This window comes from Brachycentrus maculatus, unplaced genomic scaffold, assembly GCF_059751285.1.
Source record: "Brachycentrus maculatus isolate JH-2025_06_01 unplaced genomic scaffold, ASM5975128v1 h1tg000161l, whole genome shotgun sequence".
NCBI lineage: Eukaryota > Metazoa > Arthropoda > Insecta > Trichoptera > Brachycentridae > Brachycentrus > Brachycentrus maculatus.
This window is the reverse complement of record NW_028280914.1, coordinates 222,658-294,746: the sequence shown is the minus strand read 5'-3', so window position 1 is coordinate 294,746 and position 72,089 is coordinate 222,658. Positions and strand designations below refer to the sequence as shown.

General features: G+C 30.9%; 1 protein-coding gene across 1 annotated transcript; it reads left to right on the top strand.

The window, feature by feature from the left end:
* The first annotated feature begins 12,286 nt into the window (after positions 1 to 12,286).
* On the top strand, positions 12,287 to 46,787 carry LOC148308486 (adenylate cyclase type 2-like). The gene is made up of 17 exons (XM_088261629.1): positions 12,287 to 12,441; positions 17,255 to 17,387; positions 29,581 to 30,004; positions 30,431 to 30,561; positions 31,388 to 31,446; positions 32,396 to 32,557; positions 33,619 to 33,796; positions 35,668 to 35,751; positions 35,856 to 35,969; positions 36,573 to 36,742; positions 36,917 to 37,088; positions 38,019 to 38,084; positions 39,091 to 39,240; positions 39,333 to 39,437; positions 40,878 to 40,995; positions 41,844 to 41,988; positions 43,434 to 46,787. The coding sequence occupies exons 1-17, from the start codon at positions 12,317 to 12,319 to the stop codon at positions 43,540 to 43,542; spliced, it is 2,445 nt and encodes an 814-aa protein (XP_088117755.1). The 5' UTR covers positions 12,287 to 12,316; the 3' UTR covers positions 43,543 to 46,787.
* The last annotated feature ends 25,302 nt before the right edge of the window (positions 46,788 to 72,089 follow it).

Genomic DNA, 72,089 nt, shown 5'->3' with positions numbered 1-72,089 from the left:
ATAAATATATATATATATATATATATATATATATATATATATATGTATATATATATATATATATATATATATATATATATATATATATATATATATATATATACATATATATATATATATATATATATATATATATATATACATATATATATATATATATATATATATATATATATATACATATATATATATATATATATATATATATATATATATATATATATATGTATATATATATATATATATATATATATATATATATATATGTATATATATATATATATATATATATATATATATATATTATATATATATATATATATATATATATATATATATATATATATATATATATATATTATATATATATATATATATATATATATATATATATATATATATATATATATATATATATATATATATATATATATATATATATATATATATATATATATATATATATATATATATATATATATATATATATATAAAACATCGAAATATTGTACTTAAATCACTAGAACTTCACTAGAGACATCTATTGGTAAGATGAAAGAAGCTTTTTATTGAGCAGAAACTCTTTAATTTATATGTGAGGTCCGAATCCTGGATTATAATCACAAATATGAGAAACGACAGAAACTATCCTTTTCATTTAATTATTTTAGCTTGAAATTCGACCAGATATTTTTTTATTATATTTATTATAGCCTATGACGGTCGTAACTCCGTAAATGCCCATTCCATATTATTCTTCATCTATGTTGAGATGTCAAAAAATAATATGATAAATAACTCCTGTAATTTATGATAATCCAGATTTGCGTACAAGTATTCGGATACACTCATAATGTTGTTATCAATAATATTTTGTCAAGTTACCTATTGTGAATTTAGTTAAATGCTGTAGTAACGTGTAAGGAATATGAATTAAATTAGGTAAACTATAGTTTTAGTTAGTCTTCCACAGCGAGACATAAGTCTTCCCTTATCTTACCATTCGGAAGGTTTCCCTTCACTGCCTTCTGGTGAGTCATATATACATTCGTTCTTACCTACATATCTGTATGTGGGAAATCTTGAGGTTAAATGGTGCAGAAGTTCTACTTTTGACCCACAGGATGTGTCCTTTACGTTGAAATAATTGAATAGTTTACTTAAGCAATTATTTAACCAAATAATATATTTTGTTATTTATTATTGGAAGTTTAATAATTGTCATGATCTTATGTATTGATTGCGATTAAAAAATCGTACAAAATATGTATTTATTTTTCATGGATTGTTTTCGTAAATTATTATAAAACTTATTTAGCTTTCTAGGGTGCTAATCTCAAAACATGCCGACAGTGTCAAATGAAGGAACAATAAAAGTATTATTAAAAAACTGAACCAAAAAAAACATGATCGTTAATTACACGGAGGCTAGTTTATTAGTCTTGCGTGTCACATTCATATAAAGTATAAAGATATGACATTGTCATAAAAATACCTCATCTCTCTTGAGACATGCATAATATACAATATTATTAGTTATTGTCCGCCTCCGTAGTGTAATGGCCAGCATGCTCGGCTACCGTTCTGGAGGTCCCGGGCTCGATTCCCAAGGGGGGTAAAATAAATATAAGTGATTTTTTCACTGTTACATATATTCAATATTACCCTGGACTGGTGCCTGAATCGGAGGGCTGATCACCTTTTCTTCATGTGTAAACGATCAAGATAACACTGCGTTTATATAACGCAGTGCCCTATGCACCATTGGGGTGCCTATAAGGGTTTAATTAATTAATTAATGAATCATCTCTTCCTTTCAATGCCAAAGCAATTTTTAAATAACCTTTGTGTAATATTTACAAGAGAACAAAAGTAAAATGTTTTAAAACCTCTCCTTTAATGACAGTTATGTCCGATGTTATCAGAAGCTTTTATCCATAGGGGAAATTCAGTTGAACATTTTTATTCTATGTGGTCATAGAAAATTTCAAACTTGCCCGATATAGTGCAGTAAAGTTAAGCTCCTTTGCGCATTGACTTTAGTTCTGAAACTAGGAAAATATACTTTGCTATTTACAAAATTGAACTGAACTTCCAGTCTCTAGCGTGGTTAAAGTAAAGTCAACAAGTTATTGGTAAACGCTTGGTATAATTCAAAACAGGCAATTTCTAGAAGTTCATCAAACTAATGACTCTAATATAAATTAAAAAAAACTTTATGGTAATAATGTAAAGATACTAACTATAATCATGTTTTATGCGTAGTTACATATAATATAACATTTATAATAAAGGATTTGGACACGTCTAAAATGTTGTGAACTGATCAAATTATAAGCTTTATTCAAATTATATTTTCATCTCCCAGCATGTGAAATAATCCTAAAGAAGGATCTTGCATCATACTTAAAAAATAAGAGTCTCTGTTAAATAAATAAATAAAAAAAACTTATAAATCAATCACAGATGCTGCCGAGAACTCACACCTGAAACGACAGTGAATTATTTGATACATGTATATACACGAGTTATAAAAATTAGAGCAATGTGGTTGTCAACCATGGGTAGAATGGTGAATGTTACACATGTATAAAGTGGTCACTTGATGTAAATATCCAAAATTTCATATATGTTGAGATGTCTCTATATAAAAATAACTAACTGGAGAAACCCAGATTTGTTGAACAAGGATTTGAACACACCCAAAATCTTGTAAACATAATTATTAACTGAAAATAGATTTCAATTTTGTTCTGGAGTAAAACTTTGATTTCCAAGGGATAAAACTTCCTTTAACTTGAATATGACAAACACCAATGTGGAATTTAAAAAACCAGATTGAGGTAAATATATATCACTACGCTATGAATATCGCTATGATCTACGAGTCGTAAATTGAACGTAAATATACAAAATGTTACAGCTCCGGGATGTTTCTCATACTCTTTAATATTCCCGTAGAGCGAAAACACTTCGAGAGAAACATTTCAATAAACATGTTACACAATTTCACAGGATTTACTAAAGTGTACCTATAGCTTTGCGAAATTTATTTCCAGGAAAATAAATTTGTTTTCAGTGTAGGTACTTATCTGTACACAGTGTTAAACGTTTACATTTGTTTTAGATTTACGGAATTTAATAATACGACTGTTGATTTAACTACTACTTTAAATACTATTACTAATTTTAATTTTATACTAGCGCACAAAGCAATGCATTGGATTGATGCAGCCAGTGCCTTGATCAAATGTAGAATATGTGATACTTCTGAAATCACTTATAAGTTTGACGTCGCCCACCTTATCAAGCTGATATACCTTGGGAATATTAGAAGGAGGGGTAGGGAGATGAAAGAAAATTCAGCACAAAAAATATACTTAAATTGATTTAATTAAAAATATAAAAATTATACGAAAGTGACTTTAACTTAAACTAATCTTAAATTGCTATCTTAAATTAGCTTAAAATTAATTAACCCTATCTTAAATTAAACTTATTCTAACCTTTGGTGGAAAAGATGCGCCGTGATGATGAGGTGGCCGTGATCCTTTGTGAAAAAGCTGCGCCGTTGGATGTTGGGATGAGGTTCTTCTTATGACGGGGCGCCGTGCGAGGATTCTTGCTTCTTATCTTCTTCTTCTCCTAGTAGAGCTTCAGCTCTTAATTTGAGGCTTATGACCCGGCGTGGGTCTGCTTTTGATACTCCGGATGAGTAACTCCTTTTTTTCTATCTTCTCTCTCCCTGCGTAGAGCTCCCGCTCTTCTCCTCACTTAAGTCTTAAAACCTGGTGTAGGTATGCTCCTTCTAACTGATTTCTCCCGACTGCTCGATCCCCCTGATCTCTCCCGACTGCTGCTTACAACTCCTCGATCCCACTGATTTCCCGGATGCGGATTCCGACCAACTTTTCCTTCCAACTAATTATTCCGACCAGTCCGACTGGTCGGTCTTTCCTTTTACGACTGATTCCTCCCAACTGATCCTTCCAACTGTTGGCTTCTAAGAGAGCGATCCCACTGATTTCTTCCCGTTATATTCAGTTTCTCTCCTTGAAGATCACGCCCTCGAAACCATTTTTCATTGGCTGACGGTGCGCTTGTATCCACCCCCAAAATTTTCAACGTCTAGACATCAATTAGCAATAATTTTATTTGCGCTATATCGTAAACAAATGCTTTTACTATAATCATAAAAACCGCCGGCAAATAATCCCTCTACAGGCCAGCGGGTTGGCGACAGTTTTTTTTATGATTCAAACCTTTTAAATACATTTTAGTTTTACGACAGGTAAATTATAAAAGGTCGGAGCCATAAAAAATATTTGAGCGCACAGAAAAAAAAATTACCTAAGACTAATTAAATTAAACGATTGATAATTGATTATTTTTGCCAGGCTAGAGGAGAAACGTGGTTTCACCACGTCAAGTTTTAGACTCAAATATACAAGTATATTAAAGGTTTTAAATGTAAATTCACAGTGAAATCGGGATACAATTTTATATTGTTTCACATTTTCAATAAATTTCGCTACTCAGTTAAAAAAAATTGCTTTGCAAGAGCAGATCTGTTAGGAAGCCTAGATTCTGTATCAGATCTGGGCATGCGGTGGGACAGCTTTCAATATAGATTCAAATATAAGGATTATGTCAAAAGCTATATAAATTGATTCGGCATTTACTTTGTGGTAAAATCTATCCATTTTTAATTTAAGTTTTACCTATTTACTAATAAATACCGCTTTTTCTAAAAATCTATTGTGACACGTATTTGGATGCATTCCGCGTCATTTTCAAACGCCGTATAATATGTTTGATTCTTCTTCCTAATTCGTTAAAACGGATAAGTCTCTGGAAGTTAAGTAAAAATATGTAAGAAAGATTCCCACATATAGGATGATATTGAGGTGCATAACCGGAATCACGCAAAGAGACCGAAAAAAGTTCACGGAAATTCTGAAAATGTGTAGTACGGAGGATATAGTCAGATGGGGAAGACAGCGAAGACGATTCTAAAATGTCCATGTCAATAGAATGCATGAAAAAAGACTGGCTCGAATTGCTCTACAAGAGAACCCAGACGGAATAAGACTACCTGGAGGATCTCCAGGTGACAGCTGGTAGTCAAGAGTACATGACAAGAGACGGATAATGGAACAGACATATCCTCGGATCTATAAGAAAGAAGATGAAAAAGAAAAGGAGGAGGTATAACTCTCGACGTCACTTGGTCGGAAATAAATTTTATTTTACTTTTATTCTGGCTACAAAATGTTTTTTTTTTATGATTTTCTTTCTTTATTAATGAAGTACTTACTGAAGTTCAAAGAATGTATTCTTTTTCATTTATTTTAAACATTTTATACGGTAAAATATATCCAGATAGTATCACGAGAAAATCTCTTTGATGCTTTATCAATTTTAATCCGTTTATGAACAAAATACCATAGAAATGGGTTTTTAAGCATCTAAGATAATTTTCTAAGAATTATTTGGTTGTGTAATTTTCATAGCAATGAATTTGCTAAAGTTAAAATTTTATTCGGGCTATTTATTATTTCGGCATTCACTAATTTATAAATAAAACACTTCTTTTTACCGCTTTAATTATAAAGGCTTTTGAAACTAGTAGTAAAAATATATTACCTACTTTAAATTTATTAATAAGTGGTACAAAACAAGTGTTTTATTTATAATTTTAGTCAGGCAATGAAAAAAAGGAATGTTAGATTTTTCTCCATGAATCCGCATAAATTAGAAGTGTCAAAGTGATAAAAGCAACTGTAATACGAGTATTGGTATGCAACCCCGAGATTTACAGTCTTTACAGCTATTTTATATTATTTTTCAACCCTACCCTTTTACATAAAACTAAATTCATAACCATTATGCCACTTCTCCGCAGGGGTTTGCAGAGAGAATTAGAACGCCACACAACTCAGTCTTTGCAAATATTCTTAGCTTCTTCACCATTCATGCGTCTCCTCAGCATTCCCACCGATTATCCAGACTTTCAAGTATTTAAAAAAACTTGATTTTGCCAAGATTTCCTCGGCCTTACTCTGCTCTTATTTCCACCTACATTCGCCTCAAAATTGTTTTATTATTTTTTCTTTATTCATTGGTTTCACATGTCCGAACCATCTCGACACATCTTTTTTTTTATCGATTATGCCTATCTCAGCCTTGAATTCTTTCCTATATAACCATTTGCACATCTATCGTACATCATTTTTTTCTGCACATTCGTCTGAGAGATCGCATTTTGATTCATTCACTACTACTTTCATCCTTTTTTGCCTTCTACGTGGTTCGCTTCCATACGTTAGAATTAGAATCAGAACTCCGTTGTATATCAAATATTTGATGGTATTTAATTACTAAAAAATCATTTCAAACTTATTTTCTGGCAATTGTATGAAAGATTAATGCTTAGCAAAGTAATTAGTAGGGATTTCATAAAACTTTTCATTTAGCACCCGTTTATTAAACTTTAAAACAATACCAAACTCCGAGAAACTAGATTTCTGTTCTCGGGTTTCGTCAAAATCCTAATGAAACAATGTTAAGTTCCTTCTCAAGTATAATACAATACAATATACAATGAACAGAATGTACAAACTTTATACGTTAGTTTTCGGAATGGTTAGCCCAATAATCTAAAAAGTTTTGCGTTCGGCGTCTGCTCGCGCTGTAAAAACTGCATAAGCAAAAACTTTCCCAATTTCACAGATAGAGAATGTTTTACCATGTTTTAATGCCTTTATTTTTATACTGTATACCTGTTTCATTTTGCTAACGGATTGAAAAAGTTTTCCAACAGAACGGCCGATATTCGATAAAAAATTTGCATGATATTTATTGATGTATGTTTCACAAGGGATAATTAATAATCAAGATATAGGTATAGTTGAAGAACAGTTTTTTGAGGTGGTATGAATATGTGGAGCGAATGGATAACGAGAGAATAGCTGGCGAATGTGAGCGAGAGAACAGAACGAGGACTGTGCGGGGGAGTGGAGGGGGGGTCAAATAAATAATAGTGATATTTCACTCTTGTATTTATTCAATATTACCCTGGACTGGTACCTGAAGCGGATGGCTGATCACCTTTCCTTCATGTGTTAACGATCAATATAACACTGCGTTTATATGATGCAGTGCTCTATCCACAATCAGATGTGAATAAGGGTTTGAAAATAAATAAAGTAAAAGGATAAGGTGATAAGGTGCTTGTCAAAACATGTTGGAAAAAAGGAACAATAAATGTAGTTACAAACAAATTTTGAGTTTTATTTAAAAAAAAATAATGTGCCACTAACCATCAGCAAAAAAACATTTCTTCAATTTTTCATTAAATTATCACAAAAATCACCCGATGAAATACAATCCTTAAAACTAAAGCCCAAAAATAAACACGATTCGAAAATTTTCAGCCGAGTTTCATGAAAACGTTTCGTGTTTTAAATGAATGTATATCTACCTCAGTTAAATTTTCACCGCTTGTTTCTCTTTGTGTATTTTTTTCAGTGTGATTGCATTTTGCCGAGTTTTCAGCTTGCACTATTTTTTAATAACAGGGGACAGAAATAACTTTCAAACAAATTTCGAGTATATTGTAGTAAGTCTTTTTTGTCCCCATAAATGGATTTAACAAACTTTTTACAACAAAAAAATGTTTTGAATAATGAAAACAAGCTTATTTGTATAAACATCCAATATATAGTATTTCTGTTTTTCTTTTAATTTTTATCTTTTCTTTTTTTGTTTTCTTTCCCGTACAATAGTCAGAAAATTTTACTATGCATATTTTTTTTCATTTCAATTATATGTGCAATCACTCTCTGCCCAATAATTTCAAAGAGCTACCTAGATACGGTAAAAACCTTGATAAATATTACTAGTATGTATTAGTTGTTTAGAAGGTATTGCCCCAAAGCAATCAGCCCGCCAATGTACATCTATTTTATACAAGTATACATAAATCAATAAACATAAATAAAATTAAAATAAATAAGTCGATACTGTCCTTCACGACCGCTATCTGTATCCCTTCATACATATTCCATTCCTTTCAGATCCAAACTGATCACCTTGCCTCGATATATTTAACAATCGAGTAAACTCACACATATGGCGGTGCTCTATGCACCATGAAGAGCAGATAGGGGTAAAAGAAATATATTAAAATATAAAATTAAGCCAAGAGAAAAATAATTAAAAAAAAATATATATTTAGGTATATTAATAAATGATGCGTTCTTAGGAAAAAGCATGATTAAAAGAAATCTTTCATACATATATTGTTTCAAGTGAGCATTTTTAAACTTTATAAAATAAAACAACTTTGTTTTAACCACTTTTTATTGGAACACTATATCTAACCGGTTTCGACAAGAACCTTGTCATCATCAGGGTTTATGTATTAAATTGTAAAACATTGAAATACTTATAGTTAATTTTATAAAGTTTATAAACATCCAAGAAAAGAGCATTTTTACATCGAAAATATTATACAATATTATGTTTGACATATTTTCCAGATTTTGTTCTTATATTCTGATTCATGATAGTTTGATTGTACACATAATATCTTCAACCAATTCTAGTTTTCAGCTCCTACATAATTTACCCAAAGAGTGATGTGGGTTAGACATGTGTTCCAAAAAATAGATCAGTTGGTAAATTCTTGTGGAAAACTTTGTTTTATGACCCGTGGCTATACACACAGCTAAGAGAAGCAAGATGGTGGCTGGCATTTGAGAATAATTGCAATCGAAATTTAATGTTGTTCAAAAGAGTAAATTATCATTTTTATGAATTTTTACTTGAATAAAAACAAGTAAAGATGAATAATTTGACAAATTTTTCTTGAATGGTTTTCGGCACAACTTTATAAAAAAAACTTTGTTTTTAATTACTTTTTTGTCTTTGTTTTTTTTTTTTTTTGACATTAACATAATATATAAATATACAAGACTGCGTAATTGAGTTTGGCAACACATATTAACTAATATTTGAACTAAGAAACTAACAAAATTTTTTGGCATCTCATCAAAGATGAATAAGAATATGGAAGTCTGGGCATTTACGGGGCTGACAACCGTCATGGGCTGGTTTAAGTTATCACTTTACACACGTAATTAAGAAATTAACTGCTGACCATATGCAACTTTGATTGAAGCGCGTATTTAGCATGTTATACTAATTTACAAATTGTTACATAAAAATATAAATCGCACCAGCCCATGGCATATCTTAAGTTAATTGAATGCCTAGAGTTTATAACCTTCTCATAAACGTGTCTGGTCAAATTTTTGATTTACCTAACGTTCAAGTGACTCTGAAATCCAGCTACGACATATGCAACACCGCTTAAAATGACCCTACTCAGGCTTTAACTTTTTAAGTTATAGCAATGCCTTCTTGTGAGTGGATTTACTCTTTATGTTTAAAGTTACTATAATTTCATGTAATTCATGAATGAAAACTCTAGGCAAAAACTCTCGCTATCTCGCTAGAGGCATGAGTAGTGTCTCGTCAAAGAAACATCTAAATAAATACAGATAAAAGATTTTATCCTGCCCTTTAATTTTTGTTGGACTCTTGAATTATCTATCGTCCAAGTGATTCTGAAATTTAGCTACGGCTTATGCAACGCCGCTTATCATGGCCCTTCTTAGGCTTCAACTTAAAGTTGTATAGCTGCAACTACAATTTCATGTAATTCATGAGTGAAAATTCGAAGCTGAATAATACTAAAACACTATCTACTAAACTAAATTCAAAGTATTTTGGTCGCTAGGCAAAAGAGCTTGGGTAGATTTATTTACTTTTTTTATTTTATTTATTTATTTATTTTTCATAATACATATATACATTCAAATATACATATTCATTTCATATATACATTTATTATATGTATTACGTGAAAAGTGATCAGAGATATTGAGTAATTGGAAACATATTTAATAACGGACTTTAAAAAAAACTTTTTATGTGGATTTATTAGTTGTAAAATATTTTTTATCTAATTAAAGTCCACTATTGCATGTGTATAATAAATTTAAAGTATATTATTTCTTCGAAACTGGTTGACATTATAATTAAATTATAATAAAACATTTATAGTGACATTAAAACAAAGATTTAACATTTTAATTATAAAATGGAAAATAACAAGTCTTTTAAGACAAGTTTAAATATGACGTCGCATCAGTTTCATTTTATTTATATAGAAAGCACGAAGCGAAAAAGCGACATACAACATGCCCTCTTATCTTGCTCTTTGATATAGCCAATATGAGAAATATGCTTGAAACGAAATGGTGGAAAACAAAGGACGCGTGTACTTCAAACGTTTAGAAGGCATCTTGACTTTATTAAAATTGTTTTTATATGAAATATAAGAAAATTACAATAGGGTATTTTTGAGGTCTAGTATTTAAACTGGCTAAATTGTTTTTACAGATTGACAATTTGAAAGTTTACAGTTGATTTGTAGTGAATACGTTTTGCCATTTCACCATGTACGGACTGAATGACCATTATGCGCGTCGTAGGTTCGATGAATGAGCCGAAAACAATATTCAGCTTGATCCTCGTTTTCAACGAAAAATTTTGTTCACCGATGAGGCACTATTTTGGTTAAATGGCTATGTCAATATGCAGAATTGCCGAATATGGTGTGGAGAAAATCAAGAAGCCTTTGTCGAGACGCCCTTACATTCATTAAAAGTCACTGTTTGGTGTGCTTTATGGGCAGGTTCAATCGTTGGTTCATATTTTTTAAAAGACGATGCCGGCTAGAATGTTACGGTCAATGGAGAGTGCTACATAACCATGATTACCGACTTTTTCGTACCATAGTTGAATGGCATTGATGTGACTGTGGTTTAAATAAGATGGCGCAACATGCCACACGGCGGGTGTCACCATCAATTTACTGTGAGAAATTTGAATTTGTGTACCTCTAAAAAGCACACTTTATAAGACCATATTTTGAAAAATGGTATTATTCACCATTAGGTTAAGATAAGAATATAGATTTCATACATTATGGAAGTAAATTAGTAACCTGACGTAAACCTTTGTAATGAAATTACAATGTTAGATTTCTTGAATAAAGGTCAAACGAATACAAACCACACTATTATAATTATTTTTTAAAACTATCCTATTTGGTTAATGGTTTAATTTGTTTTGCCATATAATTGGCTCAAAGGCAACGGATATTGAAAGCCGGAAATTGTGTTATGAACCCCCGGAATACTCACTAAGTAAATAATCTAATAACTATTTTACCCGCTCTAAATATTTGTCATATCGAGTTTGATTATCGCTTTGGTTAAAATAAACACAATTTTTGAAACAATATTTACTTATTATACTGTCGTAATATATAACGAATGATTTCCAACTTTTAAAATATAAAATACCGAATACTTAACATTCTAATATTGTATTATTCTTCTTGTAACCTTTATCCGTACTCAATGGCGTATAGGGTACTGTATCGTATTGACGCAGTGTTATCTTGATCGTTGATCGTATGAAGGTAAGGTGTTTAGTCCAGCGCTTCGTGCACTAGTCCAGAGTGATATTAAATATATATGAAAGTGAAAAAGACTTATATTTATTATGTTTTACTTTGTATTATGCTTCCTAGTGATTACTAGGATGAAATATTTTATTTTTACTACATGATATATAAACCTTTTGGATTATTCGTTAAGTGGATATTTCACAAACGAGTTTTTGAAAAAGTTGTATATAAATCTGAGTGTGAACAGGTAGATGTTTTTGTCTACATATTTGAGAAGTATAAAAATCAGTTAAAGCAAATAAAACTTAAAAGTGAATGCTATACTGACAGTATAAACGGAGTTCTGGCACCAATTCTTATCTTATAAGCTGGAATAAAGAGTTTAAAAAAAAAAAAATATATATATATATGGAAGTGGCATTGAAGGATGAAAGTAGACCAAAAGCAGTTGAAATGCGATGTCTCAGATCAATATGCGGTAAAATGATGAATGATAGATGTTCGAATGGTGATAAAGGTGACGAGGAAAGAATGCAAGGCTGAGATAACCATTTTCAATAAAATTAAGAAAATAGTACTGAGATGGATTGGAAATGTGCAAGAAATGAGTGGGGATAGAACAGTGAAACAAATGTTTTAGCAAATGTAGTTGGAAAAAGGAAAATAAGAAGACCGAGGAAAACTTGGCATTATTAAATTTTTGGAGTGATGAATAAAATATGTTAATATTTTTTCAGGTTTGTGCGAGAGGCGACCGGTTTCAACGTGGATATGAGAATCGGAATTCACACCGGGAACGTATTATGCGGCGTGCTGGGACTCCGCAAGTGGCAGTTCGACGTGTGGAGTGATGACGTCACGCTCGCCAACCACATGGAGTCCGGAGGGATCGCTGGGTAAGGACAACTTCCAACTTTGCATGAAAGCCCGATGGTGAAAAATAATAAACACCCACCTCCAATTTTTTATCTATTGTTATCAAGTTTGATATGTTAATTCCCAATACATAATATATATCGCTCACTCCTTTCAACAACTTCATAAATAAAAAAAACTTGATTTTTCAGGAGATCGTTTTTAAAGTTTGAAAATACAATGAAATGTACTAAAAACAAATATCAAACCACTTATCGAACTTTTTACTGTGCAACAGATCTTTTTAGGTAAAAGCTGAATGTTTTTTCTCCATTTTAAAAATATTATGTTTATTTTAAAAAAATGTGATGGAACGTGTCATTAAAGGATATATACTAGTTCCAAAATTTGAGTAGTGTTGTTGTCAATCATGAATAGAATGGTGAATGTTACACGTGTGTAATGTGAATTTTAACCCTTTGAACGCTTAAAGCAAAAAATAAAGTATTCAATAAAATTCCTTTTATTTTCTTTTATTTGTTTACTTTAGTCCATGGCTTTTAAAAGCCATGGATTAAAGTCGATTTGCGCGTCCAAAAGAGAAAAAAATTCGGGTGACTTTAGTAGATTTACGCGTCTAAAGGGTTAAATAAGGCTATGACAGGTCGTAAACTCTGTAAATATCAATTATGATTAGCTTATTTTTTACTGATGTTATAAACCCAATTCAACATGACATTTTTTTCACGATACATGTAGGAATGCATGCGAATTAGCAGACCAAAAAATGTGTTAGCAAAATTATTAATATATTATTACTACTTAATATAATAAATAAAAGGGTCGGTGAATTGTAATAAACAATCAGATAATAATTATTCCAATTTTACTATTTTTTTTTTGTTTTAATACAATTAAAATATCCTTGGAAAAAAGTTGTATTATAGATGTTCGAATGGTGATATAAGGAAAGAGTGCAAGGCTGAGATAAGCCTTATCGATAAAATTAAGAAAGGAGTGTTGAAATGGTTAAGGGATGTGAATCGAGTGAAGAAAGGACAGTTAAACAATGCTATGGTTGGCAATACAAGCAAAAGAAGACCTTGGAAAACTTGGCATTATCAAGTATTTCAAATACTTGAATGTGGTCAAGTCAAGAGTAAGAATAATCGGCGTGTATGCAAAAGAAGATGTATGAATGTCGAAGAGGCGAAGATTGTGAGCAAATACAGATTGGTGTAGCATTCTATTCTCTCTGCCTACCCCTGCGGAGAAGCGGCGTGTAGTTAGTTATATAGTTAATATATCCTTTCATCAGATCATGAATGCTCTGTTGCAGTAAAAATACAATTAACAAAACCAAGAAATGAAATGTAATTCCACAATTCCTTACAAAAGTCTAAGGAAATTTGACATAATTGTATTCTTGAGCACTGCTTTCAAATAACTTTTCTTTCAAATGTTCGTTTTGTTCCTACCTGTTGCTTTTCTTCATTTTTTCCCGAGTAAAAAGTTTCCGCAAGGAATGGATTCTGGTTTCAGATGATTTCTTTCTTTGCTCGCTCAACTTTCCTCTTAGCTCTCGAGCCTTTTGTTCGATTCACCAGCGGAGAGCTTTATTATGGAAATGCAACTTGCCGAGGAGCCATTTTTTGATTATATGCGCATAATTTGGCGAATGCAATTTTCTCCTGCAGGAAACCATTTTATTTTTATGGAGATAGTGGATCTACGTGTTGCTTTTCTCAAGAAACTCTTACGTTGGATAGAAATATGATATTTCTATACGAAGAAGAGATGGTTTTCATATTATTTTTTAACATCTCATCAAAGATAAAGAAGAATATGGAATTATAATTCATAGATGAAGAAGTTAATATTAAAAAGTAAATAATATTTTTTTGGCATCTCATCAAAGATGAATAAGAATATGAAAGTCTGGGCATTTACGGGGCTGACGACCGTCATAGGGTGGTTTAAGTGATCACTTTACACACGTGTAACATTCACCAATTCTACCCATTATTGACAACCACACTATTCAAATTCTTGGAAGTTCTATATATATATATGAACCAATTTAGAAACCTTGTTCTTGAATTACTAGAACTTCACTAGAGACATCTATTAGTGAGATGTAGATGACGGTTGTCAGCCCCGTAAATACCCAGACTTCCATATTCTTCTTCATCTTTGATGAGATGTTAAAAAATAATATGAAAATAACTCCTGTAATTGGAGATAATCAAGATTTTGTGAACAAGTATTTGGACACACTCAAAATGTTGTAAGAAGAGATGGTACTAAAAAACACTTTTTTAAGTGGAAATTTTCTTGGAGATTTTTTTTATTGATATCTCAATATAAGAATAATGAAAGTCTGGGCATTTACAGAGCTTGTTTCCTGTTATTGGCTGGTATAAGTGATTACTTTATATACTGTGTAACATTCACTGTTACCAATGATTGACAACCAACTACATCCATAACTTAAATTTTCGGAAGTTTTATTTATGCTTTAATTAAAATATCTATTACATATCACTTCGTCGGTAACATCTATGGTTTTTATTAGTAAATGTTTTACTAGAGGAAACCTTCATGAAAAATATGAATGATTCTTTCCCTAATTATTTTACAAATTTTCCAGGGAGACCATATGATTTTCAATTTTAATTATGCCTGTTTTTTACACCAGCGTCCTTTCACAATATTTTGAGTGTGTCTTAATTTTTGTAAGCAAATTCCGAATTCGCCCCAAATGTAGTTATTTATATCAATGTTTTTATTGATAATTTGGGGATTTTGGCATTGACAGGACTAACAACCTGTCATTGGCTGATTTAAGTTATTACTATATAGTATAGGTACACTGTAACTTCACTCAAATATGCTTCTTCATTTTTGTTGACATTTCAATAAAAATATTAATAAAAAACACCAAAAGTTGATTGAACGAATTTGTGTAAAATAAATGGAAACATTTGAAATATTGATGGCAACATAATATAGAGCAAGCGTGTAATTTATTTTCAACGGTTTTTATGAAGGTATTTAATTTGCATTATACAAATTTTGTAGTGGTAATTATTTGGATAAATCTCCTATAAACTTTGATCCCATAATTAGTTTTACAGAGTACAAACGGTGCAAATGATGTAAAATGAATACGATTTACATGGCTGATCCGAGCGTTCAACTATTCAAAGCATTCCCGTCCGATTACATGAAGTTCTGTGGTGAATAACATTGAGTTTTCAATATTTTGATTTATCAGATTCAAACAGAATTTCACTACAAAAAATTTAAATTGTCAAATGTATTAATGTAACAAATTAAATCAATTTTTTTTTTGTAATATTTTGGTACCGGTAGACATTATAATTAAGTTATCATATAATATTTATAGTGATTTTAAAACAATGTTACATTATAATTATAAAATGTAAAATTACAAAGTCAGCGCTTCTAATATAAATTGTAAATATTATTTTGTATATCGTAGTCGTACAGGAGAAAGTGACCAACTACCAAAACGTTAAATGCTCAGGAGGGCCATTTAAGTCACTTTTGCTTGGCAAGAAAATAAACACCAATGCAGTTAGTCATTTTTAACGAAGCAATATATTATACTTGTACTTATACTTGAGTGTGGTTCCTCGAGCGCCCGACGCGGCTGCTGAGAGAACCACGCTCCATCATTTATTTAATTTTCTCCGGACATTTACATCTCAAGTCTACAATTTTTTGCTCATCTATAAATATTGTGATTCGTGTTAACTTGAAATGGTTAAAGGTTATAATTTTATAAAGGTTAGCTGTTAACTGATGAAAGTGCATCAATAATATCATTGCGTCGTTCAATATAGCAATGCTGGTCTAAACGGTGTAGTGTATTTCTAAGAATCTGTGCCGAATGAACACATGTGGCCAGTTGGCGTTAAAAAGTGCTTTGTGTTCGTCCCTTAAGGGTACTTTACGACCATAGTGTATTCATCCGAAACCCCTAACTTCTCGGGGATAAATGACTGCAATAAAAATGTGCAAAGACAATACCAATCTGAGAACATGTGCTTAAACGGTTAAATTTTATGAAATCGAACTACAAACTTAAATACCTCAATTGCGCCAGCTCCCATTAGTATGAAAGCGAAAGCGGAAAACCTCAAAGACAAAACCATCATGTCGGATCACGGAAGGGCGGCAAAAGAGGATAAATGTGAAGTCCCGTTTGAACTGCTAGTTTGGAAGTTGGAAGTTGGCCATCCACAATGACGAGGAGATCAACAAGCTGCCCTCCAGCGTGACGACCATCGTTCGGGAAGTCGTCCTGCTCAACACCTTGGTCATTCTCCAGCCCATGGGATCAAGAGGAAGGCGTTTTAATTTGTCGGCTCATCTTTTCCCCGCTCCAGACTCGACAGTCCGAGATCGATTGACGACGTTTTAATCCATTTTTTTTAATATCACTATCATCATCATCTTATTATTATTATTATTATCCATGTCTTTATAAGCGCCCTTGAGGTAGTATTTTACGAAAATGGAGCTATACAAATTATCCAAATTATTATTATTATTATTATTATACTTCCAAGTTTAAAATCCTTTGGGATTTTTTCAGGGCAATATTAAGCTAGTAAGATATCAAATATTTAATGATCACGTTTTTGTAAAACAATGCACTTGGTCACTTTCTCCTGTATGACTACGATATGTACATATTCTTGTGTACATATTCTAAAAAATAATCCAATTTATATTCTTTAAAAAAACTTACGTGAAGAGACGTATGACCTTTCCGGTGATTGTCCCCGAATACCCCCTTTTAAGTAACATATTGTTTGATTAAAGGCGTGTTCACGTCACCAAGGCAACTCTGATGCAACTGGGAGAGAGATTCAAAGTAGAGCCGGGAGATGGAGCGTCGAGGGAGGGATACTTGGCAGACCATAAAGTGGAGACGTACCTTATTATTCCTCCCAAAGTAAGTACTTATATTATTATTATTATGTTTTAGTAATTTGTTCACTTTCGTGTATCGTCTTATCCTTAATACGGCTGTCCAAACTCAAAACACAGTAAGGGACATTTTTTAATAGTACGTTTTTTTGCATTTTTGGACTAAGTAGATTCTACTTAGTTCAAAAATGCAAAAAAAACGTACTACAAAAAATGTCCCTTTCTGTGTTTTAAGCTTGAACAGCCGAATACTACACGGCGAATTATTATAGTTCTTTATTTTTTATTGGGCGTTTAATTTGAAAAACTTCATAATTTATATTTTAAATATTAAAATCAAACACTGAATTTTAGGGTCTACTACTTTGAATTTTTAATTCATTTTTTTAAACCTAGTTCTGTACAGTTGTCACTAATTTAATTTAAAATTATTATTTTTATGATAAAAAAAAATACACAACTTAGTAGACCCTAAAAATAAGTGATTTTTTAAATTATTGAAATGAATATAAGTTCTGTTTATATTTTAATGTCTAACAAATCTTTAAGTTTCTTTTAACCACATGGGTACTTTTTAAAATTAATATTTCTTTTAATTGTTTTGCCCTCAATGTGGGTTTGGTTAATTTAATATTTCAATCCCCTCATTTAATAAAATGGCCATAATTTTAAAGCATGCATGTCATGATGCAAAGAATAATTTCTCGTTTCAATCTTTATGACTTAAACACTATCGTTATCATTCATCGTTCTCTTTGTGTAATTCTACATAAAAATTAGTTTTAAATAAGTTTTTAAGTGGTATTACACAAAGTAAACGATGAATGAAAAGGAGAGTGTTATATTACCATACCACAAAGTTAACAATGCTTTTAATACACTAAATAAATAATAAGGAAATCGGCCGCCTAGTTGCACTTATCAATGATTATATGATATTATGAATATTTCTGGATAAACATTATTTTCCTACTTCTTCATTTTTCTGCATTCCTGGTAAACGAAATAAAGAATTTCAGTGTAATGAAGTAATGAAATAAAGAATTTCAGTGCTATGAGAATATATTTTTTCCAAGCATAAAATCTAATGTCTATTTATCGATTTGGTTAAAATTTATATTATATATATAAGTTTTAATATTGAGGTTATCAACGGATAAAGGGTTCGGACATCATCCATTATACTAATGATTAAAACAAATTTAAAATTTTCATTATTTGAGTAACTTACGGAGGATCAGTTATTACGGAAAAACCTGTTTTATAAAGCGCTTGAAAGATTATAAAACCCCAAAGGATATATTTAATACCCGTACGGTATTAGGACCGTGAGGGTGAATTTGGGGCTCTTGTAGGTTGTCGGTATTCAGTTTAAGCCTTAACCTTCATTTGAATAATAATCAAATATTCCATTATTAATATAATAGAGTATATTTCGTTGTAATGATTATATATATATATATATATATATATATATATATATATAAATATATATATATATATATATATATATATATATATATATATATATATAAATATATATATGTATATATATATATATATATATATATATATATATATATATATATATATATATATATATATATATATATATATATATATATATATATATATATATATATATATATATATATATATATATATATATATATATATATATATATATATATATATATATATATATATATATATATATATATATATATATATATATATATATATATATATATATATATATATATATATATATATATATATATATATATATATATATATATATATATATATATATATATATATATATATATATATATATATATATATAAAAATCATCATGGCTATCTTCACTTTAGATGCTGCAGCTCAGAACCGAGATTTGGTGCTTCTGCCAAACCATTGTCGTAGGTTTTTCAGCCATGATGACCTTTAGCGTCCTTGAGTTCTTCACCCCTCAATATTTCCTTGTATGATTAGGCGGAGAAGACGATATTTTTCATTTCTCATGACGTGTCCGAAGTACATCAGCTTTCTCTGCTTGATGGTTGGTAGGAGTTCCTTATTGGTATTCATCCGTCGGAGGACCTCTAGGTTGGTGACCCGATCACGCCGTGAAACTCGCAGGATCTTGCGATGGAGACCCATTTCAAACGCCTCTATTAGGTTTTCTAGTGCCTGTGTGAGTGTCCATCCCTCTATTCCATAGAGAGCAATTGGGAAGACATAGCACTTCAACATACGTTTCCGAAGTTCAAGGTTTAAGTTTCCTGACAAAAACACTTTATTCATTTTGGCAAATACATTTCGGGCCTGCTCTAATCTGCTTCAGACTTTTTGACTCATGTCCCACTTTTCGTTGACTATACATCCCAGGTATTTGTAGTATATATATAAATATATATCTATTTATATATTTATAAATATATATGTATATAATCTCATAGGGATTATGGCCTGTTATAGGCTGGTTAAATGATAACTTTACACAGGTGCAACATTCACCATTATACCCATTATTGACGGTTGTCACACTACTCAAATTTTCGTGACTACTAGATATAATGACCAATCTCAATCAGTACATATAAGTTCACAACAGGCATCTATGTTGAATCGAGAAAAGCTTTTATTTATCAGAGACCATTTTATTGGTATGCAAGATACGAACCACGGTTTATTTTTATACATACGTACTGGAAAACGCCTGAAAACAATTTTTTTATGTAGCTTATAAGGTTTTATGTGTCCGTAATTTTTTAATTGTCAGTAATTTTCATGTCCAAAAAATTGTTCATAAATCCGGGTTTTCTCCACTTACGTAGACGAAGCACAGCATAGACAATGATTATGGAAGTCTGGGTATTTACAGGGCTTATGACCTGTTTCAGGCTGGTTAAGTGATCACTTTACACACATGCATCATTTACCATTCTACGCATGATTATAATTTCACCTATTAATTTTATTAACAATATTTTAAGTGTCTCCAAATAATTACGCTTTGTGAAAAAACTCCAGATTTGTAAATAAGTATATGAAACCACTGAAAATGTCGTGAAAAAAAATAACCCATTTAAAATGTTTAAAAAATGCTATATACAAGGTTTTGCTTTTGGGGAGTCGATACCTTAAAGGTCGTTTCAGTAACATATAGTAGGTATGTGTAACAAAAGAAAAACCATCAACATTATTTTCGACTCTCATTAGGTCAGCAGCCATTGATACTCGTACGTAATTATATTTTAGGGTGTAATTAAGGGTTTCAAAGGGAATGAATTTGCGTTATTTTCAATTCACGTCGCCAGACTAGGGACTAATTATGAAGTAAACGTATCGCCGAAACATTAATTTATTGGTTTCTGTTCAATTCGTAAACGGGGATAATTGATATACTAGTAATGTATGAATGTAGCGTAGATATCATTTAATTTATCATTCCCAAGCTGAATTGATGACTTCATAATTTAAATATGATTTGGTTACAGTAATATGTTCTGTATCTCTGAAAGGCAGAGTTTAAAGGATACCTAATAGAAGTAATTTTCAATTAAATTTTCCGATCGCTTATATGTGCCTTTTTTCGTTTTTCGTTAAATTATATTACATTTGGAGGTTACGATATTGTATGATGAAATGCCTTGGTAATATGCAGTGGCGTACACAGAGTGTTTAATTAGGTAGGCAGTAGAGTTAGTTACGGATAAGGCATAGTAGGTACTGGACGTGTATCTATATGGACCTCAGCGTTTATATATATATATATATATATATATATATATATATATATATATATATATATATATATATATATATATATATATATATATATATATATATATATATATATAAATAAATATACATATGTGTGTGTGTGTGTGTATATAATCAAGATAAAAAACTGGCTGTAGTAAAGGACTACAATATTAATTTTGTAGCTTTTAATCTAACTTTACGACGTTTCTTAGGTATTGAAATTAGAATTTTATCCGATTTGTAGATGCAAAAATGTAAGCGTTTTCGCGCGGGTAAGTTAGGAAAGGCACTGTTTTTCTGCCAATATGGAAAGCACACCACTGCATATGGTAGGTATGGTGGTAGATCTTAGAAGGCAAACACTATACGTTGTATGTTTTCAACACAAGATTTTCAATAATTTTCCTACATGTTGAAAAATTATAGTGATCTTAGAATATTGGATGCTCGGTATGTTAGCTAATCCTCAGCGGACTAAATTCACTATAGAAAGCAGAATAAGACATTACGTTGTGCATGTGTGAGTACGAAATACAACGAAACTTTATAAATAAATATCCTATTGACGAGCACACTGGGTATCGAACCAGAATACATTTATAATTCAGTGTGAGCTTGGACCATCGAGAACCCAATTGGTACTAACAACTGAATAAAGTATGTACATGGGTAATATATACGTGAATGAAAAATAAATCCTTTTACTAAATTCATCTTTTCTTACTTTTGTTTTTCCAGACAAACATAAAAACCTAGGTTTATTAAAATGATTATAAATACGTATGCCATATTAATTGAATTTAATATTGCTAATTTTTTTTTAAATATCTGTGAATTTATATAGTTTTGAGAAGGACTTGTTATGAAGTTATTTAAATTACTATTATTAACAATATGTGAATGTGCGAAAGAAGGTATGCAGTTGACAAAAATTGATGAGGCAATAAGGCATAAAGATATATCGCTCACTCCTTTCAAGAACGTCATAAATCAAAAAACTTAATTTTTCAGGAGAACGTTTTTAATGTTTAAAAATATAAAACAATGTATTAAAAATAAATATCAAGCCACTTATTGAACTTTTTACAGTGCAACAGATCTTTTTAGGTAAAACCTGAAGGTTTTTTCTCCATTTGAAAAATATTTAGTATTAAAAAAAAATAGTATTACACTACCTTTTCTTCAAAATGTAAAAACAACACTTTCTGCCCTGTAGCGGGTAAATATTAAGTTAAAAATATGCCTCTTTTGCTGGGATATTGTACATTTTCTGGGCATTCCGAAAACATGCACAACTTAAAATTGTCCATTTTTGATTTATGAAGTTCTTGAAAGGAGTGAGCGATATATGGTTTAGTGGCGTCTTATTTAGCAAAATCTGACATATAAGAAAAATAAATTAACTATGTGACAAATCTTGATTGATATAAGATATTAAATCCATTGTATCTATTGTATTGTTTTTAGGGGTTAACCTTATTAATTTGCTATTAACTATGCACATTCCATATAACTTTTAAGATATATAGTACTAAATATGCTATTTTTAGCATATTATATTATATTTAATATGCTAAAAATAGCATATTTAGTTTAAAAAATAGGCAAGGAGAGTTTTTTTAAAAGTAACTAATAAATATTTTATTAAAAAAAAAACAGTATTTTAATAACGTATGAAAACCATTTTTTTTTATTCAAAGCATCGAACCTTTATTCAAGACGGCTTGCACCAGGTAGAATATTAAGGATAGAGAAGGTAGGCATTACTTGAATTCAAATAAATTAATAATGAACATTACTTTAATTCATTTTGCAACTGGTGGAAATCGAACTAGCGATGTCTCTTTGGCAGTCGAGCGTATACCCAACTACGCAACGGTACCCATCAGTTATTGTTTATTTTCAAAAAATAAAATTAATTTTAAAAACTTCAAAAAATAAATTTCTGTAACATGAGCTGAATGAAGGGTCGGGGGAAAAGTTTTTTTAAAAAAAATACATTAAAACTACTTTTAAAGTAAAATGTTTTCATTATAAGAATAATGTTTAGAAAAATATTAACCTCATTTTATACGCAATATAAATCAACTATTTTCATGACTTAATTCAGCAATATTCTAAGATATTGAAATTCCACAGAATTATTTCACTTAAAGCAAAGTTATTTGAAATGGAATTTCTTAATACGAAAATCAAATTGAAATATCCTAATAGAATAAGCAATGATATTTTTATTTTTCATTGAGCTTTCCTGAAAATCAACTCAATTTTCAGTTTGCGAAGGAAAAGTAAAGATACTTAATTTTCAATTTGAACTGAATTTGTGACGTAACATGATGAGAGTACCGAAATAGTACGGCATATGCAAATTTTATAAGCTGATATTAAATATAATAAAAACAGTTTTTCACTCTAATATTTATTTAATATTATCCCGGACTGGTACCTGCAGCGTAGGGCTTCACCTTTCCTTCATGTGATAACGATCAAGATAATACTGATTTTATGATGATGCAGTACCTTATGCACCATTGGATTGAAAAATGAAGGAAGGATCTTACTCTGCCACAAATTTACTTCCAGACTCTAAAACATTGATATATTTAGTTAAAAAAATTATAATAAACAACAAAAAAATATGGAGTATTTAATATGATTTTTTGTCGAATAAAAACGTTTTTTGTATGAGAATATAAATTATTGATCTATTTCAACATATACTTAATACCATCATTTCATCGTTCAGCTTAATGGTGAACGATGAAATGATGTTATTTCAGCTAAAGGTATAATTTTCAAAAAGCCATTTATTTATTGATTTACAGATAAAGCCTTGATATTTATTATTTATATGAATAAATGAGGATAGTTAAAATGTTCTAAACAAATTGTCTGGTCAAATAATAAGCTTAAATAATAAAAATGAAAATGGTATTTTCTGGTGTTTCTCATGTGTGTGATTATAATCCAGGATTCGGACCTCACATACTAATATAAGAGTTTCTGCTTAATAAAAAGCTTCTTTACATCAATAGATGTCTCTAGTGAAGTTCTAGTGATTCAAGAACAAGGTTTCTAAATTGGTTCATATATACAGAACTTCCGAGAATTTGAGTAGTGTGGTTGTCAATAATGGGTAGAATTGGTGAATGTTACACGTGTGTAAAGTGATCACTTAAAGCAGCCTATGACAGCCTAAGTCAGCCCTGTAAATGCCCAGACTTCCATATTATTCTTCATCTTTGATGAGATGTTAAAAAATATAATAATAATAATAAAACCCTTATCCGCACCCCAATGGTGCATAGGGCACTGCGTCATATAAACGCAGTGTTATCTTGATCGTTTACACATGAAGGAAAGGTGATCTGCCCTCCGTTTCAGATACTAGTCCAGGGTAATATTGAATAAATATGACAGTGAAAAAATCACTTATATTCATTTTACCCCCCTTGGGAATCGAACCCGGGACCTTCAGAATGGTAGCCGAGCGTGCTGACCATTACACTACGGAGGCGGACAAAAATTAATAGGATAATTAAAAATATAGTGGGGAAGTTTATTATAATGAGAATTTTGGTTCAAATTTGATGATTTTTCATTAGGAATAATTGATATAATAAGCTGGGTTTGAATGTTTTTAAGCACCTCGCTATTTCAAAGAAATCTCATTTTGGACCATAACGGGAGTTTAAACACCTAATACGAGAACAATGTGAATGATTAATTATGAAATATACTTCGTCACAATATCTTTGCGATTTGACCCCCAGTGTAAAGGTTGGCGCGTCACATTGCAAAACTTTACGGAAAGTTCTCGAGAAAGGAAATCTTTGCCTTAAGACCTGCGATATAAAGTGGAATTAGTTACCTTACTTAGCAAAGTATTTAGCTCAAAAGTTTCAAATTATTTACTCCCAAGTTGTTATAACAAGTTAGACTTATATTCGTAACAGCTCTCAATATATTGCATTATGAAACGGTGTTTGGATTAAATATTGTAAGTTAAGTTTTGTCCGCCTCCGTAGTGTAATGGTCAGCACGCTCGGCTACCGTTCTGGAGGTCCCGGGTTCGATTCCCAAGGGGGGTAAAATAAAATATAAGTGATTTTTTCACTGTAATATTTATTCAATATTACCATGGACTGGTACCTGAAGCGGAGGGCTGATCACCTTTCCTTCATTTGTAAAGGATCAAGATAACACTTCGTTTATATGACACAGTGCCCTATGCACCATTGGGGTGCGGATAAGGGTTTTATTAAGTTAAGTATAATCTATTGTTACACGTGTTCGATGCATTCATCATCATTTTCAAACACAGTATAAATGTTAAAAATAGTGGTATTTACTTAGTAAAATTTACAAATGGATGTATTTTACCACAAAGTGACTGCCGAATCAAGTATTAAAATCATTGTAAATTAGCTGGTTCCAAAGTTAATGTTCTTGTCAATAAGGTTAGAATGTGAGAATAAAACCCTTGTATAAACCACTTTTAAGTTTATTCATGTAAAAATTTTTTTTTCATTTGAATATTTTTTTTCCATATAATTTATTGATTTATTACACAACATGAACGATGAATGATAAGAATAGTGTTAAATTACCATACCACAAAATTAACATTTTAATAGAAGAAATAACCTGCTCTACTTTTTAAAGGCTTGTCTGCAGGTAGGAAAGAAATGATAGGGAAGTTAAATAAGAAAAATACATCGTAAACACTTAAACCAATTGAAAATAAATCTTTCTTGAATTTACATTTTTTTAATTGGCGGGAATCGAACCCGCGATGCCAGTTTCGCAGTCGAGCGTCTACCCAACTACGCCACGGCGCCTGCTAATGCTTTTAAAATACAAAAAATATATAAAATTGTTAATTGACTCTGTAAAATGCGTTTCATTACAGTAATATATCGCGGTATACTTTTGGTTTTGGGCAATCATTAATTACTATTACGGAGGAGAAAGAATCTAATACGTTACGTATATCGCTCACTCCTTTCAAGAACGTCATAAATCAAAAACTTGATTTTTCAGGAGAACGTTTTAAAAGTTTAAAAATATTACACAATGTTTTAAAAATAAATATGGAGCCACTTATTGAACTTTTTACTGTGCAACATATATTTTAAGGTAAAGCCTGAAGGTTTTTTCTCCATTTGAAAAATAAAAAATTACAAACCTAAATTATTCATAAAATTTTCCTCCCGTTACTGCTTTGAAGTGAATTTGAAACAATAAATAGCGTATTGCACGTGACTATGGTATATTTTTGAGAACTTACAGATGTTTTCATCTACACGTGAAAATTACATATAAAACTAACCAGCAAAAAATATTTAGGGGTATATATAGAGGTTGTTAGGGTAATACATATAGTGGCGGGGGGGTCAAGGAACGGGATTATTTGTAAAAGGAAAAAGAGATATTATTTTTTTCCACAAAGTTAATGCCGAATCAATAAATAATTTAATTATATTAATAATTTAATTAAATTGCACACAAAAATCCTTTGAATGCAAATCTGTTGTGTTTACTGTATTTTATCGAAATTTTAATTAAAGATGCGACAAAAAGTGACCAATCCTGTGTGAAACCAATATAAAATCATTAAATCGCACCAAAAAATAACAATTTTATAAGCTACAATTCCTGATCATTTAAAATCATTTATAATAGAAATGTAACGCTTTAGTGAGGACCTCTACATATATTCGTATTGGTAAAAACAAAATTTAAAATGGGAATTTAACACCAAATCCATTATTCATAAGACTACGTAATCAGGGCTCAAAATGGACCATAGTAAATAAATCAAACGCCCACTATTCAGGTTCATGAAACGATTACAAATGTGCATAACTTTAGTAAGTGGGATTCTTTCAAATATCTCAGGTCCAAAAATGCTAGGGATTCGGGATACCGTATTGTATAAAAACCATTCCGCTGTCTTAAATTTTCCATTTTATCCACCGGATGTTTAAAAAAACATGAAGATTTTACGATATAAATAAAGTTTTGAATGAAATAGCTAGAAATTTTATGGAAGTATTCTTTAAAGAACTACATAAGCTATTACGTCAGTATATTTATTGATTTGGCGTTTAATTTGTAGAAGTACATTTTAATTTATGTATTAATTTTTACACATATTTTTTGAGTCTACTGAGTTGTATTTTATTTAAAAAAAACATAAAAATTAATATTGTGACAATTGTTTCGCCTAGATATGGCATTTTCAAACATTCGTTTGAAATGCTATTACCATTGCCATTGCCATTATATTAATTTTTATGGGTTTTTTTAAAATAAAATACAACTTAGTAGACTCAAAAAATCTGTATTTGATTTAAAAATTAAAACATAAACTTCAGTATATTATTATCGTTCTAGGTACAACACTTCACTGTATATTTTATAGAAAAATTATCAGGAAAACAATTTGCGACTGCAACGTGTAACGGCATATTTAATACTATGATTATTATTCATGCTTAATAAAGAATCTCCATCTTCTAATACAAGGTGGTTTATTTGATTGGAATTGGAAATATAAATATTTTTGATTATCATGAAATGGATATTATAAGTAAAGTTATAAGTTATTCACAGAATTGATTTCACATTTTGATAAAACTTTGCTTCCGAATTCATGCGTGTTGTTATATATCCACGTATATAATAATATAAATGTCCGTTTGTTCAAAATCTTAAAACTCCTTAAGTTATGTATAGTACAACTGATTCTTTTGAAATTTTTACACAATGTTGCATTCTAATGCGCGCATGTTTTTATATGCCCGGGACAAGTAAAATTATTTTTAAAACGTATTTTACCGCGATGGCAGCGCCATCTGTTGAAATTAAAAGCGTGCTTCTTGATAGCTATTTACAAATTATATACACACAAGCAGTGTGAAATTAAACATATTTAGCTTTTTCATTCATCTAAATTTTTCCAGACAGCTACGTGTGGCTGAGAACAGCCAGTATAAATTTCAAATTTGAATTGAATTAATTGAAATTTCATGAAAAGAAAATTAATCAGAATAATAATAAATTGCATCAAAGTTATTCATCACAAACACAAATAAAATGTTGTGTACAAAGGAACCTTAATCAAATTATTTCTTGATATTATCGCTAGTCAATTTCTCAAAGAATGACGCAATTCAATTAATCATTGATAATTTAATGTGACGATGTAATACTAAGTGAAGATGTCGGATTTATTGGAATCAGTAAAGTAAGCAAGCATTAGATTATAAATACCCAATTTATTTGGTCAGAAACCTATACAAATTTATCTTATTAACAAAATTAAGATCTTTATGATTTATAACTCTGTATTGGATTTAATCATAGCCTCTTCTAATAAAATCACTGTTGTAATAGATAGCCTCGTAATATTCATAGTCAAGATATATTGAACACGTGTCACAAATTATAACTAATTGTATTAATTTAGACTTATAATATACTGTTACAATACAATGTGTTAAGTTTTATTGAGTTAATGATATAGGTACAAAACCTAGGCAGAATGTCATTGATAAAAATGCGATATATTATTTAAATTTATTTCTGTTGTAACAGGAAGGATTTAAAAAAAAAAACTTAAAAAAAATCAGATTTAAGTGTTGCCATCCTATAAAATTCGGCCTTCATCTCTTTGGTGACCTTTTGAGACTTTTTCAGGATTCTCTTATATCTAAATTTTAGTCCAACTTCATAACAACGACTTTAGAAAGTGTCCAAAAAAGTTTTTTTTCCAGGTGCCCCCATCTGACCTCGATTCTTCCAAAAAGACATTTTATTACCTTTTTTTATATTTCACTTCTATATAAATAAATTTTTCTTAAACCTAGGATTGCAGATATACGAGGAGTTACAGAAAATAATTTTTTGTCAGGGTTAGGGTTAGCTTGAGCAGATCGAAAATTTGCTTATTAGTAGACTATTAAAAGTAAAGATCCGGTTTGCGAGATCCTTGCCGAGATGAAAATGGAGTGTTCTTTAAGAATCAATCATTTTTGATAGTTTTTTTGTTTGTTTATAACTTTTTATATGAATATGAAACTCTTAAGTACTTGTGTGATAAGTAACGTAATATCTATATCTTCTTCTTCTAACCCTTATCCGCACCCAATGGTGCATAGGGCACTGCATCGTATAGAAACAGTGTTATCTTGTTCGATGCACGAAGGAAAGGTGATCAGCCCTCCGCTTGAGGTACCGATCCAGGGTAATATTGAATAAATATTAGAGTGAAAAATCACGTATATTTATTTAAACCCCCTGGGATAAGAACCTAGGATCTCCAGAACGGTAGCCGAGCGTGCTGACCATTACACTACGGAGGCGGAATATCTAAATACTTTCTCAGAAAAAAAACTCAGCTACAACATTAACAACCTTAACCTAAACTGTCTTTTTTCCAGAGATATGGTGGAGGCATCGAAAACGGGAAATTGGCTGTCACATCATCATTCTTGAACGAGCGCAAAACCAGCATCGTTAGCGCAATACTTGCTCCCGAGACATCTCCCGTGGGATCTACCGGAGTCTCTCCAGGAACATCCAGCAATGGACTGAGTGCCGTCAACGCATCTCAATCTAACAATCTTGGCGTCGCTCAGAACAGTAACAGTCTCCAAGTGTCGGGGTCGCAGAGTGTGGGATCCGATACCTCTCCCGACCAGGCGCTCAGAAGTGTGCTTGAGAACAACAATTTGCCCCCGATTCAAGCCGCAGTCCTTCAAACAGTCGCGGCTACAATCGGCGGTGAAAGTATCAGAAGTGGAAGCGTCAAAATCAAGAGTCGAAGTGGCTCCATAATTCCTGTCAGTCCAGTCATGGGAATAGGTATTTTTTGTTGTTGTTTAACCAATGGCTAATAGTAATGCAATAAAAATATGTACAAATGTATTTTGGTCCTAACAGAACACACATACATATGCTGAGATTAAAGCGTTACATGTCTTATTATGCTACACGCCTTTTACTTAGCTCTTATGAAATTAAATTGAATCTTGTCTTGTAGATAAATTTATCAAGATTAATAATTATTTTCCGATTAATTTTGTGACAGCGTTTTCTATAAATTTTTAAAAATATATATCATCTTTCATAATCTTTTAGTCTTGTAATCTAATGTTTTAAATTCATTACAAGACTAAAACATATCTTCAGTTGTTTTTATACTAAACCATAATACAATTTGAAGCATGTTTAATATAGTTTTCTATGTGAAAACGATTGATTTAATAGCTACTGTTAATGTGTTTTCAGCTACTCCAGGCGGAGCACCTAGTAGATCACGGCCATCCAGTAAAATGACCAAATATGTCGAGTGTTGGGGAGCTGACAAACCGTTTGCAAATATCACCGACTCTACCCTAGCGAAGAACATTGGAATCACGGTATTAAAATGTGTATTTTTAGCTTTTTGATCTTTAAACCATTATTTAAAATAAGTTTTTTCATGTCGAAATCACGTCGTCAAAACATGCTCAGCACCTACATATTACACCAAAAATCAAAGTTTTGCGAAGTAAAAAATATTATTAATTCATGATATAAAGGAACTAGTACTGCCATCTACCGAAAATAGTTGAAGCGATCTTGTTTTAACAAAACAATGTAGTTCTCAAATTGTCCGCAATTTTTAGCTTTTGGCGGTTTTGTGTTAAGTTTCAATATTTTAGTAACGATAGTAAAATTTGTGATAAAAACTTAAATATTACCGGCCATTAGCTATTGGATTCAAATTAAGTTGTTTTTTTTATATAATGGATTTTGGACTAATACGGGAATCATTAACTTGGGACGTACTTTTTTGGGATTATAATAAAGAATACGAACTGTCAAATTACCTACCAAAATAAATATTCAAGCAGAAGAAAAATGCCAAGGTAATCTTGTCAAATTTGATAATTTACTTTGCAGATATATTTTTTATGTTACTGCAGTTTTGATTTGTATTTTTATTTATAATATAAATATTGTTTCTCAATGATATGAAGTTTTTTTCTGTCAGCTGACATTTTTTCTGAATTTGAGAGCCAAAAGTATGTTTACTTTTTTTTTGCTGTAATGAAAAAAGCACGAGCTTAGAGTTTTATATTTTATTGTGATTTGATTTTGAAATATTTAACTGCAAATCATCATAGAAAACTATTATGTTCACAGGCATTATTACTATAATACATATGACATAATATTTTTAAAAAATGTCTTTATTTTCAGAGCATAGCTATGATTGAGTCTAACCTTCTACCCAACAGTCATACTTGCTGGGACTGCAAGTAAGTAAAAGAAAGATATTTGCTTATTTATCCATGAATTAATGTAGTTACAGCAACTTCGGAAATAGAGGCAACTTAACAATTAAACATGATTTATTTCGTTAATTTATCCATATCCGCTCCCTATGTGGAACATATGAAGTCTACAAACTTTCTGTGAGCTTTTCTGTTGGCTGCCAACTTCCTTGCATCTTTTTAAGTCAAGTTTGCATCCTGAAATTAAGACGAAAACTGCTGACGGATTGTCAAAAGTAGATGTCTTGGGCAGTAGTGGGAGCCTGATAACTTGTAAGAGAGGCAAGGTTGATTAAAGTTCTCGGGAGGCATGTAAAGTACATGGCCTAGCCAACTAAATCGACTTTTCTTCACAACATTTGTGACCATGTTTTGCTGCATCCTACGCCCTATTTTCTCATTCCTCACAAAGTCAAACAACCGCACTACTAAAATTCTTCACAGACATCTATTCTCAAAGCTATACGGGTACTCTGGTCCCTTAAAGGTGTCTCACAGCTCTATAAGAGAATATGAGTGATACAGGCATCATATAGGTGGCATTTGGTCTTCACCGAGTCTAAATTTATGATTGGATGAGAAGGTTCATCCATACTCCTTTACAGGGTGAAAACATTTTTTTATAAAAAGCTTTTCTTAATATATTGCGAACCGCTGAAGACAGGATTTGATAATTATGTCAATATAGTTAAGACCTTAACAAAGAGATTGGTAATACATCATAATTTTCATATAAAAACATTAAATATGTAATTCCTTATTTTCTGACTTTAAAAAAAGGCTGGCGCAGAAGGTAAAAATACCCTTCCCGTCCTTAGCATCAATCGACCAAACGGGTAGAAATACATTTCCTGTTCATAGTGTGTTAATAAGTCACTTTTAGTTTGGTGTCATTTTTTTTCGAAAATCAATATTTGTAATTGTGTCGTTCTAGGTTTAATTCAGATGAATTGAATCCTGTTGTGCTATGGTTCCGTCACAGGGCCCATGAGCGGCAGTACAGAAGCCAACCCGATGGGCAGTTCCGCTGCTATGTGGCTTGTTCAGCCGCACTATTCTTTGCTTTATCTATCATACAGCTGCTCACTGTTCCAAGGTATATTAAAATATGTTCAACTTATGTTGATCGAGATAGTCAAAGTGTGTGTTAAATGAAAACATTTATTTACAAATGTTATTATTATTATAATTTATATTTGAAGCACTAACTTTGTGATTTTCCATTTTATAATTAAAATGTAACTTTGTTTTAAAATCACAATAAATATTTTATTATAACTTAATTACAATGTCTACCGGTTTTGAAGCTAATAGCTTCTTTATCCATACTGATTAATACTATTAATCAGTCTTGATAAAGAAGCAGTTAGCTCGGAATCTGGTAGATATTATAATTAAGTTATAATAAAATATTTATAGTGAGTTTAAAACAATGTTTCATTTTAATTATAAAATGGAAAATCACAAAGTTAGTGCTTCAAATATAAATCATAATAATAATAACATTTGTAAATAAATGTTTTCTTTCAACACACACTTTGACTATTTTGATCAATATAGCTACAAAATTAATTGAACAAATATTATTATGTGTTTCAGAAAAAATATTATTCCATAGTAGGATTTAAAAAAAATATCATTTCGAATCTGTTATTTCAGTTTTTCAATATTTTTCCCTTTTAAGTGAAACATTCAACTAAAATGTTGCTGAATGTAATGACAAATTCGTGGTTGGTTCGATATTGCTTGAAAGCAATAAAATAAAATATTATACCTAAAATAAGTAATTATTGGAATATTTACATACAAAAAAATCTTAATTATCACTCATCTGGCTTCAACAATGCTTATATTTTATAATTCTTTGGATTACAATGAATATTTTTAATTGAAAAAAAATAAACTTCAATATGTAATAAATTTAGGAAATTTGACAATTTTTTTCTAACCCCCTGTGTGTCTACTTGGATAATATTTTTCTTTAAGTGACCTGTCTGATCCTCTAGTTCCTGAAGATTTACATGAAGTAGGTCTCTCTGTTTTGCATTCATCAGGATGATCAGGAATAGTTCCTGAACATTTTCAATTTTAACCCGGTTTCACACATTTTCAGGCAGGACAATTGCCCTCCGTCAATATATTATTATTTATTTTTAGGGGAATTGTATTTTACGCATCCTTTGGCCCAACATTTGTGACACTCTGCTTGTTCCTTTACCTCTGCTGGTTGGACGGAGGTCCGATTGAAGACAGAGGAGAAGAGTTGCAGCCGAGTAACGACACACCTCACATAACTCCACATGACTACTCTGAGCATTGCTCTAAACCAGGACAGGTAAGCTGTTAATTATTACTTAAATTCCTTTACAATACATAAACTAAAAGATTATAAAGACCCAAGAAATTCCAGACGAAAGTGTGGCAGGCGGGGAAGAATAGTTCTGGAGTAACAACCATAAACTTCTTCTTTTTCTTCTTCTTCTTTTTGTAGATTCTAGGGATCTGTTTGTGCCTCCACATGTCGCTCTTGGGATGTTGACTCCCAGCTGTCTTTCCATCTTTTCGTAGGTCTGCCTGGGGGTCTGTGTCCTTTAGGGTTACCTTGAAGGGTGATACGTGGAAGTCTGTCTTCTGACATTCTGTTTATATGTTCATTCCAGTATCGCCTTCGTTGTCGTCTCCACCTCACGATATCTTTCGTCATACACATGCTCCGGATGCCGGTATTTCTTACTCAGTCTTGCAATGTGTTTCCGGTTATGGATCGGAGAATCTTCATCTTAGAGGTTCGAAGTCGAGATTTTGTTCTGGAAGTATCTACTCTTGCCTCAATCTCATAAGTGGCTATTGGTCGAACACATGTTTTGTATATTTTCATTTTACTTTCTATTCTCATGTGTTTGTTCCTGCACACCAAGTGTTTGAGGCATACGGATACAACTGTAGCCTTGTTTATTTGTTTCTGAGTCTCACCATATAGATCACCGTAGCTACTGATGTCTACTCCAAGATACTTGAATTTCATCACCTTTTAACGGTTCTGTTGTTTACAACTAATTTGCATCTAACTGGACTCTTTGATATGGTCATGCTTTTAGTCTTGTCGATGTATATCATCGTGTTGAACTTTTCCGATGTCAAGTGGAGCTTGAGAAGCATTCTTTGGAGGTCGTCTTCGGATTCTGCTATAATGGTGGCATCATCAGCGTAGCAGATATTGCTGATTCTTTTCCCGCCTAGTCGGTAGCCCAGGTTCATATTGGCAACCTCTTCTATCAATTTATCCATAATCAAATTGCAAAGAATACCATACCAATATGTATCAATATGGATCGACAACTAACCCAAAAGTCAGATTCTACTTGCTTTCTAACTTCAGCATTTTTATTGTGTCCAGTATTGAACAAAGGCCTCCCTCTTGGACTTTCGTAGTTGTCTGTTGGACGCGACTCTCTTCCAGTGCAGACCCGCCACTTTTTTATTGTCATCAGACCATCAACCTCTAGGGGCTACCCACGCTTCTGCATCCTGTTCTAGGCCTCCAGTCAAGAACCCTTTTTGTCCTATCTATCCTCAGCCATATTTGACACATGACCTGCCCAGTTTCAGTTTTGTTCTGCGATTTTTTAAGCCACATCTGATAATATTGTCAGATAATATTGCACATATTGCTTGAAGGGAGTGGTTTGAAAAGGCTCAGAACTGTAAGGAGTGGGCATTGAAGGAGACTTTCACCCAGCAGTCAGTGGGTGTGTTTAAAGAGAGTATGTAATAAGTTTTTTATTTACAACATTTTGAGTGTGTCCAAATACAAAATTTGGATTACCTACAATTAAAGGAGTTATTTTTCGACATCTCATCAAAGATGAAGGAGACTATGGAAGTCTGGGCATTTACGGGGCTGCAATAAAAGAGTTTCTGCTCTATAAAAAGCTTCTTTTCATCTCACCAATAGATGTCTCTAGTGAAGTTCTAGTGATTCAAGAATAATGTTCAAAAATTGGTTCATAATATAGAACTTCCAAGAATTTGAGTAGTGTGGTTGTCAATAATGGGTAGAATTGGTAAATGTTACACTTAAACCAGCCTATGATGGTCGTCAGCCCCGTAAATGCCCAGACTTCCATATTCTTCTTCATCTTTGATGAGATGTCAAAAAAGAATATGAGTTTTTTATTTATTTAAAAATTTTAAATCTTGTTATAGGTGGTTTCTGGTAGCAGGTGTTTAAGATTGGCTGTGTTCTTAGTTTCTGTTCTCTTGATATCATCATGTGCTGTTATAAATTTGGTGAGTTCTAAAATAAACATGAACAAAGAAATTATTTCAAATAAGGTTTATGGCTTAATGTTTTTTCAAATGAGTCTCAAAAATATGCTGATTTAAATTTTCAGGTTAATATAGAGTCAGAGCCGATGGAAGTGTTTATAAATGAAAGCTATGTACCAGATATGATGGCCATAAAACCTTTGAGCATGGAAGAAAGAACTTTGATTGAATCTGTACCAGTAAGTAACTATGTGTATAAATAAAAAACAGTTTTAAATGAAAAAAAAATATTGTGGAAATAATAGTACCTACTTCAACATTTTATTATCTCGTGAAGCCATACACATATCACATCATATCATAACACATATCGCTCACTCCTTTCAACAACGTCATATATCAAAAATTGTCAATTTTCAGTTGTACATGTTTTCGGAATGCCCAGAAAATGTACTATATCCCAGCAAAAGCGGTATATTTTTAACTTAATATTTACCTGCTACAGGGCAGAAAGTGTTGTTTTTGCATTTTGAAGAAAAGGTATTGTTTATTTTTTTTTAATTGTACTAAATATTTTTCAAATGGAAAACAAACATTCAGGTTTTACCTAAAAAGATCTGTTGCACAGTAAAAAGTTCAATACGTGGCTTGATATTTATTATTAATACATTTTATTATATTTTTAAACTTTAAAAACGATTTCCTGAAAAATCATATTTTTTGATATATGATGATTTTGAAAGGAGTGAGCGATATAGGAATTGTGCAAAGCAAAACCAGCTTTTAAAATATTTTTCCTTTTGTGTTTCAATCTGTAAAATATTAAATGTTTTTTTTTTCAGAGTTACTTATATAGTTCAGCTCTAACCCTTGCTGCTATATCAGTATTCCTGAGGGTTGGGTTTCTCCTTAAATTATTTCTCATGATTTGCTCTGTGGTATTCCATGTCACCTTATTCAGTACTGTTGAGATCTTTGAGCAATACCAAGAAATTCACGGTGCAGAAGATGAGTAAGTATTTCCATTATTTTAACTGCAGTTTTTATTTATTTTTTATATCAAATAACTCACTATTTTTCTTCCCTTTGCAACGATTTCAATATACTTCTTCCATATTTTTTTCCTGCATTTTCCATTCTTACCTTTAAATTAATTACAATTGCGATATGCTATGTGTAACTCCAGATTCTACACTCTCCCATTTGGAGTGAAAGCTGCCCTGATGCTGGGTGTGGTTGTCATACTCCTTCACATTCTGGACCGTCAAATAGAATTTACGTCCCGTACCGATTTCTTGTGGAAAGCCAAGCTGAAGGTGGAACAGGAGGAAGTGGAGACCATGAGAGGTATCAATAAGGTAAGATTGCATCTTTAATTCACTTTATGGAAAACTAAATAGCACAGGGTTGGCCTGGAGGGTTCACATGAACACCTTAGTAGTTAATAAACTTATAATTTAATAAATGATCAAGTTTGTATTTTTTCATAACAAATGTAGGTATAATGGAGTTTAAAATATTCTTTAGTGAGTAAGCAATTTCTATTGAATATTTCTCAAGAATAAGACATGCAAAATATGAAGCTTAACCTTTTAACCGCGTTAACTTTGTTCCTGAGGGACGCCCGTGCGCGGCGGTATTTCGCTGTTTTTTAAATGATTACTTTTATCATGTATTTAGTTAAGAAACGATTTATTTTCCTAAACAAAAACGTTCAATGGGATTCATTGTGCCTTTTTGGTGCTCTATAATACACTTGTGTCACATTATTCTTGAAATATATCGTAATATAAACAAATAATATCGTAACATAAATAAATCAAAGCACACATCATATGTCACTCTTACCCACTGGCGATGCGTAGTGTCGAGAGTGAGACAGATATAGGGCATGATTATGGCGCGGACTAATAACCGACCTCAAGAAAAATCAGGGATCTGTTCTTTTATTTATCGTTGTGATGTTACAAATTATTATTTCAACAGATGTCATAAGGCCAAGGATTGACGTATTATTTTATCCAAAGTTCCACACCATGAAAAAATCCCTCCAAGTCGAACTGAGGTTCGAAACTTGAAGCAAAGTAAAAACACATACGCTTATGTTAGCCGCGTATGGGGCATGTTTTGTTAAAAGACATACGGTTATGCGAGCCGCGTGGATCCGGTTAATTTATGTTTTAAAACCATGTTTTCATTTTAAGTCATTGTACATGAATTATTGATTTCTGTTGTTATTATTTAATATATTTGCTAATTTAAATTCTTGATTCTTTTCTTCATTATAGATTCTCTTGGAAAACATCTTACCTGCTCATGTTGCTGAACATTTCCTAATATCCAAAGCGAGTCAGGTAAAAATATATTTTATTTTGTAGAAAAATTCCAGATCAAAATTTTGAAGGTCTCCTTATACCATGCATGTATCCAATAAGCAATATGGATGTTAAATAATGTTCAAAATGATGAACGTTATAAAGGTGCTAAAGTGATGATTAATAGTAAACCCTTAAATGCTAAGACTCCCATCTTTTTTCATATGAAAACAATAGGCATCTCAAGATTCTAGTGTAATGCAGGAAAAATTAAATGCAATCCTTAGTAATTATTTGTGTGTTTTTTTTCTTTGTGGTCCACACAAGCTACTTTAAATTTTTGACAGTTGATCGCACTTCGTTTCTATTTTTTTCTTGAATCTCTGCAGTTTTGAAGATTAGTATTTTCTTCATCCTTATCTCAATTGTGCCGTAAGAAACTACGTATTTCAGATCAACACGGTGTTATATTGATAGTTTATTAAATGGAAAAACGTTTCAGCACTAAATTGCAATTTCAATTATATTTATTTAAAAATTAATATACACATTACAAACAATATATTTAAGGCGTATACATCAAAAAGTAAGGAAGACTCAAAGATGTAGAAGAATCCCGCTTCGGAAAACTCCTTCAGACACATGAAACAGATCAATATCCAATGTGATATTGTTCAACATAGCGGTAGCTCTTCCTACAGGCATAAACATCCGCAGGTTGGATTTTAATGCTTCAGCTCTAGCAAAATGCGTGAATGGTATCTCTACAACCATGTATATATATGTAACTTTTAACAATCAATGCAATATGGATGTTTAGTATTGGGCAGAGTGGTGAATGTTACACAGGTATATAAAGGGAAAGTAAACGCCGAAATGCTCAGACTTCTATCTTCCCTTGATTAAAAAATAATAGATGCTGTATCTCGGTTTAGGCACCTATGGTATGCATCTTAATATATTATCCGTAGGGTAAAAATCCAGTGTCTGATGAACAAAATGAAAATAGAGAAAATCATACTGACGCAAGCAATTTGTATTTCAGCAAGAACTGTACCATGAGAGATATTCATGCATAGCAGTTATGTTTGCCTCCATACCTAACTACAAAGAATTTTACGATGAAAATGACGTCAATAAGCAGGGGCTCGAATGTCTGAGATTGCTAAATGAAATAATTTGCGACTTTGACAAGGTAAATTTGCGTCAATATGTCTTGATATTATTTTTATATCAAGTGCTGCTTCGCTAGAGACGACATCATCATTCGCTTTGTTTTGTTTGTAGTTATTGCTGAAGCCAAAGTTTAGTTGTATAGAGAAAATCAAAACTATTGGCAGTACATACATGCTTGCTTCAGGACTGCGACCGGGGAAGGAGGATCAAGCAGGAGTAAGTTATGATGTAGAAAAATATCCATTATGATAATAGTTGAAAATCATTCAGAAAAATGATATGAATACACGTCTTGAACATAGCAATATTTTTAGATTTGTTGGGTAATATATCCAAAATAAAACACGGCTTTTGTTGGATTGAATTCTACATTTATTTATCTATACATATTTTAATACGTGACGCGTTTCGTCTTCTTAGGACATTATCAAACACTGACTAAAAACATTTACAAAATGTCCTTAAAATACTCCTAGACCTAATAATAGCAATTATTGTTAGTATATAAGGACATTTTGTAAATATTTTTAGTCGGTGTTTGATAATGTCCTAAGAAGACAAAATGCGTTACTTATTAAAATATGCATAAATAAATGTAGAATTCAATCCAACACAAATCGTGTTTTATTTTGGATATATTACCCGACAATTCAATATGGAATTCTACCAACTGTATGCAGTTACAATAAATCTTTTAGATTTATTTGAACCTCTTAGTTTTAAGTAACCACAAACTAATCACAAGTAACCACAAACCCAATTTCAATCTTTACAATGTTTTTTGGCGTCTCTTGCGCTCTACTTCTTCAATTTCAATTGTTTTAAAGTTGAATTTATGTAATGAGTCAGTGAGATTTTAATCATAAGTTAATTAAGGATTCAAACAGTGTTCTCTACAAACGTACAGTACCAAAAGTAAGCAAATGGAACACGTATAAGCGTCTCCCGCTCTCTACAAACAGTATGTAAAAGGCACTTATAAGTGTTTCCCACAAACAATGTGTTAAGGCTTCCAATCCGATGAAAACCAAAACTGATTAACCGTTTTTATTGATACGAAAAAAACTGGCTTTTTGACTTAGTTAACTGTTATTTTTATTATCATTTCAAAAAGAAATAGATTTCTTTGTCACATATTATAAATACATATGTAGCAAACAAAATTTATTGATGAATTTCCAAGAAAAATGACAGCAATAAAACTTTATTTCTCAAAAAAAACCTCTGTAAAATGAGTGAAATATGACATTTAAATTATTTAATGTAAAAACATTGCTGTTATTTTATTTACTTTAATACCAGCCTAATTTATATTTTACTATACTCATTCTAAACTTATAATATTACATATACTTACAAACAACGACAAAAAACATAATTAACGCATGCAGATATTTTTTCTCTAAGGAAGTTAGATAATTCAAGTCTATATTTATGTCTACGCACATAATTATATCTGCACACGTAACATATTTTGTTAGCAAAAATAAAACAATTTATTTCTTTTCCACGCATGTCTTGAAGGGTTCAGCCAAGGTGACAATTTTATTGAAAGTATTTTTTCAATTTAAAATTTTATTTTACGAAATATTAATACTGTAAATATGTATGTATGTATGATATGAATTGCATTGTTTTGTGGGTGTTTTATTTCAGGATGCAAACAGAAACCAGGAGCATAACATTGTGGTGCTGGTAGAATTTGCCATCGCGCTCATGACAATTCTGGATCAGATCAACAGGGAGTCTTTCCAAAGGTTTAAGCTGAGGATAGGTAATTAATATATAAAAATAATCATTATAATAAATTTATTTTATAACTTATTGTTGGCGGGCGGTTTTTACATCAACCTTGATCATAATTAGTACATATACTAATTACGGTCGTATACAAATCACAAGTAACCGCAAACCCAACTCTAATCTGTACAATGTATTTTTGGCATCTTGCGCTGTACCAAAAGTAGACAAATAAGATGCTTATAAGTGTCTCTCGCTCTCTACCAATAGTATGTTAAAGATGCTTTTATATGTATACTCTAATCAATCATGTTTTATTTAGTTTCTTGTTTTGTCAGCCATTTGCAAAATTCCCTATCGTAAAGCAACATTTTTTTCAGCACAGGAACCTCATGTCGATACATATTTGCAATGATATTAAATTGCATTTCCTTTACTTTCCACTGTACGAGTTGACCAATCATATGTGTCTTTGCTACAGAGAATGGATGGGATTTAGGGAGACATTTTTTTCTTAAATTCGTAATGACGTTACTCCATTTCAATATTTTCCCGTTACTTGAAATAAATAAGAGATTTAATGAGTCAGCCACAATAGGTTATTTACTTATATTTATGAATACACAACAATCAGTTATAGTGGGCCAGTTTTAAAATTCCACATTTGTACATTTATTTGCGCATACACTTAAAAGAAAGACTGCAGGAGGGATGGGAGAGAGGAAAGGAAAACATTTCCCTTTTTTCCATATAGATTCCAATAACATTACTACCAGTTGTTCTGTAGTAACGTTACAGGAATGTGTTCAAATAAAAATCCATCATAATACCAAAATAGTTTATCAAAAGCAAACATTGTATTTTCCACTTAATAAATTTTAGGACTCAACCATGGTCCTGTTATTGCCGGAGTTGTTGGAGCACAGAAGCCCCAGTACGACATCTGGGGGAATACCGTGAATGTGGCATCCCGGATGGACTCTTGCGGGGCCATGGGGAGAATCCAGGTTACGGAAGACACGGCAAGGTAATGTGAAACATAACCAGATCTAAGTCGGGGTCTTTATACCCTCTCAGGGCAGTAGGTTGAGGTCACCGAATAAACAAGGTCGTTTAGATTAGATTAAGATTTTTGATAACTATCTTAAGTGTTCTTATAATGTATAGTTGTATATTCACAGGAGATATTCCTAGAAAGTTTTAAAAATAGCAAAAACTACCAATATTTATTTATTTATTGGAAAAACAACAGAATATTTAACAAAAATAACATAATATAATAAAATTAAAAAAATAACACTCCAATTAGAGGTTTTCACTTAAGTAGTCTAAAAATAAAATTAAACTGTCATGTACATAAAAGTATAACTATATAATAAACTAACATTACATGTGTTTATCAAATAATAGAAATTTTCTTTATCAACTAGTCAAATAGACATCAACAAATATATAGTAATATATCCTTGAAACTAATTGTTCCTCATATCTTTCTTTCCTTGGTTTCCTCTATCGTTTTACTTGATCCTACTCCCTTGTTTTTCTTATTTTTATTGATTTAACATTTATATAAATGTACAAAATATTAATTATTTAATCATTTATTTCGCAAGTCATTACATGAAATGTATTTTTTCCTGACTTTATTATATATGTCAGGGCGTTTGTCAGGGAAATTTTACTGTCCGGCACTTCAGTTAGCGTTTTAAAACGATGATTGGCTTGGATTGGCTTGTGCTTTTGTCCATCTTTCTTCGGATCGGTGTTCTTGATCGGTGCGTGAACACGTTGCGCGTGAATTCAATTAGGCTAAACTGTCGTAGTCGCTTTCATTTTTGAAAACCAGACTGCCGGACGGTAAAATTTCGGGTAGTGGATAAGTGCCCTCACTGTTAAAAATAGGTAATTTTACAATATATCCCGCCAAATAATATTTTAATTCTAGTATGTGAAAAATATGTAAAAATTCAAGCACATTTATCCTTACCTCTGTGAATCTTCTCCTTCCTGGCTCCATCTCAACTTATCATCTTTGTAGACTGTTGGCGTCAGCTCTTCTTGTCCTCAGGTTGTAGGTTCTTCTATCATAGACAACGTCACCTAGGTCATGCCTTCTAATCGTGTTATCTTTCTGTAGCAACCATGAATTTTTTAGTCTTCCATGGCGCTTGCCTGGTTCACAATATGTTCAAGTTCTGTGCGTCCTATGTGCCCATACCATCTCAATGGCCTTTCCTCTACCTTACTATTGATATCTGTTACAGCTATAACAGAATAACAGAATAAATATCAATTAATAAATTGTTTTACTGAAAAATATCTAGGGTGATTATAATTGGCCTGAATAGTATTTTGAACAATTCTTTTTCATATTTTAAAGTTAAATTTTTTTGTTGAAAATAAGTATAGTTTACAAATATATTTATACCAAAGATTTTTTTTTGATAATGGTTTAATGCTTTCTTTTTTCAGAATCCTAATGAATGCCGGGTACGCCTGTGAATGTCGTGGTCCTACTTTCGTAAAGGGAAAAGGAAAACTCACTACATACTTTGTGAAAACTCAATTTGATGACAAATAAATCATTTTTGCTTTATTCTTAATATTGTTAAAATTTTTACTGTAGATCTTCAATTGTTTTAAAGTTGAATTTATGTAATGAATGAGATTTTAATCATAAGTTAATTAAGGATTCAAACAGTGTTCTCTAAAAACGTACAGTTTAGAAAATATTTCTGTCCTTTAGAATTTTTCATGTTTCCTTTCTACAAATTAGGAGTTATGAATATCTAAATGTTATATGTCAACTATTTTACTAAAGTTAGGCCGCTGGGGCCGCATATATATACTTGTATCTACATTTTATGGCATATGTGTACTGGATATTAATATATTTAGCTATTTGAATGTAAATATTATACAAAATACTATATCGAATAGTTGGCCCTAATTGTGTATTAATTTTCTATGAAACATGTTACATTAAGTTAATTGGCCAACTATAGTGCAATTTAGTTATTAATAACACTAAAACAGGCAAGTGATCCTTTTGACCACTTGTTTTTAGAAATGTTTTGAGTCAAAATAAAGTATTGAATGTGGTGTAAATCAATTTTTTTTTTAAAATTCTATTATTATTTTTTAAAATAAAAGTTTTCATTAATTTCATATTTGATAAATGATAAAACGGGGTAGGTTTATTTATAAAAAAAGGCTATTTAAGTATGTAGAATGCTTGAATATTTTTGACTTATACTTATTACATCAAAATATTTTTAATAGTAATTAAAAATGAACGTCGTATGGATATATTTAGAAAGTATATAAAATCTCAAGTTCTCGTTTGTAGTTTTTTCGAAAAATATGTTATAGTACATGTCAGTAATTTAAGGATGTATTATTTTATATTAATGCTAAATTTGAATATTTATGCGAAAATTGCATATAAATACATATAATACTTTAAATGTATTTTTGAGGTTATATTTAAAATAATATTTATTGATATTACTTAAGGAATAAAGATATTTTATGTCTTAGTCTATTTCTTTATTTTTTTCAGCGCATTTTATTAGTTGTATTAAGGTACCTTATTTATTCTCTATGAAACCTATTTTACAATTATTTACACCGTAAGCATAAAATATATTGACAACCTTTTCAAAGATATATTTATGGTTTATGTTGGCCTAAACGATAGGATATATGTATTCATTATATAATAGGATAAATATAACTACTTCATATCTCATAATAATAGTAAGCTTGAAAATTATACTATGTAATAAGAAAGATTTAAAATAATTATTGAATAAGAAGGTAAAATAAATATGTATAGGGTATAAAATAAATATGCTCTTGTCGAAACCGGTTGGATAAAGTGTACCAATAAAAAGTGGTTGAAACAAAGTTGTTTTATTTTACAAAATGTATAGAGTACACTAAAAATCGCATACGTCTGTGGCCACTTAAAGTTGCAACAGTGTGCATACATTGGACATTTGTGGAAGAACAGGCCATGTTTAATGACCATACTGAAAATCTGAATACTTTGCTCCATGAATTAATATGTACATTGACTGCCACCGCAATTTTCAGAATTCCGGTCTAAAAGGCAAATTTCATTTAATCATATATTATTAAAAACTCTAATTATAGTACATAGTTATATTTTCTGTTTATTTATTAATAATTTTCTGTTCATGGAAAGGTGGAGACTGACCGGAGTTTTTTATCGTAACATCGCTCGCGGCGAGCATCTGAAACTATGGATGGAGCGCTCGGCTCGGTGTACTGACTGCCTGAATGCTCGCATCGTAACGTGTTACGTTACGACGAAATGCTCCGGTCAGTCTCCACCTCAAGCCAGCATTGATTTTTTGTTCTCTTCCCAGAAGCCATGTATCCATATTAGTACTGATTTACTACGAATTTTATGGTAGCTGCTCGAATATGGCAAGTAAACACTGTACGAAATAACTCATAGTCGATCTCCTCGCAAAGAAAGCAATCTACGAGTTTGTATCTCGTAGTTGGCAGTCAACATGTTAAGGTTTGAATTTCAATTGTCAGTAGTTCATAAATGTGGCTTTTTGTGGTCTGGTGACAAGGTTAAATTTTAAAAGATTTTAACTTGATTTTATAAATATGTATTTACAAAAAAGTGTTTTCATTGGAGAACAATACCATCAGGTTGCTCCTGAACGCTTCATCTATGTAGATAAGTGGAGTAAAATTTATTTTTCTTATTGACTTCTATTTTTAATGATTTTTACATATTGAAACTAAGCTAATGTTACCAATAAAAAATAAAATGTGTAAGTGATTTTTACCCAACTGGATTACAGTTAAGTAAACTGTCACTTGACTGATCTTCATTTATATTTGGTATCATAAATATTTTAATAATATTATTTTTAATAAAATGGGGCCTAATTTATATGTAAAATCTTATGACATTGAATTGCCAGTATGAAATGTTTTGAAGGATGCCATAGCAAGAAAAAAATTCAAAGGGGACGTAGTTTTCAAATTAAAAACACAGATTGTTTTTATTTTTTTATATTTCACACACAGTAGTTTTTTGGTTTATTCTCTCTGCCTGCCTGAATGGCAAGCGTTTGATGATGATATGTTAGTACATAGTTATCTTTCACATAAAAATTGATGTTGCATACTTTTCTGCAAGACCACTTTTATTTCATCACGGCATCAATTGTAAATGTTTACCATAAAATTGTATTTTCAGCAATAAGTACATTCTTTGTGGGCTGATAAATAGTTATTTTGGTTTTTGCCTCGAACTCTTCCGTGGTTGGTTTTAAAAATGATACAATGCTTTAAGTATAACCTTTCTTTTATAAGTTATTTTTAGTACTCTGGGCCTCTGACGATTTTATTAAATAATATTTGCAGCATTTTAAAAGGAGAATTACTAATTGTAAATAAAAGATAATATTTTCAATGTAGAATTAAAATGCTTGCTGTGATTCAATTACACCAAATTTTTTTGGGAAAATTGTCGTATTCTTCGGATGGATTTATTAAAACCATCGTTACTTAATTATCTGAACAATTATCAATGTTTTTTCGATATTATCATAATTATTTTACTGTAAATTAATATACTAAATACATGTATGTTAAAAATAATTAATATGTAATTATCTTAATAATTAGGTATAAACATGTGTGTCAAAGACTAAGTGATTGAGTTGATAATAATTGAAATCAAAGGGTTTGTTTTGTGTTGTGATATTCAGAGTTAGGTATGCTTAATCTTTTATGTTTAATAATATAATATCTGTAATTGCAAATTTAATTAAATCATCCAATATCAATAATCTTGTGTTTTTTAATCCCAAGGTCGTTTTTTACCCTCATATTATAAATTTTTTATTAACGTATATTGTATATATTTTAATTATTACAATTTCAAACATATTTAAAATAATTTTTTTGCAGAGACCCACCAAGCCACGTTGTGTGTCTTGTCGGTGGTGGAGTTCTTTTTTGAATACTTTTTTTATTTTTTAAGATTTTAACCTAATATACACACAAAAAAGAGAGAAATATAAAGAATATAAACATTTTACAATTTTCATAAAATTAACTGTTGATTATTCACCCATTCCTTTATTTTGCCTTTATTCCATATTTTATTTTGACCTCTAACATCCGTCGGCAACAAATTAAAAATGTTCGGAACGATATATTGCAGTGTTTGACTCCCATATTTATTGTTGATTCTTGGGATTATCAAACCTTCGTTGTGTGTAAATTGTGTATCATGGTTGTGTACTAAAATATTTCGATATTTTTGTCTAGTTTGTTATTCAACGATGATACTCATCCACAATATTCTACGTACTGGCAGTAGTTTTAAATGTTTATATATCAAGAATGGATTGTCCATTTGATTGTACATATATATGACTGGGTACAATTTTTTAGATTATGGAATATTGCAGATTTTGAACCATTTTTAAATTTGTTTTCGTCGAATGTCCCCAAGACTTAAAATATGGATTCTACTAAAGAACAGTAAATAATCTTTAAGGTCTGTTTAGGCAGGATAAAGTATAACTTATAAAAAGTACTCCCTAGAGCCCACAGACAATCACAGAGTTTTATAATATCGCTCACTCCTTTCAAGAACGTCATAAATCAAAAATTGTCAATTTTTAGTTATACGTGTTTTCTGAATGTCCAGAAAATGTACTATATCCCAGCAAAAGTGGCATATTTTTAACTTAATATTTACCCGCTATAGGGCAGAAAGTGTTGTTTTTGTATTTTGAAGAAAATGTACTGTTTAATTTTTTTTTTAAATATACTAAATATTTTTCAAATGGAGAAATAACCTTCAAGTTTTACCTTAAAAGATCTGTTGCACAGTAAAAAATTTAAACTTTATTATATTTTAAAAGTTTAAAAACGTTCTCCTGAAAAATCAAGTTTTTTTATTTATGACATTCTTGAAAGGAGTGAGCGATATGTGAATCCCATTTGAATTATCTATTCTTGAAAAACACATTTATTTCACTCAATTGTGGGTGTTACAAAAAACTTTCTGCTTCTTTTTCCATGTTCGCTCCCTAGGTGGAGCATATGGCCAACACGAGACGTCTCCAAGTCACTGTGTCACGCACCATCCTTGGCTTCCTCCCAGGTTAGTCCGGCATCTCGAAGTTGTACCGCTAAGTATAGTCGGTGAATGGTCATCCGCGGTCTTCCAGGGCGCCGGAATCCTTGGAATTGGTGGAAGAGACATGAAGCGTTAATGCTCTCATGTGGCATTCTAAGTACATGTCCCAATCATGACCATCTTCTCTTCAGGACTTCCAGTATGAGGGGCTATTGGGTTGTTTACCAAAAACACAAAAAAAAACTATTTAAGTACATACATACATATACTTATATGGTATTATTTATGTACATATTTATTATTTAGAGACAGTTTTATACACTTATAATTTAAATATAAATTGCTGCTTTGTCTAGCTTATTTATTCTAAGAAAGAGTCGATTTCTATAACACTTTACAAACTTATCATTAAAAATAATTATTTTTCGTCTTTGAGGAAATACAAAAAATGTTTTAGCTGTTATCTTAGGCAGTTATTGATTTCTGGAATCAATCTTCCATTAGTATGGTAGAACTCTTCGCTAATGCGTTGAGCTTCTTAGTAAGCTTCAAAGATGTCAGTAAGTGGATGAAAATAACCGAAGGGAGTATGCAATGATCGATATTATTACTAAGTTCATAAATTGATCACTAAAATATTGAATCATAAATCAACTTATTTTCAAAATACTGAATATAGGTATACATAATTCACATTGTACTAAAAATCTATATTCTATTTTATTCGACACAGAGTTCGTCGAATATCTGGAGTAATAAATTTTCAGGTAAATTGAAGTTAAAAATTAAATAAAAATAACTAAACAACATGAAAATTAAAAACAAAATAATACAATTTAAACACGATATATAATAGTACGTATTTTGGAATTCCAGAAAAAAGCGTATATCAAAAATACGTACAGAAAAATTGCGTAAGAAAAAAACGTAGGTACATCAAATTTCTCATTACCTATGTAAAGCACAAATAATATTAAAATCTTTAACATACTTAAACCTAATAATTGAAAAGTTTTATTAATAATTGAAAATTTTTAATCAATTGTCCGTTAGATTAGATGTGTTTTTGATCAAATGTAATTTGAATGTGCGTTTTTTTCTGTACCTACTTATTCTTCCGTGTGCGCAATTTCCTCGCACGTATTTTTCCGGCGGGCATTTATGACATTACGCTTTTTCTCGCGAGCGTTTTGTACGAAAGCATGGGCACGGGCACTTTCACATTAAAATATGTAGAATATAATATAATGTGGATCGGATTCGTATTGTGATCGAGAAACCTTTTCGAGAGGCGATGATTACTGTTATCGGTGCTCTATTATTTTTCCTTAGATGTGAACTTGGGCCGAACATAGCTTTAAACTGGGCCTTGAAATTATTCGCCAGGTATAGTAAACTTTTGAGTTATATTAAAACAATAAAAAAAACCTTCAAAACACTTGCTCAAACACTTATCTGGTAAAATACAAATATAACAAATTTACGTTGAGGAACAAATTATGTAAGTACCTAGTACCTACCTATACAGAATTGTATTGTAAATGATTTAAACATAAAGCCCCCCTTCGTAATGTAGTGGTTAGTGCCTTTGAATACCGTACCCAAGGTACTGCATTTGATTCTCAGGCGGTCAGAATTAAAATCTTCATAAAATTAATAAAACTTTATTTTTGGTACTATTATCATACAACAAACAAAATTGATAATAGTAAACCAATTTGGTTTATTATTTATTTTATAAAGTATGCAAAATGTGCCACAAAGTACAATATCAGTAAAAAAACATTAAAAAAAACATATTTATTATATCTAACGATTAAACACATAACATGTTTAAACAAAGGTTTACCTTGACTTGTATCTGAAGCACTGAACTGAACACAATACCTTTTTGTAATTTAATGGTAAAACTTAGATGTACAAAACAATCCCCTTTGCATCATTTTATACCATAAAACATAAAAAAAAATATTTTTTACTCGTATGATATAGTTAATATATTTTAGTTTAAAACATAAAAAAAATGTATTTTTTACTCGTATGATATAGTTAATATATTTTAGTTTATATAAAAGGTTACCATATTTTATTTCACTTGGTAAATGCCACTATTTTCTTTATAAATATCACTATTCTATTGGTAAAAACCACTAAATAGTGATATTTGATAAGTAAAATGCAAATTAAAAATGGATAGATATTACCACAATGTGACTGCCGAAACAATTAATGAAAAGGATATGAATTCGAGTATTTATTAAATTTGAAAAACCTTAACAATTGTTTTATATTCAAATGTTGAAAATGTTTAAGGAAAATTTACGATTAATTTATCAATATGATTACCATTTATATAAAAAAATTAAAACTTAAAATAATAAAATGTTTATTATAATTTCTATGACGTCAAATTACTGTGATTTATTTTCGTAATAGATGCGTGGTATGGATTAATGGTTCCAGAGATGTTGTAGAAATCGCAGCATCATTTCTGGGGCATAATTGAACATCCCTGGCTTAGAGCTCACGCCTACTCGTGGGATATTTCACACGTCGGATCCAATAATTGGAGCGATTAGTTGGTCTCATCACGAGAAAGATATATTGATTATTGCTTTACACTTGAACACGGTGATTCATGGACCGAGTGTGCATGGACACTTAGCTTAGAAGAATAATATTGTATCTACGGGTACCGGCTAGTTAGTCTTGATACAAAATGCCGTATCTAACCGGAACCAAAAATAATTAAAAACAATATTAATATATGGCATAGTAAAACAAAAGGGAAGAAATATTTGTATTTTTTTTGTAAATAAACTAAAATACAAATGAACTCTATTGAGAAACCTTACAGATCCTGTAATTTGTTTAAAAGTTTTTTAAATCATATTTTTTAAATCATATTTTCATATGGTGTACGGAGTGCGTGGATGTTTTTGGTATCGTAAGGGAAGGGTAATTAACTATGAGTATTTCAATGTTTTAGAATTTGTTACATAAAACCTGATGACGACGAGGTTCTTGTCGAAACCGGTTGGATAAAGTGTGCCAATAAAAAGTGGTTAAAACAAAGTTGTTTTATTTTATAAAGTTTATAAAATGTGCCACAAAGTATCTGCGAAAAACATTCAAGAAACCTGTAATATGTATTCAAAACATTCAATAAAATGAACACCATTATATATATACAAATATACAACGTGCAAACTTTGCTTTAACCTTATAAAGTATAGTATACATTAAGATTAATCAAATATAGTATACATATGAAGCGCCCTTGAAGTAGCATTTTACGAAAATGGCGCTATATAAGTTACCTAAATTTATTGTTTTTATTCATTTAAAAATACCCAAATGCTAAAATTAGATTAACTTATGACAAAATCAACATTTACTCATAAAACATCACAGGTACATTACTGAATAAATTTTCCTTATTTTTCATGAAGTAGCGATGATTTCCTTTATTTCATTAATTGATTCGACATTAACTTTGTGGTAATATTTGTCCACTTTTACTTAGCTATACAGTCATTGAAAATATATACAGTCGAAACACGTGTCACGACAGATTTTAATAAATAGTCAATAAATTTTTATTAAATTGTTACCTTCCACTGGTAATTTATGTGTATACATAATTCGTTAAGTTTTTGAAATATAACGTTTTTGTTGATCCTTAAATTCAGTTTTTTTTAGAGCGTACTGCGTTTTTCTCTGAAACGGATCATTATAATAAATGGATACCTACATACCAATTCGTTGCTCCAATATCTTTGTCTATTTGGGAAGCTATGCCGCCTAATCTTTATTCTGTGATAAATGTCGTTCAGAGGTTTGTTTTATGTTTTATCGGGTCCATTGATCGTGTAAACTCCAATCTCGGTCCCTTGATTATAATGTTAAATTGGAGAGGAGTTTCACAGAGGTTCTTACCGTTAGACAAATGTTAGTATACTAGGAACTTACTACATATTTATCATTATCGAGTCAGAAATGTACCCGCTTAAAACATTTTTATAAAAGTAATTGAAAGATGCGTATACAATTTCACATTTGTATTTTTATCAAATTCAAGTAGGTATAAGGAAAATAAAATAACATTTTAAGATGCTAGGAATCTGTACGCAATTCATATATTTTTTTGTGATAAAAAGTTCAGTTTTCATGGCGATAATTTTTCGAGAAGAAAGTTCGTAATTTCTAACCAGCTCGTATATGTTATGAATGGACTACATGAGATTTTTTGCATTAACTTATCTAAGAATAAAAGTTATAATAAATATATTTACTCAAAGCATCCGCCTTTGTAATGTAGCGGTCTGGGCATTTGGCTACCGTGCTGGAGGTCTCGAATTCGATTTCCGAGTGAGTCAAAACAATGAAGCGATTTATTATCTTTATTTAATGTATTTAACGATCAGTATGACACAGATTATATACATATATATATATATATATATATATATATATATATATATATATATATATATATATATATATATATATATATATATATATATATATATATATATATATATATATATATACAGTGCCCTATGCACCATTGGGCGCAGATAAGGGTTAGAAGAAAATAAACGTATGTATTTTTTTATATTGATTTTGCGTAGTTATATAAACGTCATGAAATATTATTATTTTGTAAATATGTTTACTAAAACACAAATATACTCTACTGACGATCCTTACAGATTCTGTTACATGTATTTACTATTTATTCAAAAGATTCAATTGAATGAACAAACTTTAACTAAAATATACATTTTAACGTCGCTTTTTTTAATAAACAGTACATATATTTTTTAATATATAAAAATCTATTAAAATTTTAAGAATTCGTTTGTTAAATAGGTGTACAGAATATATATATTTACGGTAAACAGAGTAAAAACCATCAGATATGCCATTATTTATGCCATCCATATTTATTGCTGTACTACATAACAGAAATCAAATAAATGAAAGAGGTATCAAACATAAACACACTATTTCGACGACTTGGATCCCATAATGCATTCACAACACTATGGTTTGCAAACACTGCTCTCTAATGCATTGCTTATAAAATTATAAAAATATCCCGATTCACACGAGTTAGGTGATGTATGGCTATGATCTAGAACCTTCTCCATGTTTTGTAATCTCCGATGTAAGCACGTTTGCCGAAAATAATTCCAAACTGTCTCGTTAAATCCGCAATAACTTGTCCGAATTGCTTTTAAAATGGTCGTAAACCATTTAAAATGATCGATTTTGACGTATTAGCTCTCACGAAGAACACATCACGAGTCCAAATTAAGAGCTATATTTCATATATTAGATTTTATGTAAAATTATCAAGATGGGTACTGAACGGGTACTTAACGTGAAATCAGATCAGAGAAAATAATTCCTAAATAATTTGGAAAGATAAAACGCATGCCTACGGTCATCAAGTTCAGTAGTGAAGAATGATTACAGTACCTACTTATTATTATTTAAAGATATTGAATTTTTTGTCAATGAAAACACTTAAAAGTAAAAAAAAATCTTCAATGAAAAGTGTTCAGATGATAGTCAAGAAAACGTATCCGTTTGATTATTTGATGACTATAACCTTATAAGAAGTTACATATTTATCGATTTGGTATCAACTTTGTGGACTGATAGATAATTTAAGGCCCAGTATTCGTTAAATCGTAGCTTTATTCTCTCTTAATCCAGGTAACATTTTACGGAAATATTTTTTTTCTTAAAACGTCGTTTTTGCATTGAAAAAATAAGTTCAAAATAAAAGGGTTATAAAAAAGTAGGATTTATAAAAATACTTTAATTTTTTCCGTAAATATGTTTTTTTCATATTTATATTCTAATTATTCATATTTATATTAAATAATTCATATTTATATTCAATATTATTACCCTGGACTGGTACCTGAAGCGGAGGGCTGATCACCTTTCCTTCATGTGTAAACGATCAAGATAAAACTGCGTTTATATGACGCAGTGCCCTATGCATCATTGGGGTGCGGATAAGGGTTTTATTACATATTCTAAAAAACAAAAAAGTATCAAATATAAATCCTTTTTTAAAAAATATCGAGCGTAAGGACACGTCGAGCCCTGAGCGCGGCTCTGCGCATTCTGATTTGAACGTTAGAGATCTGGGCCTTAAATATAAACCACAATCTTTCCATTGTTGACAATATGTCATAGGTATATGAGATGTTTGACTTATATTATTGATTGCTTTTGCATTATCTTATGAAATAATCTGACAATTTAAATATATAAATAAAATAGTTGTAAAACACCACTTTTATAAATTATGAAAGTTAACAAGACTATCTGACAACGACTATATGTATTTTCGAGAACTATAGATATTTTAGAAACTAGTCGTGTGAACATCAAGTGGTAGTAAATAAGTGTTTTATTGCTATATTTAAATTAAAAACTATTTTAGTATTGCTGAGACTACATTCCGTCGAATAGTTTTTAAATAGTATAGCGATATGAATATGTACTCAAATTATTAATATTTGGTCATATTATATAATAATATTTGGTTATGGTTACATTACTTTTATTTGTTTCTGTAAGTTTGTTGTGTTTTCATCTAATTGATGTAAAACATTCAAATAATTTGCATTGCACTGTATTTCATTTTTGTAATATGTTTTTCATTGTTTGTGAACCATAAGTAAATAAATAAATAAATTAATAGAATTATACCGCTTCAAATACTTTTGCAAAAAAGACAAATACTTCTAAGTCATGAAAACAGTCTTAAATGATTGAATATACTTGTTTCTGTATTGAATTTATTCGACGATCTAAAAATGCAATATTTTATGAGTTTATATTATAAATATGTTTCCTGAACGCAAAAAACCTTAACATACATAATATTTAATTTTGATAGGTGATCAATGATTTATTTGCATAGATTTTTACCGATTTATCAAAAGAGATTTATGTTCAATATTTTATCCGTAAAAGTGTCAGCACTCGTCATAAAAAAGTCGAAAGGCGTGGCTCAAAAGTTGTGTGGTACACTTTGAAGCTAAGGTCAACGGTTTTATAACTTAATATGATATATTTTAAAGACATGACGCTAAGGTACATTATAATATTAAAATTTTGGGTTAATATTTGAAATGTATGAATCATATTTTTAGAAAAACATCGAGAATAGAACACCACACCTTTCTTTCTTTCCACCATCTGTCTTTCCACACAATCTTCACGTCTTCCACATTCATACATCTTCACATACATGCACGCCGATTTTTCCGACTCCTTACCTGACCACTTTCAAGTATTTGAAATATTTGATCTTGCCAAATTTTCCTCGGTCTTCCTTCGCTTCTATTACCAACCACATTCGCCTCATAAATTAGTTTAACTATCCTTTCTTCACTCATTCGATTCACATACCCAAACCATCTCAACACACCTTTCTTAATTTTATCGATAATGCTTATCTTAACCTTTCATTCTCTCCTTTCATTCGGACATTACAAATTTTAAAAATGTCGATTTTATAACAAATATTTTTTTTTATTTCGAGATTAAATTAGTTTAAAAAGGTGTTCGAGTTGTGTTATTGGCCTAAAAAATACACGGAATCACATTGCCCAAATGAAAGTATTATAATTCATAGATGAAGAAGTTAATATTAAAAAGTAAATAATATTTTTTTGGCATCTCATCAAAGATGAATAAGAATATGAAAGTCTGGGCATTTACGGGGCTGATGACCGTCATAGGCTGGTTTAAGTGATCACTTTACACACGTGTAACATTACCCAATTCTACCCATTATTGACAACCACACTACTCAAATTCTTGGAAGTTCTATATACAAATATATGAACCAATTTTTGAAACATTTTTCTTGAATCACTAGAACTTCACTAGAGACATCTATTGGTGAGATGAAAATATTACTTCTGTAATTGGAGATAAACCAGATTTTGTGAACAAGTATTTGGACACACTCAAAATGTTGAAAGTAAATAATGATAATAGGCAGTGTTAGTCTCTATACTCTAGAATAACAGTTTAAAATTCAATAAATCAACAAAAACGGGTAAACGACAAAGCAGAGAAGAATATGCTATAAATAGTATATTTAACGATATTTAAAAAGGATTTCATCCATGCCAGGGCATCGTTATCTCCCGATTGTGCTATCGCGGTTTATAGACAGTAAATTTTCCTAAGCACTCCACACAACCTTAAATATTGACATAATCGACATATTATGTAGAACAAATAAAAAAGTCGATTCGTCGATATAAATAATTTATTTTATGCCTCGTAAAAGAAAATCTGACGTGTTATGGTTTTTAGTGAACGTGTCCTAACAGCGTCGACATTTTGGATTCGAGCCACTTCCGACGTCATAAATCAACGATTTAGAATCGCCATTTCCATCTACATCGACAGTGATGAACGAAAGAATCGACTTTATCGCATAAACACGACTCAAAGCCTAAAGTCACTTGTTGCTAGTGATGGGCCGAGTACTCGTTTAACACTCGGTACTCGGCGTTTTTACTGCTCGTAACTCTGCCGAATAACTCGGTTCAAATGCCGAGTATACTCGGTTTAACTGAAGTAATATAATATTTTGGAAAATATAATGAAAAAAGGAGGATTAAAAAGGTGCGTTTATAAAAATTTAATTACAACAATTAAATTTTAAAATTTAGCAAAGGCAAGTTGTGATGTAAGAATACAAGACTCTTCACAGGTTCTGGTAAGAGCCAGTTCGTTTTTTCTTCATAGACGTTACCTGATTCTGAAAATAAACCCTCGGTATACACTGTGCTTGCAGGTGCACAAAAAAATAGAGGAAAAAGAAAGGAATCATCTTATCTTTTGACAACAATGCTTCATTTACATATCGATCCAATTCTATAGTGATGAGGCTTTTAGGATCGTCGTGCTGCGGTGGCTGGGTAAAAGCAAGTTCATCGAAGTAATTCCAAAATGATGCATGATTATCTTGTGATCGTCTTAATTGGTTAAGGTTAGAATTAGATTCATTTTTTTCACTACTGCTGGCACTCTCTGTAATGTTGCTTATTTGAATGGATTCTAAAAATAGGGTCTTCCTAATCAATTCGCATTTCTCTGGATTAAAAAATCTCATTCTGAATGTAGGGTCCAGTAAAGTAAACAAAAGCATTTGATTGATTAAAACGAGTTATTGATATTTGCCAAACCGAGTAATACTCGTACTCGGTAACTCGATAAAACTTGTACTCGGCGCATCACTACTTGCATATTTCTTCCGCGACTCTCGCCCACATTTCGACAAAGTGAGTAAATGTCCCCATCTCGGTATCCTCTCACGGCTACAATATTCCTTCACCTGTTTGCTTTCCGATACGATCTCGATGATCCTCAATCTATCACGCTAAATCTCCCACCTTATTTGTTCGAAGAGAGATCGTTATTAAACGGTATTATTTATATCCGGATAGCGCCCATAAATCAGCGGCGAGCTCGAGTAATGCCTGTTAACCTTTGGTGTTTTTTGAATGAACTAGGTTGGTCTGGTTTCACAAGAGAGTCGGTGGATGATCCAAATGCCACCGCAAATATTTATAAAACCGTTTTATTTCAATAGAACTAGGCTTGGATAATATTCTTCCGCCAATTAATCAACCGTTTTAAATGTGACACTATAGTGCCCGATTGTGAATGGAATAAATATAATGAATGAATTCGAGTTACCCACTTTACTACCTTCTTATACAACATGACTACTTTCTGTGATAATATATTTGTGAGAAGCCCAAATAAATATCACGATAAATCACGATTCATTTATTTGTGACAAAAAATGTCCTCAATCGCTTAATATATTTTAAATGCAATAAATAATAGTATAATATATTTTTACACGAAATTAAAGGTACTTAAATTTTTATTCATCAATATTTTTTTTTTCGTACGTTTTCAATGAATTCGGTTAGACAATGTTTCTGATATGAAAACAGAAACATAATCTATACTTACTAGAGTAAATAATCGTCAGTAAAAAATATGCATGAACATTTTTTAAAATATATATTTAGAGCCTTATTACACTGGAAAAATTATCGGAAGACTGTGAATTAAAGTTGAATGCAGATATAAAGAGATATATGTAATATATTTTAATGGTTTATTTGACAGTAGAAATCGTTTGAAAACAAACTCTCAATTTTATTGATCGTCTCTAGGGGGCTTAATATATTAGACCAGTTGACATATTGTATGGTTTATGTGTAGTGATTGTGCACTTAATGCGTAAAAAATAGCACCTCTATAAATGCAAGCTTTGTCATGTCATTTGCTCCGCAGAAAGATAGTGCAAGTCACAGGCGTTCAATTATTTATTAATCTAGTATTTATGATTGTATTCAGTGACGAGTACGTGTCACTTCGGAGAGTCATCATGATATGGGGCCATGACACAACTTGGACTATGGAACTTGCAATCCATGGAGGTGGTATTGTGACGGATTTATAGGTGACAAGCAGTCGTCTTCTGTGAAGGCTAACCTGCTAGGCCACCCGGGAGAAATACATAAATAGTTTAATATAATATTTTTATTAGTATTATTTGAATGGTTAAAACAGTGGAATGCCGCTATTCGTCTAACTTAAGAATAAACTTCAGTTTTTCATTTTCATTCATGCTTCCCTGGTATTCAGAACTGAGTTCGAGTCGTCTTTCTCGTTTGTGGGACTGGAGACTTTTCTATCAGATGGCTATTGTGAACTCACATATACAGTGTCACAAGTTTAATCAATATATCTAGATGTTACAAAAATTTTAGAAAAAAATTCAATAAACGTTACATACACTGTGACTCGTCGTCAATTAGTCAATGTGCTATCATTTTTGTAATATTTAGTATAGGTATCGCGAGTGCTTGACATATTGGAAACGAAGACATTTTTTCACCAAAAATAGTTTAAAATTCGAAAAAAGAAAAATATTAGCAATTATTTAATAATAATCAATAATTTAAATTTATTCGTCTGCCTCCATAGTTTAATAATTGATACATTATATTACTTTATGTATTAATTTTAAATTAAACACAGATTTTTTTGAGTCTACTAAGTTGTATTTTATTAACAAAAACACATAAAACATTAATATATATGACAATTGTTTCGCCTAGTTATGGCATTATCAAACAAATGTTGAATGGCATTATCAAACATTCGTTTGATAATGCCATAACTAGGCGAAACAATTGTCACAATATTAATTTTTCATGTGTTTTTGATAATAAAATACAACTTAGTAGACTCAGAAAATCTGTAATTGATTTAAAATTAATGCATAAATTAAAATGGAGTTCTACAATTTAAACGCCCAATCAATAAATACAATGTATTACCATGCTGGGAGTCTCGGGTTCGATTCCAAAGGGTATCAAAATAAATTAATGTTGTTCTCCAATTAATATTTATTTATTATTACCCTAGACTATTAATCTGAAGCGCAGAACTGATCACCTTATTTTCATATAATAAATGATCAAATGAACATTGCATTTACTTGATGCAATGCTCTATGCAAAACTGGGTGCGCACTTTATCCTGTCAGTAGTAGTAGAATTGTAGATATAAACTGTCAAACTAAAGTTTTTTTTTATATAAACGAAACATTGAATGAGTGAATACAAAAAAATAATTTTAAAAATTCCCATAATTGTTGAAAAATAAGTTAATCAAAACAAAAATGATGACTTTTTTTTTGACATCTCAACAAAGATAAAGAGAAAAATATGGATGGAAAAATAAGCTTGGTTGAAAATAACTCCCGATTGGAGATAATCCAGATTTGTGAATAAGTATTTGGACACACTCGAAATGTTGTACAGAAAGGATAGTGTTTGTGTAGTTTTAAAAGTAAATGTATCTTTAGAGTTGATAACTAACGAGGAAACTTGAAACATGAAAATGATTTTAAAAGTGGTGTTGTGTTCCCGTGGTTTGTGTCGTGTTCTCTAAGTCAGAGCTTTTAAGTTTCTACAGTAGGTACCATAATACGATTCCTATTTTTAACAACGGGTCATCTAAGCGGTATATAATATTTGAGTATATATTGTTTGAGGTTACTGTAGATTTTTTCGTTGGAAAGACTTTTTGTTAAGGCCCAGTATTCGTTAAATCGCAAACTTAATTCTCTCTAAACCCACGTAACATTTGACGCAATTGAATTTTATTCTTATAAAACTATTTATGTTTTGAAAAAATAAAATTTTCTTCGTAATAAAAAATATTGTTTTGAAAAGAAAAGAGTTATTGAAAGGTAAATTTATGTTTTCAATACATATTCTAAAAAAAAATAAAAATTTCAATATTCATTTTAACTTTTTAAAAATTGAGCGAGAAGAAACATGCAGACCTGAGCGCGGCCGAGCGCATTCTGAGTTGAAAGATTGAGATCTAAGCCTTAAACGGACAAACTTATAACATTTTTAGTGTATTCCAACACAAACCAGTCAAAAGTTGAACAGAAACATTCAAACTGTTATTAGTATCATACATTTTTGTACCGTTATTTATTACTGAATAATTATAATTGTTCAAGTGCCGAATTGTACCATTTATGGAACAATTCGGTTTTAGCTACAATATATTGTGGAGTTGAAGAAAATGTAAAGTAAGAAACTGTAATGGTATGTAATCTCTATTTGTCAGAGAGTTTCATATCATTGGTAGAGTCAGAGATCAGAGGGTTAAAGGTTCTGTGAAATAGAAGATTTATTTTACGATTAGATAAATATATGGCTGTAGCTGCACTTTCAAAATATTGACATGATCTAGTACTGACGTGACTTATAATAGTATTGAGTGAGAGTAAACACAAATCATATTTGTTTAACAAATCATATGATATAAAATATAAAATAACATAAAATCTTCAACTCGTCAAAATAGTTTCCTAGAATATGTCGTGTATAAAATAATATTTACCCACAAGTAGACAAACAGTCTCTGCAGGTTTGATCGTTTTTTTTATGTTTTGCGATTCGTTTGTCGAGGATTATAAATTTATTAATAAAAAACAATCTAAGTACTAATGGTTTCGGTCAACAATACGTATTTATAGAGTTCATGCATGTTAGCCGATTTTGCGAATAAAGTATCAAAGTTTAGAACGGTAGGGAAGATATAACATATGGTAAGTAGAACCTGGTCATCATTTAAAGCAAGATAAAACGTAAAATTGATTTTGTTTGTAAAAATAAGCAAGCGGGTATAAATCTCCGATTGGTTATTTCAACTAATCGGATTTTTCCAATTGTTTATTTTTATTGCAATATGCGCTCCCTCAGACGACTGTACGGAAAATAATTGTATAACAGAAAAAAAAGATATAAGAAACGAATGTAAAGCTGATTACGGAAAAAAAATAAGCAGAGTTCTTTGAGGTGGTATGAACATATGGAGCGAATGGATAGTGAGAGAATGACTAAGAAAATATGTGTGGCGAATGTGAGCTAGAGAACCGAACGACGAAGGCCGAAAAAGACTTGGCACGATCAGATCAATCAGAACCTAAAATCTGGTGGTGTCAAAAGTCTGCGTATTCGGAGGGCATGTATGATGTATGGATGTGAAGGAAGCGAGGAATCAGTACAGAAGAGTGTGGCATTCCATCTTCTCTGCCTACCCATGTAGAGAAACGGCGTGATGGTAGTAGTAGTATATATATATATATATATATATATATATATATATATATATATATATATATATATATATATATATATATATATAAATATATATATATATATATATATATATATATATATATATATATATATATATATATATATATATATATATATATATATATATATATATATATATATATATATATATATATATATATATATATATATATATATATATATATATATATATAAATATATATCTTATAAATGTTTAATACAAAAGTTCAGCTCTCAACCTACAAAAGAGAACGTAAAATGAACGAACTACTGCCCGTATGCTTACAAAAATATGAGATTCGAGTAGATTAAAATGTCAGAGCTAGATTTCTCATATGAAGTGACTAAATTAATAACAGTTTCTAAAAAATAATCACCTATTCAATCAATCAAACTTATTACTGAAGGATTAACGAGAGTTTGAAATATTGCGAGTAAAAGCGTTTAAATACAAGGAATTAGTCAGCAGATTGTATATACCAGAATGTAATTATTCCTCTGGAAGGAAAAGTTAGCTACTATGTAACGAATGAGATTTACTTTTTATGCACCCAAGCCATATATTATACACTTTGCTATAACTAATGCATTTCTATTATGATGCACCCAGACGTCACGCAAAAACTGCATGAAGTGGTTACACTTTATTTTGCACTGTAATTTAGAAACGTGTTTCTATGATTTGTGTGGCGCATTGAATAAATGAACTAATGGATTTTACTGCTTCTAATCAAAACATTTCATTTTAATTAAATCTATGCAAACGTCCATAGAAAATGAAGACTATGCGTAATAATTAAAATTTACTTGTACTGAAAGAAACCACCGTATTACGAAATGAATGAGCTGTAAAAAGTTTGAGAAAACATCAATTAATCAGGAAAAGATTCTTTATTTTATAAGTGTAAACAATGCGCATTAAAAGAATTGTATGTGAAAAGGTGATTGAAATAAGGACCTTAAATTTAGCGACTTGAAAATATAAGGCATATTGACTTTTAAAAAATAAATTTTTGAGTACAGTGGAAACTCAAAGTAAGTACCTACTGGACACAAGAAGTATACAAATAATTTAACGAAACATTTTGTACCTTATAACAGCGCAGGTACATAAATATTGATTACTGAAATAAAATTATATTTTATAAAGTATAAAAAAAAATTTTTTTGACACAGTACAATATATTAGAAATCATAAAAAATATGGGAACCATTAAAATATGGGGATAAGAAAAATATAATTGAGCAATCATCCAGTAGCGAAATTTAGTACAGAACTAGCGTATATCTGTGTGAATGAATAGTATTGAATACTGAAAATGCAAAATAAACGGGTTAAAAAATTAAATAATACATTATTTTGACAGTTTTCCTAGGCAGAAAAAATGAATTTATAATACAAAAATTTGTTTCGTAATAAACTGAGTACAAAAATAAAGTAGAGAGCTTGAAATAATCGCTTTTAGGGACAACGCGCCGTTGCTCAGCGTATTATATTTTTTAAAAAGTACAAAGGAAGCCATTAATATAATTAAATTCAGGAATCGATAACTCAAAAACGATATCACAATGATCTACAAACCTTATTAAAATCAAGCGTTTAAAAATTCCATTACCGTTGTTCCGTAATATGAAAATTTCATGTCCCGCATCGAAATTAATCGATCTTTAAAATGCGCCCGCGTATTTTACGGATATTGCAGTAATGGTATAATGTAGATCGCCTTTTTTAATTCGCCCTCTGGATCCTTGGTCAAAAAGTAGCCGTCCGTATTAATTTATTATTTTATTATCATGCCGTCCGTTTAGTATTCATTTTGCAACAGTTTACTTAAAGACCGTGTAATGGGGCCTTGTAATTATTGGCTTTTTGTTTAGCGTTTCAAATCAAAAGTTATGACGGTCATTGGGAAAGGACGAAGCGGACCTTTATCTTAAAATGACGACGGTGAAGGTCGCAAACCTTCTATGTCACGATTTGAAGAAGTACAAGAATTGAAAAAAAAATACATATTATATAATTAAAACAAAACCTTCCTACAGAAATAAAAAAAATAACAGTTTAAAATGCTAAAAAATAAATTAAATGCCTCATATACACGTTGATTGAAAAAAAAACAACAATATAACAATGTCACTCACAAACATAAACAATAAACAATAAATGTGAGTTCCTCTCCAAGAACAAGATCTTAGTCTCTGTATTGGAGAAAACAGCGTAACTAATTTGAAGTAGAAATTCAAAAATTCATGAAATAAAATATATATATATATATATATATATATATATATATATATATATATATATATATATATATATATATATATATATATATATATATACATATATATATATATATATATATATATATATATATATATTTATAAATATATATATATATATATATATATATATATATATATATATATATATATACATATATATATATATTGTAAATCTATTGAATATTTTATGACATTTCGTCTTCTTCGAGGGTTACAACCTGAGTAATTATTGGTTTGCTTCATTCATAGTCAGTCTCCAACCGCCTCTATCCTCAGCTCGTCTCTTCAACTGTGCATGCATACCCACTACAGTGTATGTCAGAGATAATTTGGTCCATGTAGTTTAAGCGCGATCGTTCTCTGTAGTTTTGTAGTTTGCACCTTTGCACATGCCCTCTGCAATCGTAAGAAGCAGGCCTGGGTGTCTTAAGTTATGGATTATCCGTTTGGCTCGCTGTTGTGTTACTTTATTCAGTAAGCATCTCGCCTCCCAAACGCTGCTTAATACCTCGTTGTTCCCTACATGTTCCGACCGATGAACTCCCAACATGTGCCTGTAGCACCACATCTTAAACGCCTTCAGCCGCCTCCGTTCTGCCTGCCCGATAGTCGACGTTTCGCTTCGAAAAAAATCCAATGGTATTTCTATAAAAAATATAAATTAATGAAATAATTAGCAGAGCCTCCAAAGGCATGTTTGCAGGTAGAAAAGAGAGAATGAGGAAAAATACATTGCAGATAACAAGTCAATTTATATGATAATAATATGTATTATATATCGCTCACTCCTTTCAAGAACGTCATAAATAAAAAATCGTCAATTTTCAGTTTTGCATGTTTTCGGAATGCCCAGAAAATGTACTTTATCTCAGCAAAAGAGGCGTATTTTTAACTTAATATTTACCCGCTGCAGGGCAGAAAGTGTTGTTTTTGCATTTTGAAGAAAAAGTATTGTTCTTAAATAGTATGTGTACAGCATTATATGTACAGCATTTCTAACGAAATAAAATAAGGATCTAAATAAAAAATAAAACACTTGCATGAACTTTTGAGTTTTTTAGTATAAAGACTAGTTAAAAAAAAGATGTTCTCTTAACAGGTGAAAATACAAATAAAATTCTGAATACGTCAGTTATTTTCGAAACTAGTCTTTAGATTAATAAACTTAAAAATTGATCTTAAATATAATTAAATCATTATGTAATTGCACAAAGTTAATACCAAATCACCAAAAATGGATAGGTACGTTTCAAAAATGTTGGAAATAACTTTGTTTTGTTGGTGATAATTTCTTACGTTCTTTGAATGATGAAGTATCAATCGCATACAGTTTATGATGATTAAGTCAATAAAAAACGTGATCATGATCCATTAATCCTAGTTTAACACCTATTCACGTTGAAATCGATGCTCGGTTTGATTATCGGGAACTCATTAGACATCCGATCTCGACCACGCCGAGTGGGAGAATCGCTCCAAATGGTAATTTCCGATCACCATACGGAACGTTACTTTCCTGATCATATAGCACAATTACTTCCATTCTGCTTACCTTAAATGGTTACGCTCACAAAATTTATTATCATTGTACTTTGTAAAAGAAAAAAAAACATATAAAGACCGTTTTTTGTATTTAAGTGAGCCGCCAGGGAATTTGAATTATTTAAAAAAGATCAACTACTTATTTCAACATGATATAATTTTTAATTTGTATATTGGGCGTCTAATTTGTAGAACTCCAGTTTAATTTTTAAATTCAACGTTAAAATCAAACACTGACTTTTTGAGTCTACCAAGTTATATTTTATTGTTAAAAAAAAAACAATTTTGTGACAACTGTTTCGCCTAGTTATGGAATTTTCAAACGAATGACATTCGTAAGCCCCTTAAGTGCCCAGACTTCCTTATTCTTCTTCATCTATGCTGAGATGTCAAAAATGATGCGAATGCCATAATTAAGCGAAACAATTGTCACGAAATTAATTTTTATGTGTTTTTACCAGTAAAATACAATTAAACAGGCTCTGAATGAAAGCACCGTATTACGAAATAAATGAGGTGTAAAAAGTTTGAGAAAACATAAATTAATCAGGAAAAGATTCTTTATTTTATAAGTGTAAACAATGCGCATTTAAGTATTGTATTTGAATTGGTGATTGAAATAAGGATATTAAAATAAGCGATATGAAAATATAAGGCACCAGTGTTTTATTTTAATATTGAATACATCAAATGAAATAATTTTGTCATTTTTGTGTGGAACTATTCGCAGAAGACGCTGTTCCTCAATCATTCGTCGTTTAATTTTTAAAGGTAGAAAATGAATTACTTATGTATAAGACCGATCGTCACATGTGGGATAGAGACCAGAGCAGACACAGCGAGAACCAAATTTCTACTAAGAACTTCAGAAATGAGGGCATTGAGGTGCATAACCGGAAACACGTTAAAAGACTGAATAAGAAACATGAAAATACGGAAAATGTGCAGTACGGAGGATAATAAAGTCTGATAGGGAAGAGAGCAAAGATAATTCTGGAATGTCCATATCAATAGAATACAAGAAAATAGACTGGCCCGAATTGCTCTTCAAGAAAACCCAGAAGAGAGAAAACCACCTGGAAGACCTCTGTTGCGGGTTCAGGTGGTGTAATATGAACAGTTTAAGATTACTAGTTTCATGATTTTAGTTTTTTTTATATTTAAATTGCAAGGAGTATCTATCGTACATCGTTTTGTCGCACATTCGTCTGAGAGATGGCATTTCGACTGCATTCAGCCTAATTTCATCCTGTTTTGAAGATTGAAAGCATTAACTTTGTGGATCATATTGATATATTATTTCGAGAAATCAAAATACTTTGTGTTTTGATCCACTCACATTTTTATCAACCAACTAGTTTCGGCAACAACCTGTTGCCCTCTTCAGGGTTTAATTAGTCATAAATTAATCCCTAAAGAGGGCAACAGGTTGTTGCCGAAACTAGTTGGTTAATAAAAATGTGAGTGAATCAAAATACAAAGTATTTTTTTTCTCGAAAAAATATAATTTTATCCTTCTTGTGCCAACTCCGTGCTTCACTTCAGTATATTAGGTTTGGAACCAGGATTCCGTTGTTTACTCCAGCCACGTCACAAGAGACGGATATCGAAACAGACAAATCCGAGGATGTACTCGTATACGAAGGAAGAAGAATGAGAAGGTTCTTATAAGGTAAAATATTTTTTTCTTTAATTCAAATTCTTTTGCATTTCACAATACATTATAATTTTACGCACATTTAAAAAAAAATTTTAATATAAAAAAGATCTTACAAAGGCACGGCCTGAGTGTGTTTGGATTATATTAAAGGTTATAATAAAGGGCGCTGGCAAGAACACAATAGATGTTATCAGAAATAAAATTAGATTAAAAGTGCTAATATAAACAACAAAGATTTGATTTGAACAGAAAACAAAAAATCAAGAAGAGTACATAGATCTGTTTTTTAATAAATGATTGAAGCAAAATTTTAAATCGAAATAAACTTACGTAATAAATGTCTAACATATAGTCTTTGTGGAATTAATTATACAGTTTTGGATTTAAGAAAAATGAATGTCTTTTCGCGAGTCTGGATTTGAAAAAAGAGATTTCTAGTATATTATTCATTTCTTTGGCTGGATCTATTAATATATTTAGGAAATAAATGTTAGCGTGTGAAAACATATTTTAGACACTGTTGGAAAAAGATTTCTTGTAGCTCCAAAAGTTCAGCTTCCTAAAATAATTAGTTGGATGGAAAAATTAAATTTATTAAAATTAAAGTGATTTGGATATTGATACTTGGTTGGGAGGCCCTGCGATGGCACATATTCGGAGTAGCCCGCGTGGGCAGCGGTCATTATGGTCCCGACGGAGGTGATAACTGTCGCTCCAGATCGTCCGTCACGCTGGGGTCGGGTTGTTCAACTTGCCTCATCTTGATTCAACTCCCTGGACCAGATACCAGCACTCAGAGTGACCTTTATTCTAGCCTGTAGACTCTAGACGCTCAGAAAATCAAAGCATACAACCTTTTGATATTTCGTTATTTTGATTTTCAAATTGTCCGCCTCCCTAGTGTAATGGTCAGCACGCTCGGCTACCGTTCTGGAGGTCCCGGGTTCGATTCCCAAGGGGGGTAAAATAAATACATTTTTTTTCACTGTAATGTTTATTCAATATTACCCTGGACTGGTACCTGAAGCGGAGGGCTGATCACCTTTCCTTCATGTGTAAACGATCAAGATAACACTGCGTTTGTATGATGCAGTGCCCTATGCACCATTGGGTGCGGATATGGGTTTTATTATTATTATTACTGATTTCCAAAGATTAATCAATGCCAATTAAATATTTAACTAACCTTTTCCTTCCGGTATTAAAATAAAACGCGCGTCCCAGTGTTGGGTAGTCAGTACACAATACAAAATTAGCGATTTTAAACTGGAAAAATACGGACATTACTTTATAGTCTGAGCATTTGCAAGGGTTACGATCTGTCGTACTTTATACTGTCTGATTTAGTTTTTACTTCATACATTAACTAATCTACCCATAATTGACAACCACAATACTCAAGTTTCAAAAGTTGTATTTAGGTTATGCTTCGATTGAAAAATAGTGAATGTTACACAGTGTGTAAAGTGATCGCTTAAACCAGCAATTGACAGATCTTAAACCCTGTAAATGCCCAGACATCCATATCCTTCTTCATCTATATTTGAGATATCAATAAACAAATCTTGATATTTATAAACTTCTAAATGCACCAATGTTTATATGAAGCAGTGCCCTATGCACCATTGGGGTGCGGATAAGGGTTTTATTATTTTTTTATTTTTTAAATGTACAAAATATAGAATTTGTGAGCAAAAAAATTGGAAACACAGAAAATATTGTGAATCAATTGTGTTAGTTATAAAAAAAAACATTTTTTTGAGTTTAAAAATCATAATTCCACAAAAAACATCTAAATTTAATATATTTGTATTAAACAAACTAAGTCGTATTTTTTAAATAATAAATATTTCAATTCAATGAAAGTGTGGTAGCCCTAATAACGTGTGTAATGTTAAATTAAAAAATAACGCATTACTCTTGCCTTTAGATTGTTTGAGTGAATTAGATGGCGCCTTATGGCACATACAAATTGAACGGAAAGTGGTAATAGTATTTTGCTTACATTTTTTTTAGATTCTTTAGATTTTTTAGATTAGAAAGTATGTTGTTATGGTAATATTGAGTGATTATAGACTTAACACTTACGATAAAAAAAAATATTGAAGTAAAATATAGTCAATTCAATCAAGTAATAGTTTCCTCAAAAATGTATATATAATATAACTCTGTGTTCATTTTTTTGGACTAGGTTATAAGTTTTATTTTCATAAAAAAATTTGTAGACAAATAAAAATTTAAGTTCATCTGCCTCCGTAGTGTAATGGCCAGCACGCTCGGCTACCGTACTGGAGGTCCCGGGTTCGATTCCCAAGGAGGGTCAAAAAAATATAAATGATTTTTTCACTGTAATATTTATTCAATATTACCCTGGACTGGTATCTGAAGCGGAGGGCTGATCACCTTTCCTTCATGTTAATGACCAAGATAACATTGCGTTTATATGATGCAGTGCCCTATGCACCATCGGGGTGCGGATAAGGGTTTGAATGAAAATAAAAAATTAAAAAATTCCATCCTTATTTTTTTTTATATAATTGTAATAATCGTATAGAAATTAAAAATTCTAAAACAATAAAAATATTTATTAGTATATTTTTATTAATATATTTTATTAGTATTGATGCTAAATACAACATTCTAAAATTCTTTAAGTTGTATAGATGATAAATACAACACAACAATACTCTAATAGATTGCTACTACTACTACAGATTCCTATCAACATGCAATAGTAGGTACTTCGAGGGCTTCATCAAATTGATGCCATGTTAATTTGATCGTTCATAATATGAAGGCAAGGTGATCAGTTCTGCGCTTCAAATACCAGTCCAGTGTAATATTGAACAAATATTAGAGTGAAAAAAAACACATTATTTTGACCTCCTAAGAAACGAACCTGGAACTTTCAGTATGGCAGCCAAATGTAGTGACCGGTACACTATGGAGGCGGCTTAATGCACAGCTGTATTTTGATCCATTTTTTTTTAACAACCTTTGATTTATTTCCTAATTTCAATTTTTACGTTGTTCTTTCAAATGAGCAGTGTAAAGTTTATAATCTAGCTTAGAACGGAGTGTCTTTCTTTGTGAGCCAGAGAATGATACTGCCCAAGTAGTATCTATACCGCAATGGCAGTGTAATCTGTTAACCGTAATAGCAACACAAAGTAAACATTGGTCATAGCTGACAGCTTGCTTCTTGAAAATTGCTGTCATTTTTATATTTTCCATTGCATTGTTGTTTCAAAGACTTTTTATCATTTCGTTTACTTCACAATCACTGTGAAATTAAAAATGTAAAAAAATAAGCGTTTTTCCTTTCCATTCTTTTTCATTTAACCAACTTGAGCCACAGCAACGCGTGAACGGGTACAGCTATTCATAAATCAAAAAGTAAACACGTATAAATATTTGGAAAGTCCGTCCAAAGGGACCGGTCGTATTATAAAATATTGAATCCTGTAAAATACACATTATCTTACGCTATACTGCACACCGGTATAAGGAAAGATTACAGGGTTGGCAAAAGTCGATGTATTTTCGTTCCGCTATTTCCTGAATCGAAGCACGAGCCACAGTGTCCATATTAAAAAGTATTTTGGCGATTGGTGTTGAAAATAAAAATATGATAAACAGTAAATAAAAATGCTTTATGTGTACAAACGTTCATGTATTTATATATTTTTTTTAACAGATCGAATATTTTCTGTTCGATAGAACCGTAAAGCGGTTGGGTAGGCGCTCAATTGCGAAACACGTGTCACGGGCTCGATTACTGCCAATTGCAAATGAATTCATGAACATGAGTTTATGAAGTTTTTATTGATAAATATTTATTATTATTTTTTGAATTCTTCAATGTGGTATAGACATGTGGAGCGGATGGATAACTAGAGAATAACTAAGAAAATATATGTGGCGAATGTGAGTGAGAGAACAGAACGAGGACGGCCGAAAAAGACTTGGCACGATCATATCAATCAGAACCTCAAATCTGGTGGTGTCAAAAGTCTGCGTAATCGGAGGGCACGTATGACTAGATGTATGGATGTGAAGGAGGCGAGGGGTGTATGCCAGGACAGATGAGTGTGGCGTTCCATCCTCTCTACCTACCCCTGTGGGGAAACGGCGTGATGGTAGTAGTAGCAGTAGAAGTTTATTTTAAATTGTAGTTTATATTTAATTTAATTTTTCTTTACTATTTAGCCCGCGGAAAAGGTTCTTAGATAGAGATTCTAAAGATTTTTTGAGTTCAATAAACTGAACATTTCCTACATAAATGTAGGAAATGCACTCTGTTTTGATAAAAATATTTACAATATGTCTTTCACTTAAAATACCTATTAAAAAGCCATGTAAACCCTATTCCAGAGTAATTTTTTGATAATCTCTTGAAAAAAATTACATTGCACGACCAGGTATTTTGCTGAAATTCCGTTTAAAGTATATACAATTATTTCGTGATTGTAGGCTTTTTATAATCAATTCAACACATTGTAAAATGGCCCGATACGTATTTGGTTGGGAAAGAACTTTAATTTTATAGTAGAAATAAATGTTTTTTACTGTATTATACTTTGAAATTTTTTTTTCTCAAAATATCTTAATATTTTAATTTTTAAATAACGAGGTAAAATATTAAAAAAAAAAATTAACACAACTATTTTCAAGCACTGTATCTATATTTGTATTGTATTTTTTTATTATTATTTTGTTGTAAGATGCAC

Excerpts from the sequence above, each read along its gene's own strand:
- LOC148308486 (XM_088261629.1), top strand. The coding sequence starts at position 12,317 with ATGAGAATCGGAATTCACACCGGGAACGTATTATGCGGCGTGCTGGGA. Across the intron at positions 35,752-35,855 it reads CATGTGCTGTTATAAATTTG|GTTAATATAGAGTCAGAGCC; the intron begins GTGAGTTCTAAA and ends TTAAATTTTCAG. Across the intron at positions 39,241-39,332 it reads TAATTTGCGACTTTGACAAG|TTATTGCTGAAGCCAAAGTT; the intron begins GTAAATTTGCGT and ends TTTTGTTTGTAG.